The sequence below is a fragment of the Gobio gobio genome (genome assembly GCF_949357685.1).
Source record: "Gobio gobio genome assembly, chromosome: 3".
Lineage (NCBI taxonomy): Eukaryota > Metazoa > Chordata > Actinopteri > Cypriniformes > Gobionidae > Gobio > Gobio gobio.
In genome coordinates, this window is record NC_137099.1 from 24897241 (window position 1) to 24969329 (window position 72089).

At 39.7% G+C, this 72089-nt stretch overlaps 1 protein-coding gene across 1 annotated transcript; it reads right to left on the minus strand.

The window, feature by feature from the left end:
* Positions 1-5069: 5069 nt before the first annotated feature.
* chrnb5a (cholinergic receptor, nicotinic, beta 5a) lies at positions 5070-33936 on the minus strand. Its single transcript, XM_079812115.1, has 7 exons — positions 33185-33936; positions 16014-16159; positions 14817-14861; positions 14473-14582; positions 9640-10600; positions 6373-6515; positions 5070-6158 (listed from the first exon to the last, which is right to left on the minus strand). Exons 1-7 carry the CDS (start codon positions 33246-33248, stop codon positions 6143-6145), a joined length of 1485 nt encoding a protein of 494 aa, XP_079668241.1. The 5' UTR covers positions 33249-33936; the 3' UTR covers positions 5070-6142.
* Positions 33937-72089: the final 38153 nt, after the last annotated feature.

The window sequence follows — 72089 nt, forward strand, 5'->3', positions numbered from 1 at the left end:
GAGGTAGACCCCGCACCCGATGGCTTGACGTCCTTGCAGGCGACCTCCAACAACATGGAGTTGCTGTGGAGGATGCAGAGCAGCTGGCACAGGACCGTCAGCACTGGAAACAACTGGTTCATCTGGTCGGCTCAACGCACATATAAATATATAATTTCTATATCTAGAATGGTATTTCGTCTATAGACATATAAATACAAATGCACAAAATTTTAAGTTTATGACAAACAATAGTCTGCACTTTGGCCTTTATTACTCATTTAATACATGTCTACATTACAAATTAAATAAAATTAGATATTAACCTACATTTCTGACAAATTACCGGTTACAGGTAGTGTTACCACAGTAAATCCATGATAAATTCAAAATGCGAATTGTTGTTTGAAAAGTATTTTGAATCGGCTCAGCTGATTTGCACGTTAAGCCGCGTTTCCACCGCAGGAACTTTACCCCGGAACCAGGAACTTTGGGGGGGAACTCGGTGTGTTTTGACCGCAGGAACCAGGGTCTAAATGAAGTTCCGGGTAAATATTTCCCCCTCCAAACGGCCCTGCTTGCGAGGTGGGACTTTTCAAAAGTTCGCGAACTTTCGGGGGTGGGACTTGGGCGCTGAACATGCTGATTGGTTGAGCTCTCGCAGCTATTTTTTTTTTCCACCGCCATATTTACAAGTCTTTTGCGAGGTGGGTTCCGTGGGTTTTGCGTTCAGTAAATATTTGTTTTGCAACAATGGAGTTCAACAAAAAATTCGACCGATGGACCGACGACGAGGTTCAGGCTTTATTGAGCATATATGCGGAGGAGGACATCCAGCGGGAACTGAAACGGCGACCCGTAATGAAAAGGTATACCTGAAGATATCGGCTCGGTTCCAGTCACACTGGAAAACAGTGCAGAGAGAAGTTGAAGAAATTAAGACAAGATTACAAGAAATTAAAGGATCATAACAACCGGAGCGGTTCCGACCGGCGTATCAACAAGTGGTAAGACCGCCTGGACGCGTTGCTGGGACACAGACCGTCCTTTTCTAGGGCAGCGGTAACGAAAGACTCGGCTAGTGCGTTGTTGGAAACCATCCAGGAATCCGAAGGTAAAGGTAAGGTAAATATATCATCTTGGTATCATCTATTAAACTCGTTGCAGTGTTTAAACACGTTGCAGTAACTTTTTTCAACGTGCTTTTCCAGACGTAACGAGTGGCCCTGATGAATCGCAGGCAACGGAGACCAGCGTGTTTTCCCCCACGGTCACCAGTACGTTATAAAGCTGACACAAATGTGTATATATTTTAAAAACTGATGTGTAATCCTTAATGGTTTTGTTGTTTTTAATTGTAAACTTAAATTGCCCATGATAAAAATTGCACACTGGGCATTGTTCAAGCTGGGCAAACAATTGTTCATTATTTGTAGTGAAAACACTTTAAATAATTAATTGATGGTTTCTATTGTTTCATGGTTGCCTTGTGTATTAATTTCCATGTGTTTCTGTGCAATTTTAAAGGAAAAGGGACTGTGACTTTTTTGATGCACTGAGGGACATGGAGGACGCTAACCGGGCCGTCCTGCAGCATGGACAAGAACAGCCTGACCAATATATGCAGCTGTTACTGGATGGCCAGGCCGAGGAGAGATGAGGAGGCAAGAGCTGGCATTCCACCAGTCAGAAGCGGAAGAAAGCAGACGGCAGCAGAGGGACTTTCAGACCGGGTTTCTGTCTGTTCTTGGACAATTTGTCCAGTCGTTCAAGAAGTAGCCACAATGACCAGCCGCTTGAATGAAGCATTTGCTCTACCACACTTGTACTTTATATATTGTACGTGTTGGCACAGCTCTTGGAAAGGTTACTGAAAAATACACTTTTTTTTATATTGTTGTTTTCACATTTTATATTTTCATTTTATTGTTCTAGTAATTTATTTGTCTTTGCACACTTTTATTTTAATTTTGTAAGAACTAATCTGTCTAAAATAAAGTAAAATGTGTAAAATGTCACTGTGTCTTTAATTTCCACATTCTATAACCACATTCTAATTGTATTCATATAGTGTAGGAAGCAAATAAAAGGGCTGCTGCTCGCAAGTCTTTCTGAATATGCACATAAACATATCTAGAAAACCCAAATATTATATTTTTAAATGTATAACTATGTGAATGTAGTATAATAACTTATAACCACAACTTAAGTTAAGCCATACGTGTGGTCCTGCTTCATTTCAAATTTGAGGAAGAAGTCTCTAAAATTATGCATTTAATGAAGCATATTGTAATACTAGTCATGTGAATTTTTTTTTTTGTGAATGTTAAGAGATGTTATTGTGATAAAAAATAAAATACTTGCAGTCTAGTACCTAATCTTTCAACTGCTTAATTCAGTCTATTGTTTTCATTCAATTAACTTTTCACACATCTGTCATGACTGAAACCTCATTATCCTTTTATAGAAAATGTTTTGTTTTGGAATTGAGCTATTACAACACATTCAGATTTTGGATTGCCCATCATCCCATTTTGCATTAAAATGGTCAAACCAGGTGAAAGTGCACGTTTAAATAAACAGTGTTGGTAATGTGTGTACATAATCAGCAAAAGCAGCGTTGCTTGCATCACCTACACTTGTTATTGTTGCAGACAGTATCGCGCAAAAGTGATTACTGTCCGTCGGTGACTGGGAGGAGCAGTCGCGCGCATTTCCACGTCACCGGACTAATTTGCCTAATCTCCCCGGTACTTTAGACCGCGGTGGAAACGCAGATTGTAGCAGGTCTGGGGGAGAAAAAGTTCCTGGGAAAAAAGTTCCTGGTACAAATAGTTCCGGGTAATTTCGGTGGAAACGCGGCTTTAGTGTTGCTTATTAAGTCAGCGCTGTTTAACTGGATTTAAATTAAATCAAATCACAGAGAGATTCGCAGCTCGTACCGGAGATCTCTGCGCCAAACTCGAACACTTCTCATGGGCTGTTTAATGGGCGCATGATCGAGACACTCAGCAGGTAAACACATTTGTTCAGAGTCAGAGCTCACGATTTGCGCAGAGCACAAGCAGCTCTGTTTCGTTCCGCTTTGGGCGTTGTTTCCCTGGCCTAAAGTCTAGTACTGCCACCTTCCGGTGACATCGTAAAACTGCATGATTTGTAAATGATCCGTGGCGGGCCACATATAATACATTTTAATAGACGCGCTGCGGGCCTTTTGAAATTCATCCCCGGGCCGCATTTGGCCCGCGGGCCGGACTTTGGACACCCCTGCCCTAGCATGACGAGACAACACTGCTGCTATGCGGTCCCTACAGGAAGGGACTTTCATAGATCGCCTACAGCATGGTTACCTACCAGGCAGGCTTAGGAGCTCCTCTCAAGAGAGAGTCTTCTGTGAGCTTGCAGCCGCTTGGCACTGATCCGTCGGTTGTAGGCCTCTCGAGGCCTCCCAGCTAGGATCAGCCTGTAGGCCTGTTCGGCCTCCTGAGCACGTTTTAAAACAAGTGCTTGGTAGATCCTTGGATCGAGCGGCTAAACTCCCCTCGCTAGCAAGGGTTAGAAAGCACTTAATAACCCATCTCTGAGATCCGGCTGGTGGAGGACACTGCCATTTTTTGCAGTACCACAGCAGGATGTCTCTTCAGAGGCGAGTACCAGAGGCTCTGTACTTGACAGACAGGGTTGACTGAACCTATGTGTAAAAGCCCACATTGAGGTCGCTAGGTCTGGCTTTCCTGGTGGCATTCGGTGGAATTCTTCCCGAATAGTGACTGGCGTGGGTTCCCTCGGGTCCCCTAGCCACGTTTCCTTAAAGGAACCCCTTCTGTTGAATGGGACCAGCCCATTCAGGCCTTTGAGCGGCCAGGGTAGGACTTCATATGGTATGCGAAGGTTCCTTCTCAGGTTTATAGCTTGGGCTTTGACCATAGGGAGCGCTGTCACTGACAGCCTAATGTGACCAGAGGGGGAGTGGTTCAGGCATTTCAGTTGAATTTGCTTGTCCTGACAGTTGTCACTGCCCAGTGGGCATGCACTCCCTTCGGCATGGCGGCATGGGTATATCGTTCCCCGTAGCGTCAGCTGACCTTGTCAACATGACAGCATCTAATCGTCTGAAGGGACTGTTTGGCAGGCAAGCCCTGAGGCATGGCAAAGCGACGCAGCGTCTCGTTCCCTGTTCTCAGGGAACCTAGGTTACATACGTAACCGGAGATGTTCCCTTTCGAAAGGGAACTCGAGCTGCGTCGCTTTGCCATGCCTCAGGGCTTGCCTGCCAAACAGTCCCTTCAGACGATTAGATGCTGTCATGTTGACAAGGCACCCTTATATACTTCCTGGTCGCACCTTGATGACATCATAGGCTGTCGCCGGTCAATAGGATTGACGTTTTGTGATTTCAGGCACCTGTCAAGCTGGAGGCATTCCCCATAGCGTCAGCTGACGCAGCGTCTCGTTCCCTGTTCTCAGGGAACCTAGGTTACATACGTAACCGGAGATGTTCCCTTTCGAAAGGGAACTCGAGCTGCGTCGCTTTGCCATGCCTCAGGGCTTGCCTGCCAAACAGTCCCTTCAGACGATTAGATGCTGTCATGTTGACAAGGCACCCTTATATACTTCCTGGTCGCACCTTGATGACATCATAGGCTGTCGCCGGTCAATAGGATTGACGTTTTGTGATTTCAGGCACCTGTCAAGCTGGAGGCATTCCCCATAGCGTCAGCTGACGCAGCGTCTCGTTCCCTGTTCTCAGGGAACCTAGGTTACATACGGAACTGGAGACGAATTCTAATAATGTAATCACACATTCATGGTAATATTTGAAAGGATTAAGCTGTTGCTTTGAGGGTTTACCCTTTTCAGGGAATATGAATGAGATGGGGAAGTATCAGAGTATGTGTATGTATCATATGATATATAAACCATATATCAATAATGGAGGATTGTCTACTAGGGATTGCAAATGTATGTACTCTGTAAATGGACTCTCTCGATTCAAAGATGGGACATACAAGTTTAATGTGCATTAAGAGAAAGAAAGGAACAGAAACGAGATAAAGAAACTGCTTTCACATAAAGAGCAACACTGAAAGAAATGAAGGAAAAACATTTTATTGTATTATTTTTATAACTACAATGCTTAGTTTGAAAAGTCTATTGATCATAATGTTGTGGTGGTGAAGTGCTTTTAAATCACAGCATGAAACTTTCTTTTAAGGCAATTCAAATCCAGAATACCACTCACAGCCATTAATCAAATGTTCATATCAAACAACATTGAGTGAACTACAGTTTTTGTGTCAATGCATTTGTGTGAGGTCAAGCAAGAAGGAAAAAAACATCTTAGAAAATTATTCCTTGTATCAAGGTCTCTGATAATCATCCTGCTCTTGAAACCCTGTAAACCTTCTTTGATAGAAGTGAATGTGTGCCTTGAAAAAATATAAAAGTGAACACTACATAAAACATATAAATACTATAGTTATACAACAATTTGGCTGCAAAGATGTCGACTGAGTGGCACTGACAGCTGTCATATGATGCTATTATTGTTCAAATTAGAAATTATTAACTAAAGAAACAGGATCATTGGTTTATAGCTTTGAGAGTGTAGTGGGCAGTGTAGTTTGTCATGTGACACACTAACAATAAATTAAACCAGCTGATGTGTTCATTTGAATCTAAAGGAATTATTCAAATCATGTCTGATGTTATGGCTTATTATAACACTCTACTCCAATTAATCATCATTTGATAATTTACTGCTATCACGTTCAATAGAAAATGCAAACAAATCTGTTTTACATAAAGTTGTGTTTACAGCTTTGATAATAGGTTGATAATAGCGCAACAGTAATTGTACCAGGCACACAGCGCTCATTTTTTGATACACATTCTATAAGAAGCCTAATAATTTGCATAGAAACGTGGTTTGCACTGAAAATAATAAATTTAAATGCAAAATGCTATTTTGAACCAGCTTAAACTGGATTGCGGGTGGTTGGTGAATAAGATTCATGTTTGCGCTGAAGTAGTGTAACAGTTTAGTGAATTTGCCCCACAATGGTTTTGATCTGCTGAACAATAATGTGGATTTGTGTTTGTGATATGTCAAAACTCAGTCAACAGGTAAGTCCAAAAATCACAGGATCATTCAGCAGATATTTTAGAAATCCCCATATCTGCAAAAGGAAGACAAAAGAGAAGAACACCATGGGAAAAGGCATTGAGGAAAAGAAAGAAGCATCAGTAAACGTCAGAAAGCTTTTCCACATTAAAGGTGACGCTATTGTTAAATGCATATGAAGTTTACAAAACTCAGGAGGGCACTGGCCTCCAAACACTCCTCTATCATGAATTAAAGAGAAGGAGTAGAGAAAGAAAGAAGTGACTCACACTTCCTCTGCCACGGGGGTGTTGTAGCTCTGAAAGAGAGGCTGAACAAAGAGTCCGAGTGTGCCGACGACACACACCAGGATAAAAATCCAGAGGAAGAGCCGGTCGATCACCATGGCTACATACTTCCAGTCCTCAATGATCTGCATTACACATACAAGCAAAATCACATTAATTACAGCTACATATATGTAGTCATGAGGGGGGATTAGAGAATTAAGGATGGGCTAAACCCTGAGTGGTTTAGTAAGCTTTGAACATGTTTTCATGCCTGGTATTTTGTTCCACATTTCAGACACAGTAGTATGTCTAGGGATGGGAATTGTAAAGAATTAACTTTTTTAATGGTTCCATTAATGATTCTTTCTGTATTTGTAAGGGATTCATTTGGGAAAATTACATGCAACCTTTTTGACAATTTATCAGATAATTTCAGTAATAAATATTTAAAAATACATTTTTGTACAATGTGTTTACACAAACTAAAAACTTTCAGGTCTTTCTAGAGGAAGCATAAATGCAGTCTAACAATTGGCATATTAAACAACAATACTAAAGAAACAAAATGTGATAACAGTATTCATTAATTAATTATTATTATAAAAATCCACTGACAAAATTCATTATGTGCATCTTGTACTACTTTGTCATATGAACAGCTAGACAGTAACTATACTGAATTAATGAATTAAATCTTATTGTTAGTTGTAAACTGTTTGTGTTTGATTCACAAAAATTAGAGACTCATTAGAGTAATTTGTTCGGGAATCAGACTGCACTGGTTCCGCTGCATGTTTTTGATTTACTAAAAATAACTGACCCATAAGAGTCATTCGTTCAAGAATCAAACTGCAATGGTTGTGTTGTATGTTTTTGTTTCACTAAAAAGGCCTGTTTCATTTTCTATTTGGACTACACTATAGGCTGCATTTACCAAAAGCATCAAGTAATTTGCACATTTCAAATATTCTGTGTATCCCCAATCCATAATTCCAACAAACAATTGTAAACAGCAAGTTGTGTAGTCAGAATTATATCTCTTGACCTGTGGTTTGAAGAGTAGTTTATAGTTAGTATGACGTGGACTTATGTGGAAAATAATAAGCAAGCTACCATTCTGTGCAATCTATATCTTTCATTCTATATATTTACAAATTTAATTCAATGTCTTTTAGTTTGCCATTTTTGAAGAGTGCACATGTGCATATGTGTTTTAAAACCCCAGGGGAACCCTGGAATGATTTAAGAGAGAACCCACGTTGGAATCAAACATCTGGAAATGTAAAACAACAGAGAACAAAAATAGCAAAGTACTTTCAGATGTGATGTTCATTATTTACAGCAATAATCTGACATTAATTTGATTGATTAATTAGAGGAAGTTATCGAAGTTATATAAGCAGAAGTTTTTATTAGCTGAGTGACATCATTAATGACAGTAATAATTAACATGGTTTGAACAACCAATTTGATTATTTGAGTAAATATAGATTAGTGTAACGAAGTTTGTAGTTATGGTAAGAAGGAGGCGGGAACCGGCAAACGTTTAACAAAAAATAAACACAAACTGAAAGTAAAACCGGCAGCCTCCTCATGGACGACTGCCGCGCACACAACAAAATAAAACGTAAACAAAACAACATCCAGGCCTGGTCCTCTCTCATCCTTCACTGTCGACGATACCTCCTTTTATGCTTTTATGAGACTGGTGTGCTCATCTTCAATCATGCAGCGACCTCGCGCTGCTCTCTCGCGGCTCTCGTTCGCCCTGCTAGTCACAATTAGTTACTGTACTTGGGTATCTTTTCGGCTACTTTGACTGATTAAAGATATACATTTTTACTCACTACTTGACTACATATTTGAATAAGTAGGCCCTACTCTTTACTCTGCCGAGACTTGCCCTGGGGGGGAGTAGAGCACAGTCTCGTGGGTACCCCCCCGGCCTGCAAGGGGTGATGGGGTATGTGACGAGCAGGGAGAGTGAGAGCCTTGAGAGAGCGACACGAGGCCAGTCTCGGATCTCTCACGGAGGAGTGAGGGGAGCATAAAAGGAGGAGCAACGACAGTGAAGGATGAGAGAGGACCAGGCCTGGAGTTTACGTCGTGTTTTGTTTACATTTTGTTATGTGTGTGCGCGGCAGTCGTCCATGAGGGGCTGTCACTTTTACTTTCAGTTTATTTGTTTATCTGATTAATGTCTTTTAAACGTTCGCCGGTTCCCGCCTTCTTCTCCATATAAGTTACATAGACATTTAAGAGGCTGTTGTGTTGATTGCAATATTGAGGTGTTCAGTTTTATTTCAACTTTAGATAATAAACATGTGATTGCTCTCCTCACAAATCAACTGTTTCTTGTTTTTCAGAGGCATGTCTCTTAGGTGTTGACTGGTTCATCTTTGAGCCTACATCCAGTACAAGTAAAAATCCTTAAGCACTGTTAAAAACAGAAACTCTAAGACCTTTACTCAAGTCGTATTAGAATTGGTAACTTTTAACTCATAATGGAGTCATTTAGTTGTAAGGTATCTGTATCAAGTATGTTTTTCAGGTACTATTTACACCTCTGGGGGAATTAGTACACCTGGTTGTTTTGTCTATTTAAAATGTGCAAACTACTAGCAATCAATTCATTTAGGGAGCTTTCACACTGGGCACGTTTGCTGTGGTCTGAATCTCAGTCTCAGTGTGATTGGAGCATTGGTCTAATCTTGCGTCATCACAAACTTGGATGGAACATAACAGAAGACAAAAAGCAGGTTAATATATTGTGTTTTTTATTAATTTGGTGCTATTATGACAGAGTGAGTGAAACTTGTGTCTTCTGTATGTGTGTCGCATGAGGGCGGCTTACTGCTGCTTGCAAACTGACTCTTTTGCGGATAAAACCATTAATTTGCCACTCTGATTGCACTCACTCTGTACGATTACAGTGCATGCTCAAGGTAAATCACTGTCATCCCCTATACGTAATTTGTTAAACTGATAACGTAGTTAGCGGTTACTGCACTTCCTGAACAATTGCAGACCTAGTCAAAGTTTCTTTCACATTCACGTGAACCACACCACACTCCAGTACCAGTGCAACCGAGCTCAGACCACTTCCTACAGTAAGTCTTGGTTTCGGTACTCTGGTCCGCTCCCGGGTCCCCAAGACAGCTTTCACATTACCAATTGTCATGGGAACTGTGCCGTTTCGACCTACTGCCAGTGTGAAAGCACCCTCAATAAGTCAATCAATCAATAAAACTCAAAAACACTTCTCACCCCTTCATCATCATCCTCAATCCTCATATGTTCAGCAATGAACCTCACACCTTCGATGGCCTCATCCACATCTGGGTCATGTCTGACTTTAACTCTCTGCCTGAAGTCTGACCCCTCTGGAAGGTCCCCGACCCTCCAGGCCCCGCACACACGTCCAGGGTCATCACTTAAGAAGAATGAGTCTCCATCCAACCTTATGCTCTTTGCATCAGAAGAAAACGATTTCTGCTGGTGTTTCCTTCTAAACCTCTCCCGTACATTAGACCTTCCCGGTCGTCGCATTAGAAGGAAAGTAGGAAGCTTATGCAGGAATACACGTTTGACCCACTCTGGCATATGGTGTGTTGATGGAGAACGGTGGTGCACGTTGAGCACACACACACTCGTCACGATAGAAAATGTGACCAGCACCATCGTAAACATCAGATACTTCCCTATTAATGGAACAGCCAGTGATGTTGGCGGAACGATCTTCGAAATCAGGAGCAAAAACACAGTAAGAGCCAGAAGAACTGAAATGCAAAGTGTCATCTTCTCCCCACAGTCTGAAGGAAGGTAGAAAACCAGAATTGCAAGAGAAGTGATGAGGATGCATGGAATGATGAGGTTAATCGTGTAGAAGAGAGGCTTGCGCCTGATCACAAAGTCATATGTGATATCCAGGTATGTGAGGTCATTGGGGTCTTCGTTTTTTCTGCCAGGGAGCGACACAATATCCCATTCACCACTGGGTGTGTAGTCATCACGACTGGCAAAATCGGACGTCAAGACAAGATCGAGTTCTGTGCGGTCATAGGTCCAGGAACGAAATTTAAGTGTGCAGTTCTGTTGATCGAAGGGGAAGTTACGGACTTCAATAGCACAGGCGCTCTTGTAGATCGCAGGAGGTAGCCAGAAAATGTCACCGGTGTTGGAGACAACTGCATTGCAGTAAAATGATACTTCATACACGCCATCTGCACTGTAAAAGAACAGAATATAAATTCTAAATATAGATCAAGTGTATACTGTGTAAAAACATAAAGTGTGTTACAGTGGCAAAATGCATTCACTAGCAGAGGGGTTTTCAAACTTTTTGATGTCAACCATTTCCAAATATGAATATCCCTTTGAGGGGGACCTATTATGCCCATTTTTACAAGTCTCTGGTGTCCTCAGAATGTGTCTGTGAAGTTTCAGCTCAAAATACCCCACATAGAATTTATTATACCATGTTGTAAATGGCCATTTTTGAGTGGAAGGAAAAAGATGCTGTTTTCGTGCATATCTTTAAATGCAAATGAGCTGCTGCTCTCCACCCCGCTCTCCAGAAAAGGGAGGAGACTTTACAGCTCGTGCCTCGGATACTCCACCAAAAACTAAAACAGCTGTTTGGTTTTGATTATCATCTCTATAAAGGTCACGCAAACATGACTCATGATTCAGTTTATTATCTGCACACAATTTCTGAAACTTCGGTTATGTTAGTGAACATAAACAGCAAGTAAAGAAATCACATGTGTATATTAGATCTTTGTATTAAAGTGAAAGCAGCGTAATATACAGTAGCTACTGCTAAATACTGCTAAATATGTCTGATTCATATTACTACTGGTAATTAGGGCTGTCACTTTTTATTCGATATTCGAATATGCATTCGAACATGACGTGAAATATCCGTAATCGAACTATAAATAAACTATCCGGTTTTTAAAGTGCCATACAGAGTCCTGCGGTACCCGCAAATATTGTTGAAACAGGTGAAAAACATCCTGTGTCGGATACGGGTGCGGGTCGGGTCGGACAAGGGAGAACACGGGTCTAAACACGGGTCTAAACACGGGTTTTAAACAGTCAAGATGAAAAAATTATTTAAAATCCATATTAGTTTATTTGTGCCCGCGCCGCGCGCGCACCCTCCCAGGAGAAGCGCCCTCCCAGGAGAATCACAACCGCGCACGCGATCTGCCTGCACTGCACTCGTCGAGATGGATCCTGAGGAGTTGAAGAAAAGATAGCCGCAAATGTGGAAGTTCATCGCTGAGGAAGCACGCAGATAACTGTGATAACAAACCAAGCACACGCAGTTCTATCGAACAGTATTTTTGTTATGTTTCCTGAGTTTGGTATCTTAATAACACTGTCTTAGTACATTAAGCCATGTTAAGCATTTTCTGCGCTTGGTTTGGTGCGCACGTAGATATTCGAATTTATTCGAATACATTGTTTGATATTTGATATCCGTTCGAATGAGATTTTTCAAAAAAATGACAGCCCTACTGGTAATATGAAACAAACATAAGAAAAACAGAAAATCACTCACTGCTCTTGACAGAATAACTTTAGTAGCTTTAATAAGAATACAATTCTTACTTGAATGCTGCCGTGAATGCCGTAAATGCACGCGCACTGTGCGACCATGAATGGATGACAGTGCGGCCGTGCGCATTTTACTTTCGGTTTAGAATTAGCACAAAATCGGGGGAGGGTTGCTTGAATGGTTATTCTTAATGGAAAACACAACAAAAAAAACAGTACAATGACAAACTCACTTAAATAGGCGCTTTTACATTTCGCTTTGAAATCATATCTTCCGCGATCATCTTGTCATTCAGCTTCGCAGTCATGCAACTCTTGTTCGTCTCACGCTGTATTAAGCAGACACGTTCAGTTTTTATTTGTAGTGTCTGTTCTCTAACTGAACTAAATTATTTTATTACTTTAAAAAAATCTAAACGACCGTGGGGGCAGTGCTACGGTGGGAAAGTGATGCACAGTCAGAACAATGTAATTGATGAAACTGTAATAATATAAAATTTGGTGCATGTGTTAAAAATTATTATGCTAAACATTTTAAATTAATATGTGTATAATAACAAGTTAACCTTGTTTGCCCTAAGCATTTCGTAAGCATCTTTATATTTTTTATCTCTATATATCCATTTTCCCATGCACTTCCTTGTAGCCCCCAGTTTGAAAAAAAAAAAAAAAACATGTATATGAGACATTGAGAACGCCTCCTCACACACAGTTCCCGATTAATATGCATTAATTAACAGATATTTAATCCAGGATCTCTCTCTTTCTCTGTTCCCTTTGAAAATTATTAGTGTACAGCTTTTTAATTAAAATTAGCATAGAAATACAATGCTTATTTTAGCAAAGGATTACATGCACCAGTGTCTCTTTACATGAGGAAATGCCTCTTAAGCAAATTAAAGTCTCATCCCACCCAATTTATCCATTTAAGCAATGAACATGCGCAAGTGCATCCTCCATTTTTATCAGCAAAAATGGGGATTATATAACACACAATGCTTCCACTAGGAACAAACATCTGACCTAGATCAAACAGTTTAAACATTTTAGCTTGTCACTCATCTGATTTTTTTCTTAATTCTCCTGAACTCTGTCAAGAGCGAAGACGTAAACGACCTGAAAGAACAGAAACAAGGGAGGCGACTGCTTTTGCTTTTGGCAACTCTTTAGCATAATTAGCCAGTCTCTTGGAACAGTGACAGCTTGCTTGTTGTAGTGAGTTTGTCACTAAACAATGACTGCATCAAAGCCTCAAAACATCCCAAAAGTTTACACGGCTTATGGCTGAGAACAACTGCGAACACACATTAGTGAGGTACTAATAACTGTTTTCAAAGCTCCTGCTCCAAGCTATTCCTAATGAAACTTTAATTCATCAGATGTTGTTATACGCATCAGAGACTTGACTATTATATAACTATACTAAATGTAAGTATATACGGTATATCATTGCTTAGCAATAAGGATGGCCCGCATCGTATGTGATCATTTTCCAGCAAGAGTTTTACTTATGGAGTTATCAAATTTTCAGCTTGCATATTTTCATTGTAAAGAGAACAATATATAAATTATTATTTACATTTATATTTTATATATAATTATATAATTTATAATCATATAAATATTTCTAGAAAACTTGAAACAGTGAAGTACAGTTGAAATGTTGGCATGGCAAGTAAACAGCTTCTACTCATCTAATAGAAAGAATCGTCAATGCTCATACTATTGTTCAAAAGTTTGGGGTCAGTAAGATTTATGTATTTTTCTTTATACAGCTAGGATGCATTTAACTGATAAAAAGTGACAGTAAAGACATTGTTACAAAAAAAATTATTTCAAATAAATGCTGTTCTTTTGAACTTTCTATTCATCAAAGAAACTTGAAAAAATGCATTATGGTTTCCACAAAAATATTAAGAACCACAACTGTTTTTAACATTGATAATAATAAGAAATGTTTCTTGAGCACCAAATCAGCATATTATAATAATTTCTGAAGTATAATGTGACACTAAAGACTGAAGTAATGGAAATATACTTTATTTATTACTGCCATCACAGTAATAAATTACATTTTAAAATAATAAAAAAAAATTATACATTTTAAATTTAAATGTAAAATACTGTATTTATATTGCAGCCTTGATTAGCATAATAAACTTTCAAAAACATTAAACAAATCTTACCACTCCCAAAAGTTTATTTTAGATGAATATGCTTGCAGTCTGCCACTAGATATATTTAAAATAACGTAGGCCACTTTTTTCTGGTAACATAAGACATTTGGCATTATCAGGACCCACAAATATTACCCCACTGCATTATTATACATTATATTCAAAATTACATATAATAGCTTAATGTAGTACTAACACTAACACTATGTAAACTTGAATTTTTTCTCACACAGTAATTTTAATTTTGGGTGAACTATGCACAGTACAGATTGTCACTATCCACGATACATATTGTTGCATTTTTGTATTGCGATATATTGTGACACGATATATACATATAGTTATAGGTATGGCATACTTGTTATAGAGTACTATATCCGGGAGCCAGATGTGCTTCGATGGTATTCGTAGTTTTTTGATTCCCTCGTACTCATTCGGATCCCACACCAGTCTGTAGTCATTCCATTCCTACGGAAAAAGTAGAAGTGGTTGAAAATGCTGTTGAAAAAAACAGCTAAATGCATTCACTCGGTTAAACCTGATTTTCCATCACACAACAGAAATGACCTAAAAGTGAACTATGATTCAATTTCAACTCAAATCTGCTACGTGCTGTGTGTGCACTCACGTATGGGACAGCTCATTTGACTGTGTTTTATAACACTATCTAGATGAGTGCACAGGCATAGCAGGTGAGCTTACCTGAGTCAGCCACACATTCGTTGTCATGATTTGTTCCCTCTCATTCTGTGAAACAAACAGAACATTGCATGTGTTTGTATTAGGGCTGTCATCTTGATACAGTTGATTGGTGACGAACATGATGCAGGGCAACAACTCACTGCTTGATGTGGCCTATACTATAGAATGCAGAATGCCCCTAAAATTCAAGATATTGGGGTGAAAATGAACATAGAAGATATTTTCAAGAATGTTGGTTTTGATTACATTGACTTTCATTGAATGAATATATATATTAGTGATGCACCGAAATGAAAATTCTGGGCCGAAACCGAAAATTTAGGATGCTCTTGGCCGAAAACTTATACTAGTTTTAACCAATGTTGTTTTGCGGTACTCCTCATGTTGTTGTTAAATGCTTTTCTCATTTAACACAATAATGACATTATCTTTTGGGGGTAATTTCGAAGTTTGATATATTAATTAATCTGTACATCATGCCATTTATTACATTAAACATTGTAATCACTTGACAGCCCTAGTTTGTATGCAACAGTGAAAAGCAAACAGACAATTATTAGGTGGAGTGATAAGGATATGATGGGATCAGGATATGACACAATCCAGATTCAAATTTGCATTACCCGTGTGAGCACTAACACTGTCCTAACCAGACGTGATGCGGCAGGGTTCCAGCGTCCTCACAGAGAGTGAAAGTCAGAATATATTAGCTGTATAATATACAGCTGTCTGAAGCACAGAGTTCAACAAATGAGATTTTGCAGTGGGTGGGAATACACAGTGTAACAGGACAAATATAGAAACAAATTGTTTTGTTGCTTGTCACTTTGTGGCATTATGCCTGGTTAGAACACAGTGTCAAAGTGAATTTATCTGTCAGTCTGAATGTACCTTAAGTCTCTAATGTGACAAGGGCATGCTACTGCTGCACCACAACTCTAATACATGTGTTGTGACATGAACATTAAATGCACTTTTTAAAGCATGAACATTTTTTATATTTTAATTCATATCTATATAAACTTTTTTTAAGTTGCTCTGGATACCATTCAAAAATCTGGGGTCAGAAAGATTTTTCTTTTTTATTTGAGATGTCTTAAATATAAATATTACATACACTACCATTTAAAAGTTTGGAGTCAGTAGTTTTTTGCTCTAATGTTTTGTGGTTGCTGTGTGTGTATGAGAAACACTTACCACACTAATGAGCTGTGCAAGAGAGACTTTGATGCCAATAGTGACCTGCTGACTCTTATTGACCGCAGGCCGGATAAGTTTATTGTAGCGCTCAGGACCAAGCAGAAAATCTACCAGCCTCTCCTCAGCATCAGCAGCAAGACACACTAACAGACGCACACACACACACACAAACAGATCCACATTGGAGAGAAAAAAATTGTTTGAAGATCAATAAATGGCAAATGGATCATATCATGACAAATCAAACTTTCCTTGATCAAAGATTGTAAGACATTTTCTGAAAACAAACAGCAGAAAAAGCTCATTCTGAGATCATTGGATTTCTGACATCTGACTTTAACAGTCTGAGCAGCACATTATTGTGTTAAATTGACTATTTAGAAATTACTATAAATAAACTAAAACGATGACTGCTTTTCCAAAACAATAATAGGAAAAATAATTATATAAGTGGATCACAAGAAATAAAGTTGATATACACTCACCTAAAGGATTATTAGGAACACCATACTAATACTGTGTTTGACCCCCTTTCACCTTCAGAACTGCCTTAATTCTACGTGGCATTGATTCAACAAGGTGCTGAAAGCATTCTTTAGAAATGTTGGCCCATATTGATAGGATAGCATCTTGCAGTTGATGGAGATTTGTGGGATGCACATCCAGGGCACGAAGCTCCCGTTCCACCACATCCCAAAGATGCTCTATTGGGTTGAGATCTGGTGAGTGTGGAGGCCATTTTAGTACAGTGAACTCATTGTCATGTTCAAGAAACCAATTTGAAATGATTTGAGCTTTGTGACATGGTGCATTATCCTGCTGGAAGTAGCCATCAGAGGATGGGTACATGGTGGTCATAAAGGGATGGACATGGTCAGAAACAATGCTCAGGTAGGCCATGGCATTTAAACGATGCCCAATTGGCACTAAGGGGCCTAAAGTGTGCCAAGAAAACATCCCCCACACCATTACACCACCACCACCAGCCTGCACATTGGTAAAAAGGCATGATGGATCCATGTTCTCATTCTGTTTACGCCAAATTCTGACTCTACCATCTGACTCTCCTCCAGTCTTCAACTGTCCAATTTTGGTGAGCTTGTGCAAATTGTAGCCTCTTTTTGAGTGGTACCTGGCGGGGTCTTCTGCTGTTGTAGCCCATCCGCCTCAAGGTTGTGCGTGTTGTGGCTTCACAAATGCTTTGCTGCATACCTCGGTTGTAACGAGTGGTTATTTCAGTCAAAGTTGCTCTTCTATCAGCTTGAATCAGTCGGCCCATTCTCCTCTGACCTCTAGCATCAACAAGGCATTTTCGCCCACAGGACTGCCCCATACTGGATGTTTTTCCCTTTTCACACCATTCTTTGTAAACCCTAGAAATGGTTGTGCGTGAAAATCCCAGTAACTGAGCAGATTGTGAAATACTCAGACCGGCCCGTCTGGCACCAACAACCATGCTACGCTCAAAATTGCTTAAATCACCTTTCTTTCCCATTCTGACATTCAGTTTGGAGAACTGAACTGAACTGAACATTCAGGAGATTGTCTTGACCTGGGGCCCGTTTCAGTAAGGAGGTTCAACCAACTCTGAGTTTAAACCTGAACTCTGAGTTGACTTACTCTGAGATGGGAAACTCTGAGTTTTGGGTTTCTGAACAGCTGAATTGAGGTCGTTCAATCAACTCTGAGTAGACTGACTCTGAGTTAAGCTCATGCACTCCAACTATGAAAAGCCACGATCAATGGAGCTCCGAAATTACGATTCACCATGGCAACAGCACCCGACAAAAAGACGTTTGCATACTTCCGGGTCAATACACAAGTTTAATTCTTAATTATTTGAATTAAGTTTAATTTTCATGGTATCCAAAAGACAAACAAAGAATGTGGCAGCAGCTAAAAATTAAAGAAAAAAAAACCTAAAGCTTTAAGCATAAAATGTTCATGGGTGTAGGTTTAATGACTTTACAAACATTTGACATATTAAATAAATATAATTCAGTGTCCAATGTGCAGCAACTTTTCCCATATAGACCCTTTTCACAGTGATGACGTGTTTTAATGGTCATCAATATAGTTTTTTGTATTATTTTTTTTTATGTATGTACATTTATAACACTAATACTTTGTATTATATTACTTTTGCATCAAATTACAAAAATTAAGTTACCGCTGCTGTGAGAGTGTTTCTAATACAGTGTCTATGGGAGTGATGGTGAAAAATTATATCTTAATCATTATCAAAATTAGTTATCAAAATCACTCTATTTTTACCTCTTTTTGAAAGTTGTGAAATCACTATTGTGGAGTTTTTCTTGTGGAGACACAAAAATATATATTTAATGTATTCTCTCATTCACCGCTATAAGAGTTAACCCAACTATGACGACTTCAGCTTCGGAAACCCAGAAATGTGAAAAGGGTCTATGCTCTTTTCACATAATGAAATGTTCTCTGATCACACCTGTTACATTTATTAATCAGGGTAATGACATTAAACATTTGACTTCTACTCAGGCCAGCCAAACACCAGCACCACTGACAGATGAAGAGGAGATGGAGGAAGAATATTAACACCCAACAGGAAAAATAATAAAGTATTTGTAGGAAATAAAGATGACTATAAAAACATTTTAATAAATGTATTTAACAGCTGTGGTGGTGGTTATGCCATATATCTCGTACTACCATCTGGCAGCATCCTTCCATTCCATACAGTAATCAGTTTTCAGAAAGTGTGATGATGGGTATATGAGTGTCATAAATGCGTCCAACCACTGGAAATCCTAAAGGAAACTCTAATTATCAGGGATACTTCTAGAGGTTTATCAAGTGAACATCAGGATCCTTCCTGTATAAAAGGACATGCCATTTTTGTCACTTTGACAGTGTCCTCATGATCAAAATATGATTAATGAATGTTCCTGCAAAGAATGCTTTTCTTACTTTGTATTTTTGTCAAGTGGCAGAAAATTTTATTTGTTTTAAGTAAACTTCGCTTACTTTACATTTAGATTAAATTTATAATTTTTTGATATTTATACTTGAAATACGACCAAAATACAGTAAGAAAAGAATTTGTGCAGTTTGAATGAATGAATAAAGTATTTAAACACTGCTGGTGCTTTAAAAAGGGGGAGGAGAACAAAAGAAACTCTGGGTTTACCAAAGGAAACCTGCTCCTGACCAGGTTAGGTTCATAGAGTAAGTTACCCTGGTAACTGACTCTGAGTATAAGTTACCTCTCTTTCAGAAACGGGCTTGACTTACCCTGCTTTCTCGGGTTTGACATACCTCCCATTCTGAAACAGAAAACCCAGAGTTTCCCTTATTTCAGGGTTAACATACTCAGAGTTTTCACCTAACCTCCTTTCTGAAACGGGCCCCAGGACCACACCCCTAAATGCATTGAAGCAACTGCCATGTGATTGGTTGATTAGATAATTACATTAATGAGAAATTAAACAGGTGTTCCTAATAATCCTTTAGGTGAGTGTATATATATATAACTGTGAGTGTATATAACTATATATATATATATATATATAGTTCTTGAGTTTTTGAGAATATCATGAAAAATCATGAAAAGGCCACAAATGTCTGCTAAGCTGCATGTAATCTGCTTTCACTGCAGAGCAAAAACACAAACATGTCAGAATAATTTTTCTATGCATCTTATCCCATCATAACTCATAAGCCCACCAATGTTGTTGAGGGAGTGTGCAAATGACATGGCAAAACAATGACTTGCCAAGACTGTAGCAAAAACATACACACACACAAACACACGCCATTTCCTCCCTGCTGCATGTGGGATAAGATCTCCAGTGACTCTGCTCCTCCCAAAACAGAACACTGACACACAAGCACACACACACTCATGTTGGTGCAACTACATTATGAGGACATTCCATAGGCGTAATGGTTTTTATACTGTACAAACTGTACATTCTATCTCCCTACACTACCCCTACCCCTAAACGTACCCATCACAGAAAACATTCTGCATTTTTACATTTTTAATAAAACATTGTCTAGTATGTTTTTAAAGCTATTTTAATTATAAGGACATATTAAATGTTGTAAAACCAGTGTAATACCCAAGTCATTATACACATGTGTCCTCATTCATCACATAAACAAGCACACAGACACACACAGACACAGACACACACACCTAGTTTCAGTCATGAATCCAACATTGTGTCAGTCTCAATTGGTATGATCCATTCCACACAGGAAGACACACACACACACCTTTGAGCTTTTGTGGCTATGCTGAGGCTTAGTCATTTTGGATGGCTTGTCCCCTTAAGCAACACAAGGTCCAGATCCACTTCATATCAGTTTATGTGTGTGTTTGAGTGTAACTCAGTCTTCAAGGATGATATTCCCAAGCAAACTCTGGAAGAACAATCAATGAGTGAATATATGTGAATATATGTGTGTCTGACCTATTACCTCTACCCTCAGAGCCATCTGACCACCTTTTCTGGCGTAATGCTTCATACAAAACATCTGCAGCAGCATATGATTCAAAGCCTAACATCCATTGATTATTATTGATTATCTGTCTTTCAATGACTGCAGTAGATTCAAATGCAGTAATCAGTACCCAAAACCACATATAAAGTATGAACATGTTTATAAATAAACAAGAATTTTTTTTTGTTTTTTTTACAATTTATATCTTAGACACAATATTGACTGTTGCAAATATATATTAATTATATTAATACTTTTATTAAGCAAGGATACATTAAATTAAATAAAAGTGTCAGTTAAGACATTTACAATTGCACAAAAGATTTTTCCATTTTAAATAAATGCTGAACATTTTTAATCCTCAGAAAATCCTAAATGTTTCCACAAAAATATTAAGCTGCACAACCATTTTCAACATATAGGCCTACTCTTGTCATCTGGCTAAATCTTAATTGGCAGCATTGAAGTACAGCTGCACACAACCCGCTGTAGGGATTTCACACTCAGTGCTTTAAAGGACGGACCTGATTGGCTGCTCCTGCTGCTCATTCTAAAACTGCAGGGCTTGTCCAGTTTTTGAAGCAGAGACCTCTCGCACCCAAAGCGGGAATCATACCCCTAGATCAGGGGTGGGGAACGTTGATCCTGGAAGGCCACTCTCTTGCAGAGTTTAGCTCCAACCCTAATCAAACACACCTGAAGCTAATCAAGCTAATCAAATCAAGTTACTAAAGTTACAGGCAGGTGAGTGTTTTTTTCAGGGTTGGAGCTAAACTCTGCAAGAGAGTGGCCCTCCAGGATCAACGTTCCCCACCCCTGCCCTATATAAACGAGCCTGGACGCCCGTCCTTTGTGAGGATGTAAAACAATGTAAAAACATGAAGAGTATATACTAGTGCTGTCAATCAATAAAAAAATGCGTTGCTAAAATGCACAAAAATGTTATTGTCTTCATTATTGTTGACCCATGTAACATTGTAAACAGCACTTTAAGATTTTCAGGTAGGTCTAATAGGTAAATATACAGAAAATGAATAATCAAACACTGTTTTCTTTACTGCATAAATTATAAAAATGAATACAGATTAAGCCTTTAAAATACTGTTCCGTCATTAGTGAATAACTACACAGGAACAAATCTGAGTAACACAGGATAAACATTCTAGTAACTACAATTTTTGTAAGGTTTTGGATAGTAATTGCTTCTGACAGATTTGGTAACACTTGAGTTATTACTAGTGTGTTACCAGAACACTTAGTTTAGAATACTGATCCAAATGGCCAGTAATTCCTTTAGAAGAATGTAGTAATACTTGAGTTATTATTTTCCAAAACCCTACAAAAACCTCAAAAGCTTCAGTCATTACTAGAGTTATCATGCTTTTCACTTTAGAATAGACCCTTTCTGGGTTTCTCAGAGCGGAAGTCGTCATAGTTGGGTTAAATATTATAGCTGTGAATGAGAGAATACATTCAATATTTTTTTTGTGTGCCCATTTGCTTAATTAGCAAAAGACAAACGGCACAATAGTGATTTCACAACTTTCAAAAAGAGGGAAAAAATAGAGTGAGATTGATAACGGCAGTCAAAAGAGAGAAATATGTAAATTTTTACCATCACTCCCATAGACGCTGTATTAAAAACACCCTCACAGCAGCGGTAACTTGTTTTTGTAATTTGATGCAAAAGTAATAAAATACAAAGTATTAGTGTTATAAATGTACATATATATTTTAAAAACATGAAAAATACAAAAAACGTTGCAGGATTTACGATATTGAAGACGTTAAAACATGCCATCACAGTCTGTGAAAAGGGTCTATACTGATCCAAATAATTAGTAATTCCTTTAGAATAATGTAGTATATAGTAACACAAGTGGGTTACCATGATCTTCACTTTTGAATTAATTAAATTATGCATTATTCACATTAATTATGCACCTGAATATAGTAGTTCTTAGTAGTTCTGAGGTATGAAAACAGTGAACTACCGCATTCAACTGAGCGCTACTAATTCGTTAATTAGAGATTCTTGTCAGTTAATATAGTTACTAGAATGTTAATATTGCATAACTCATTTGTTCCTGTGTAGTTATTCATTAATGACGGAACAGTAATCTAAAGTGTTACCAGCCTTATTAAAGCTATAAAGCTAATGCATATAGATAAAGGTGTCATGAACTGGCTTTTTTTATTTTTTTATACTGTTGTATGAGGTCTACCTGTGACGTTCACGTAGTTTTTACATTCAAAAACATCATAATGAATTAGTAATAGGCTATTTTCTGCCATGGTTTTCAGGCTCTCTCAAGACATGGTCGGTTTTGATGGGAGTGCCGCACTGAAGACTTGGAAGTAAACGCCCACGGCTAGGATTGGATAAGCTTTGCATATTTAATGAGCTTCGGCTCCCACATGAGTATGCGTGAGGCTTTGTTTTGAAAGTGTGTGACAAACGGCAACTGGAACACCGGAACAAACACAATGATTTATCTCTCATCCACCCGCAATTAATATGAATGTTTTTTTATATTACTTGGCCTGGCCCATCGGTGGATATACGTGTGCGCCAACGTTGCAGACAGCATGATCAAAACTTCCGCGATTGTATTTTTCCTTCAAACATCAAGTCAAGAGAGTGAACGCACATCAAGAAAGGAATGTTTTTTCACTATTTAAGATGATATGTATTGGTAGCCCGTCTGGAAAACACATAGGACGTTGGGCTGCCCTGTGACAGTGGTAAGTTATGTTTAGTTATACATGTACACAATGTAACATTGTATTTGATCTGTAACAATGCAATACTATCACATATAAAAAAAAATTTACTCACATTAGTGATTAACTTCATGCATTCATGTAATATCATCCTGTCTGCAAATCCAGTCCTTTATTTACAAACGAATCCGGTGAAATGAACATACGTGCAATGTCTTCCCCACGTGAGCTGGAACCACTCATTCCTAATATTATAATCCGAAGGAAGCTTATGCAGGGACTGTGTTCTTCCACAACCAGGCACAGCGCAATGTATTACTCTCTTCGGCATGTTTATAGCTTGGCAGCGTGATCCATTTAGCTCCAGTCGGAGTCGGTGGGCGGGGCTACAGAAGCAGGCCCACATATTTATCTGTAGAGGCGGCGTTTCTGCATCCTATTAAATCAGTGATCGACACATATTCTGAGAGCTCTTGTTTTCTGGGCCTGGTGTTTATAAAAGCTTTTCTTTGATTAACAAGGAAGTTTTCAGTTCTGAAACTTTTATATATCAAAGGCTCAAGGGAAAGTTGATTTCTCAGTTCATCACCCCTTTAATCCTTATAAAAGCTACAAGTACACTAAAGCTACAACAGTCAAGAGCAGTGATTTTCTCTTTGTCTTTTGTTATTTGATTAACATTAATGACACAGACAGCAGCAGTTTTTTAGGTTGCTGTCACTTTAAGACCTGACGCATGTAATGCGGATCTGACACACATCATATTGTCTCACAACTCTTTGCGTTCATTTAACACTTTTTAACTCATTTAAGACTGTGCTTACAAGGATACTCGTCTCGACCGTTTTGTGTGTTTATGTCCATTCAAGCATGAAAGAGAACTCAAATCTGTACTGGCGCGCTGTCTGTGAACAAACACCCGAAACACGCACACAGAATGCGTGCCAGTACAGATTTGAATTCTTTTGTTGTGTCATATCGCGCTTGAATGATTTAATAGCAGTTGAATAAATGATAGCATGATCATGCAGCCATGGGGATGGCATAAAAAATGGATGTTATGTTATAAAATTATATTATGAAAAATATATTATGAATATTATGAAACAAATGTATCACAAAATTAACACATTATTTTTGACACCCCTAGTATATACACAATAAGTGAATTGTGTCAAATTATTGATTTAAATGTTAGTACATAGTAGTTATTGTGCTATGTATCTGTTACAAGCACGCCAGGCTCCACCCTCTCACAACCACAACGATCCCTATCACCTGAATACTGAGCACACACACCTGCACGTCATCATCACTGCAATCACCACCTGCACTTAAGCCCCACGCTCACACTCAGTCACTGTCCGGTATCGTTTGCACATGCTACTACTCATGCTTGCTTCCTCGGACTCACCTGACTACATACCTGATCTCCTTCGTCTCCTGAGTGTTTCCTCGTCTTGTCCTGTCTCCTGGTCCTCGTCTCCTTCGATCCATTGTCCCGCTGTTCAACAAGAAGAAACGTATCGTATCACCTCCATATCCAGCATTTACCTGAACTACCATATCTGACTCTCACCTCATCTGCTCACATCCTGGTTCTGCAAATAAACTCTGCTTTCACCTGCTTCTGTTATCCGTGTCACCTCTGTTTGTAACAGAATACCGGACCAACACAGTACTTCAACAGGATGAGCACCCTGGATCCCTTCCAAGAGCTCGTCGACGCTGTTCGGCGAGCTCTTCCCACCAGCGCACCTGCACCTTCATCGACTGAGCGGCAGAGACGGCTAACCCAGAATCTCTGCCTGTACTGCGGTTTATCTGAACATTACATCTCCGAATGCCCAGTCCGTCCTCCTCGACCCATGGTGAGTGCAATCATCCGTTCTCTAAATAAGATGAAGCCACTCACCACAACTGTAAACCTTACTGCTGCTGGAATTTCCATTTCAGTTACTGCCCTCCTCGATTCTGGGTCAGCCGGGAACTTCATCTCGGGAACCCTCTGCCGCCAGCTCAAGCTCGGCACGACTGCTACTACGACAACCTACCAAATCCAGTCGATAACTGGAAGACCACTCAGTCGGAGGCAGGTTAGTCGCTCCGTGGGTCCCATCGGAGTACAAGTCGGAATCCTCCACATGGAGCGACTACACCTGCTGGTTCTGGAGGAGTCCACCGCTGACATCATCCTAGGGCGCCCATGGTTAGAGCAGCACAACCCAGTCATCTCCTGGAAGACGGGAGAGGTCCTGAAGTGGGGCGACAACTGCTTCCCGGACTACTTCCCATCTCCACCGATTCGTCCCTCTCCGCGTTCCCAAGATCTCCCTGTCTGTGCCACGTCCATCGAGAGTCCGGTAAAGAGACGATTGGTGGATGTCCCCGCCTGTTACGACCCCTTCAGTGACGTCTTCTGTCCCCAACGGGCTTCCAAGTTGCCTCCCCATCGGCCATGGGACTGTGCCATCGATCTGCTGCCAGGTGAACCAGTGCCCAAGGGAAAGATCTATCCCCTCTCACTTCCGGAGGAGAAGGCCATGGAGGATTACATCAAGGAGGCGCTGGAGCAAGGCTAGATCCGTCCATCCACCTCCCCTGCTGCTTCGAGTTTCTTCTTCGTGGCGAAAAAGGACGGAGGCTTGCGGCCTTGTATTGACTACCGCTCTCTGAACAACATAACAGTGAAGTTCTGATATCCCCTTCCTCTCGTCCCAGGTGCCCTGGAACATCTCCGTGGTGCCACTGTGTTCACGAAGTTGGACCTCCGCAGCGCGTATAACCTCATCCGGATACGTGAGGGGGACGAGTGGAAGACCGCCTTTGTCACGCCCACAGGACACTACGAGTACCTCGTGATGCCATATGGGCTCGCCAACGCCCCCTCCGTATTCCAGGACTTCATACATGGGGTGCTCCGGGAGTGTCTCCACAGGTTCGTGCTGGTCTACATAGATGACATCTTGATCTACTCCCGGAGCCTGGCCGACCATCGCCGTCAGGTTGCGGAGGTCCTTCAACGCTTGAGGAAATACCAGCTCTACCTTAAGGCCGAGAAATGCTCTTTCCATCAGCCCTCAGTGCAGTTTCTCAGCTATATCATCGATCACAGTGGCATCCGGATGGATGAGAGGAAGGTGGAAGCCATCCGGTCCTGGCCAACCCCATCATCTGTCAAGGAACTTCAACGATTCCTAGGATTCTCCAATTTCTACCGACGCTTCATCCAGAATTAAAGCTCCATCGCCAGCCCCCTCACCAGCCTTCTCCGCAACAAGCCCAAGTCTCTGTCCTGGACCCCATCCACCACCCAAGCCTTCCAGACCCTGAAGGATGCCTTCACGACAGCTCCCCTCTTAGTCCATCCCGATCCTGACCTCCCGTTCGTCGTCAAAGTGGACGCCTCCACCACCGGGGTGGGTGGGGTCCTATCTCAGCAGCAGGGGAACCCCAGTCGTCTCCATCCATGTGCCTTCTTCTCCCGCAAGCTCAGCCCGGCAGAGATCAACTACGACATCGGCAACCATGAACTCCTCGCCATCAAGCTCGCACTGGAGGAGTGGAGGCACTGGTTAGAGGGCGCCAAGCATCCATTCTTGGTCCTTACCGACCACAAAAACCTGGGGTATCTCCGCGAGGCAAGACGACTCAACCCCCGACAAGCCAGATGGGCTCTCTTCTTCACGAGGTTCGACTTCCACATCTCGTACCGACCTGGGGCCAAGAATATCAAGGCGGATACCCTTTCCCGCATCCACGGCCCCGAGGAACGGTTCGAGGAAGAAGAGGAACGCATTCTCCCTACGAAGCTCTTCCTTAGCCCCATCACCTGGTCGGAGGAGACCTTGCCCTCTACCAATGCCTCCACCAACGTGCTGTCCGCCAGGCTTGCAGTACCTCACACGAGCACAATGCATCCCTCTCATTCACTCCTCGCACACATCACTGGGCACTGGTCACCCTGGGGTCAATGAAACCCTCTCGCTGCTACGCCAGCGCTTCTGGTGGCCACACGTCAGCTGATGTCAGAAGGTACGTGCGGGGATGCCGGGAATGTGCCATGGCTAAGAGCCCACGACACCTGCCTGCCGGGAAACTCCTTCCTCTGCCCGTCCCCAACCGTCCGTGGTCACACCTAGGGGTAGACTTCATTACAGATCTACCCGTATCAGACAATTGTACCTGTGTCTTCGTAGTGGTTGACCGCTTCTCGAAGTTCTTCCGACTGCTCCCACTACGAGGACTACCCACAGCCCTGGAAACCGCAAAAGCCATGTTTAACCACATCTTCCGTTATTATGGCATCCCCGAAGACATTGTATCAGACAGAGGTCCCCAATTCCTCTCCAAGGAATGGAAAGCCTTCTTCTCGCTCCTAGGTGTGACCGTAAGCCTCACGTCAGGATACCATCCCCAGACGAACGGGCAGACGGAGAAGAAGATCCAGGAGATTGGCCGTTTCCTCCGTACCTTCTGTCACGGCCACCAGGACTCCTGGAACCAGTTCCTCGGATGGGCTGAGTATGCAGAGAACTCCCTCCGACAACCAACCACCGGCCTGACCCCGTTCCAGTGCGTACTCGGCTATCAACCTCCCCTCTTCCCGTGGTCCGGGGAACCCTCCGACGTCCCTGCCGTGGATTACTGGTTCCGGGAGAGTGAGAGGGTCTGGGACTCAGCCCACCATCAACTTCAACGTGCCCTCTGCAGACGCAGGATGACAGCCGACCTTCACCGCTCAGAAGCACCGACGTTCCAGGTTGGGCAGAAGGTCTGGCTGTCCACCCGGGACATCAGACTGCGTCTGCAGTGCAAGAAGTTGAGTCCCAGATTCATTGGCCCCTTCAACATCCTGCAGCAGATCAATCTGGTGACGTATAAACTCCAGTTACCCCCTAAGTAACGGATTCACCCCACTTTCCACGTGTCTGTCCTGAAACCTCACTTCCCTTCTGTTTCTGTTTCCCCAGAGCCTGGCGTTACCCCGGAGTCCCCTCCTCCTCTCCTCGTTGACGACGGCGCAGCATACCAGGTCCAGGACATCTTGGACTCCCAGCGTCGTGGTGGTCAACTCCAATATCTAGTGGACTGGGAGGGGTACGGCCCAGAGGAACGATCTTGGGTACCCAGGCATGACATCCTTGACCCGAACCTACTGGAGACATTCCACGCTACCCGCCCTGACCGGCTGGCACCTCGGGGTAGAGGTCGACCACCACGGCGTCGGGGTCCTCGGCCCTCAGGAGATGGCCGTGGGGGGGGGGGGGGGGGGGGGGGGGGGTAATGTTACAAGCACGCCAGGCTCCACCCTCTCACAACCACAACGATCCCTATCACCTGAATACTGAGCACACACACCTGCACGTCATCATCACTGCAATCACCACCTGCACTTAAGCCCCACGCTCACACTCAGTCACTGTCCGGTATCGTTTGCACATGCTACTACTCATGCTTGCTTCCTCGGACTCACCTGACTACATACCTGATCTCCTGAGTCTCCTGAGTGTCTCCTCGTCTCGTCCTGTCTCCTGGTCCTCGTCTCCTTCGATCCATTGTCCCGCTGTTCAACAAGAAGAAAGGTATCGTATCACCTCCATATCCAGCATTCACCTGAACTACCATATCTGACTCTCACCTCATCTGCTCACATCCTGGTTCTGCAAATAAACTCTGCTTTCACCTGCTTCTGTTATCCGTGTCACCTCTGTTTGTAACAGTATCCTTGCCTTTTAATTTATTAACACATAAGACGTGGGTCAATTTAAGCACTGACCCTGTTACTGTATTTACATCATACTACAGACAGTAGAGTGATGAGTCTTGATGTCATCGGTGATCTCATATTCTATCATTACTTATGAGCACTGTAGATCCTTTTATTTTCCCAAACTGTGCTAATCTTATATTTGTAAAATTACCCTTTCCTTGTCTCGTTTTTGCTACCTCGCTTCAAGTAAATATTTTGAATGCACACTCTGGGTGCAGCTAATCCAGTTAATTTCCTGTAAAACATGGTTCTAGTTTAGAACCCAAGTGTAATGTCTTTCACTCCAGCTAGAAAGGTAGATTTATACTTTAAACTGTAGAATTACACAAAGGCTGTGTATACATCAACATAAGCAACAACTCGTGAAAGAGCTGATAATTAAAGATGAAATAAATCATAGATGTAACTTACACTTTATGTGTGTGTTTGTGGCTATTTGGATTAGCTGTAATTTATGTGAACTGCCTGTGAAGAGGTGGTGTGTTTTTGTCATGCTTGCTCTGCTGTTAATGGATGTTAGTAGGGGTTAAGTGCTCTCATTCCTCACATTATGGGTCTTCTCCCACAGTATAGTAATAATATTACACAAGCATAACCATAACACACACACAGTATGTATATATGATATATATGCGTACTGTATGTGTGTGTTGTGGTTCTGCCTGTGTAATATTATTACTATACTGTGGGAGATGTATACTGACATATAAACCGAACAGGCATAACATTATGCCAAAACAGCTCAGGCATGGACTCCACTGAAGGTGTGCTGTAGTATCTGGCACCAAGATGTTAGCAGCAGATCCTTTAAGTCCTGTAAGTTGTGAGGTGGGGCCTCCATGGATCGGACTTGTTTGTTCAGCACATCGCACAGACGCTCAATTGGATTGAGATTTGGAGGTCAAGTCAACACCTCAAACTCGTGCTCCTCAAACCATTCCTGAATCATTTTTGCTTTGTGGCAGGGCGCATTATCCCGCTGAAAGAGGCCACAGCCACCAGGGAATACCATTTCCATGAAAGGGTATACATGGTCTGCATGCTTAGGTAGGTGGTACGTTTCAAAGTAACATCCACATGGATGGCAGCACCCAAAGTTTCCCAGAAGAACATTAACCAAAGCATCACTGCCTCCGCCGGCTTGCCTTCTTCCCATAGTGCATCCTGGTGCCACGTGTTCCCCAGGTAAGTGACGCGCACACACCCAGCCATCCACGTGATGTAAAAGAAAATGTGATTCATTAGACCAGGCCACCTTCTTCCATTGCTCGGTGGTCCAGTTCTGATGCTCACGTGCCCACTTGTGGCGCTTTCGGTTTCCCATACACATCAATGAGCCTTGGCCACCCATGACCCTGTCTCCGGTTCACCACTGTTCCTTCCTTAGACCAAACTTTTGCTGACCACTGCAGACCGGGAACACCCCACAAGAGCTGCAGTTTTGGAGATGCTCTGACCCAGTCGTCTAGCCATCACAATTTGGCCCTTGTCAAACTCACTCAAATCCTTACGCTTGCCCATTTTTCCTGCTTCTAACACATCAACTTTGGTGATAAAATGTTCACGTGCTGCCTAATATACCCCACTAACAGGTGTCGTGATGAAGAGATAATCAGTGTTATTCACTTCACATAATCATAATGTTATGCCTTATCTTACCAGTTACTGCCATGGAATTACTGCTAAATCTTACCAGTAATTCCATGACAAATTCCTTGACATCATGGTTACTGTTCTGTACCTTTGCTTTTTGGTTCATATTGCATATTCATTTTATCTTGTGTTTTTTTTTCAATGTGCAGATGTAATTGAATGAAGATAGCAAATAAATCCAAATTACATGCTACCTTTATTAAATTACATATGCACATCGATCTTAATCTTGTAACTTCTGAACTGTTACATATAACAGTAACATATCCGGTTGATCATTTGAAAATACAGATGTTGCACAGAAATGTTGTGGGCACTAACAGTCACATCGACTTGGACCATAATTTTTATGCAAAATAAACAAAATGCTTGTTGGTAAATTAATCTCTACAGTGGAAAAGTCTAAATATATGGACTCTTTTAAAAAATGTAGTAATGTTTGATTTAATTTAGCCAGGTAAATAGAAAAGTATTTATTTCTTGATGTATATTATTTATTGTACATGCAGGCTACACTACTTTGTGATAACCCATGGAATTAATAAAAAATAGCAAATGTTGTTTCAAATACAACTGCTTATAGAGTAATCCATTCATTGTGCATTGCATATTTTGCAGTTTGAGAAAAGGGAATGCTGTGATAACATTTGCTCTTCCATTTACCTCTATTTCTTACTTAATTTACTTCCAAAATTGAATTTTCCTTGTATATAATGACAAATTTGTCTATGTGTGTCTGTATGTGTGTTTGACAAAATCAAACTCATTGCATATATGAGATTCAAAAGTTAAATTAGAATTCAATAAAAAAAAATCAAAACTATATTATTTTCTTTCTTGCATGGAACACAAAAGGAGAAGTAAAATAATGTCCATGCTGCTCTCTTCCAGGCAATGAAAGAGAATAAGGTACCAATGGCCTTCAAGCTCCAAAAACGATAAAAAGCCACATTACAGTTTTTCTCAATTGCTAAAACACTAAACCCTATTGTCTGAACCAAATGCTCAGTTGCCTGAACCCACTGATTGAATCAATCACTCTTTTGGCAAAACCATAAGCACTTTTCACCTGTTTAGACACAACTTGCCAACACATTTTCGTTGTGATGCACCCGTGCTGCAAAATGGTGAGCACAGGTGACAAAAGTCAAACACAATTAAAGCACAGATGTCACCACTTGAACACAACAACTCAAAATTGATCACACTTGTGGCTAATGATGTGAGGGAACATATACAGTAAGCCAGTTCAGAGAGCACTGGTTTGTGAGGCCCTACAATGGATAGAAATCTGAGAGGAAGAGTTCGTGTGAGAGGAGGTCAAGGTGGTCGAGGTGATCAGCGAAGACAAAGAACAGTAATTCCTGATGAAATCAGAGCTACTGTAATTGACCATGTTCTTGTCCATGGTATGAGCATGAGGGAGGCTGGACAAAGGGTACAACCAAACATCAGTAGATTCACTGTGTCCACTATAATCCGAAGATTTAGAGAAGAGAACAGGTAAGTACCTTTTTTTGACATTATAGTACAGTATGTAAATGTTGACAGCAATTACTGTATGACATACTATATACTGTACCACAGTATACTGTAAGTAAATATATGTTTCAGTACATCACTGTACCAATATACTGTAGTATTGTATTGGAGGGTTGGTCTAACTGTTCGTAGGCCAAGTATTCCATGTATATTTTTGTACTTTATTTTCACATGGGCTTACTGTATGTGGCAAATGCATAAGATTTCTGTTTTGTCTTTTTGTACAAGTGCTAAATGAACAGTTTTTTTTTGTTTTGCAACATGCATTTAGCCTACAGTGAACAATAAACATTTATTTCTCCAGCTTCATGTCCTGAGCATTGTGTTTTCTATTTTTCTACGTAGTGTTTAGTGACTGTTCAGTAGTGTTTTTAATTTTGATTGACGCGGGGCACGATTTGACAACATAGTTCAGTTTTGAGCACAGATTGAATTGTTTTGAGGTGAAAGTTTGGTTTTGAAAGAAGAGTCTGAGGTTTTGTGAATGTAGCTTGAAAATTGGGTTTTGTGTTCACAGTTTAGAGAAAAGGAGAGCAGCTTTCAAGAAATTTGTCTTAGCAATCGAGAAAAACTGTAAAGCACAACTCAAGCGATATTCAAGGTCTTCTGAAGCAGTGTAAAAACTAAATATCAGCTCTGTAAAGTTTCTGTAACATGGAAATTAAAATAATAGTATTTGACCTACTTATTGAACAGTGACCACTAATAAACTTAATCAACAAGTCTTCCACTAGCACATGTGTACCACATGAACTCATGCATCCATTAGGAGAGAGAGAGAGAGAGAGAGAGAGAGAGAGAGAGAGAGAGAGAGAGAGAGAGAGAGAGAGAGAGAGAGAGAGAGAGAAACGCCATATTACCAATGTCTGTAATAAAAAGTACTGCATGCTTAGTTCCTGTCTTTCAATACTAATATGCTGACTATATAAGATAAACCATAGGCTAGACTAAAAAGGTGTTATTTAAAATCAAATATGCCAGAGCTTCTTACTTGTCAAGCACAGCCAAAACAGACATGGACATAAAAACCACTTTGATGCCATCACGGAGCCCATTGCGCTCTCTTTCTCTCTCTCGCTCTCTTTTTCTTTTCTGTCCCGGGTGAAGGTTCACAGTGATGTCCAGTCCACGCCACGGCCACTATCACCCTCCAGAGTCCTCCGTCCTCTCCAGGACGGGTGCTGTCGTGTGTTTAACGCTATACGAGGCGTGTTCTCTGTGCTCCAGACTTTGCTCTTCCTCTCTCAGTATTCAGCAGCCGTCTCCCAATCATCGACAGATGTTTTGCTCGCGTTAATAAAATGTATTCCAGTCCGCCGAGAGAAGCGCGAGTCCGTCCCCAGACTCGAGTCAGATTACGCGCGCTTACATTTGAAGCACGCTTAAGCCGTTCATCAAGTCAGTACGCATGTCTTAACAAGAAAGAAACACCGTTGTTGCATTTGCAAACACGTTTCCCGAAAGCACGAAAATAACTGTAGACACCGGCTCCAACTTTTATAAGCGATGAAGCGCGAGAACTGATATGATGAGACTGCAACCTCCCAGACACGTCTGTTTTTTCTTCTTCTGCTTTTTAGCTCACAAACTTCGGTAGCGTCAATATTTTTACACTATTGTACCAAGCTAATATTTGATGTATTCCTGGCTGAGTGATCTTCGGGTGCAGTGCAAGGATCTGTGAGAATAGCGATACATTCTCATATGGGGCATCATCACTCCGGGAGAACCACGTGACGGACCGCGGACCCCGTGCGAGGTGCAGCAGGAAACGGTTGCTTAATGGTAATTTGTAGAACAGTTAATATGTTAATTTAAAGATATTTCACTTGACACTCTATCTATCTATATATCTTCAAAAATCACTTTGTCACATTTCTTACATTCCTAAAAAAAAATTGGGATAACTCTATCTACCCAGTGTCTTTTTTTCCTTCTTTTTTTGACGGGATAACGCAACATAAATGTTATGACAGTATTTATAAGTCATCTTTCATCTCAGTCCAACAGAAATCAACAAAAACTATCAGCAGACTCAAAAGTAGGCCTAAATGATAATTAGCAGCTGCAATAATCTATGGGCCTATTAGATTATTTTACTCTGTCTGTCATTAGTTCACCCAAAAGTTTACATTTTCATTTATGTTGTTCCAAACCCATGGAACTTTTGTTCATCTTTGAAACACAAATGAAGATATTTCAATGAAGTTTCAATTCAATGAAGCCTGAGAGATGTATGTCCCTCGAAAGCCCATTCTACTAAAACTTTGATGCTTATAAACATTCACAAAGGCATTTTAAACTTAGTCCATAGTACAGTTTTTCTCAGTCACTTTGGTACATTTCTTGAATCATCCTTAAGATTTGCAAACCAGTAAGGGCATTTCGCAAAACAATTTGTGCAAACAGCAACACACAATAGATTACATGCAAAAGCCTGTAACTTGCTCAAAATCTTTAGTTCATCTCTCAAAAGTAAGGCTATTTAATTTATATCAACGAACATATCAATGCCATCCAAATGGCAAGTCCTTCCTTGTGTCATTATTCTCAAACAAGATGCTTAGTCGTGTTGCCAATAGGGCCTATAACATTGTACTCTGTCATTATTTTCAGATGTAAACTACGGTTTTGATGACAATGATTGAAAATGCACAAGACTGCACTTTATCTTTATGGAATATATACATTTCAAGAAATGTGTAGGCTACATTTCTTGAAATGTATATATTCCATAAAGATAAACACATTCAACAAATTTACACATTACTCTGTGGGATATTGAGTCCAAGAGACTTACTGTTGGTCTGTCAACAAATTACAGTACAATGTCATTGCGATATACAGGGAAAAAAAGACAATATTTTATATATATATATATATATATATATATATATATATATATATATATATATATATATATATATATATATATATATATATATATATATATATATATATATCAGGAACAGAACAACCAACTTAACACAACGTAGAACTGACGATGAACTGAAAGACACAGGGTTTAAATACACATGCAGCAAACAGAGGCACTATTCAATTAAAATTTGCTTTATTGGCATGCATGTGTGAAATAGCACAATATTGCCAAAGCAATAGACATATACAAACATCTAATGAGACTAATTAACGAGACACACCTGAGCTGAAAATCAAAACAGTTACCATGGAAACAAACAGGCAAATGATAGAGCTATTTAGCAAACTACGAAACACAGACATTCACAGATCAGAAACACTCAAAACGTGACATACACAAATATAGCATTACAGTAAGTATACAGAATTGTAGTATAGTGAACATTGTCTGATTACAAGTCAAGTCAAGTCACCTTTATTTATATAGCGCTTTTCACGATGCTGATTGTTTCAAAGCAGCTTCACAGTGTTAAACAGGAAAATAATGCAACAGAATTTAATTCGGCTGTACATATAGTGTCAATGCCGGCAAATCAGTAATTTAGTTGATAATTTATTTGAATATTTAAACCGTGTCCTCAAATGAGCAAGCCAAGCCAAAGGCAACAGTGGCAAGTAACCAAATCTCCATCAAGTGGCATAATGGAGAAAAATAAACCTTGGGAGAAACCAGGCCATTACATACCTGTTCTGTCTACAAAAGTTTGAATGATTGAGGACAAGGTTGTTTTCCCAACATTTGGCTGTACCTTTTGACCTGCCTCAGCCATGAGGTCATGACTGAGAACATGCTCCACAATAGTGGCCCTTATTTCATCAGAAGCATGTCTACAATGTTGGCCATACCGTTCCTCTGTTTTGCTTCCGTAACCTTCCATGCATCCTTACTCCTCTTCTTCTTGCTGGCTCTTGAGCCTGTTTATTTCCTTGTTGTTCTTCCATTGTCAGAATTTAACATTGTTGTGCTCAGTGTTGGGGATAACGAGTTACAAAATAACGGATTACAGTAACGATATTACTTTTTTGGGTAACCAAGTAAAGTAACGCATTACACTAAAAATATTGGTAACTACACTACTTTACTAGACTATAGGAACGCGCTTTCCTGCGTTACTCAAGCCGTGTTTGCCTGTGTGTAAAGATCTGATATGTTTAAGTGCTGCGTGCACCGTTGCCATAGAGCAGTGTTTCCCAACCGAGGTGCCGTATGACAAGAGCAGGGGTGCCGTGTAAAAGTCCTTCAAATTCTCTCTTTGTAAACTTTGTTCAATGCATGCGAGTGCTGCAGTATGTTGAGTAGCTGACAGACCAGTCATTTTCGCCGCCAGCACAAATGAGAAGTCGCGCGCGCTGTGAGAAGATTTTGTGTCTGTGCACTCATCCGAAAGCGCGCACACGTCTCACAGTGCGCAAATATTGAGTTCCCTTTCAAGTTTTGCTCTTGAACGGACAAACTCACACAAAAACTGTCAACATGCCCATCTTGATGAGTATCCTAGCAGACATAGTCTGTATATGCCTTAAAACGACGCATATCCGAGCATTAGGTCTTAAAGGGGCAGTAGCATTAGGTCTTAAAGAGGCAGTAGCCTTTACTGCTGTCTGTTTAATGTCAAACAACAAAAGACAAGGGCATCACTCACTGCTCTTGATTGAATAGATTTTGTAAATTAAATTAATCTTTAATTTATACAGTCAAATATGCAATGTTATTTTACATTTGATTTCTGTACCTGAAAACTAATGTTAGACGTACCTGAAAAACTTGAAAAGCATTGTTTATTTTATTAGTGTCTTTGCTCAATAGTATTTATTTGTGCTGCTGCTTGTATTTAAATTATTTGTTCTTATTATTTTCTTTATCTTTATTTGACAGTAGTCCTTTTTGTTTGTTTGGGGAAACACTGCCATAGAGCCTATGATGTTTGTCCATATATCTACACGGTCAATTAAGAAATGGGAAAGTAAAGTAATAAGTAGTGAAGTTACTTTTCAAATACAGTAACTAGTAAAGTAATCTCATTACAATTTACAGATGTAACTAGTAACTAGTAACTAATTACTTTTTTTGAGTAACTACCCCAACACTGGTTGTGCTCTATATGTGTGTCACAATCAGAAGAGAGCAGACAAGGTAAATCAAAATAAGTCGTTATTGCAGAATGAGAGAAGCAGAACGGGGATTCAAACAGGTAAGAGTTTAAGCAGATGATAATACACAAATGAAGATATTTTTTATGAAACCTGAGAGCTGTCATACTTATGGACTTTTATATTCTGTTTTGTTTCCTTTTTTTCCTGTTTCTCTGCTAGTTTTGGTTTCCTCGGTTAGTTATTATCTCCTCGTTTGTTTCTAAGGTTAATTTGTATCTGTCAGTCATTATGTTGGTCTTGTATTTAAACTCCCTGTTATGTTCAGTCCCTGGTCGATTCTCGTATATGTCTAGTCGTTTCCCTGTGTGTTCCTGAGTGTTATAAAGTTTAAATAAATAATATTCTGAGTTCTTATTCTGGCTCGTTGTGCATGCTGCAGACCAGACTGTTACAAGAGGGTTGTGTCCCTCCTTTCACTAAAACTTTGATGCTTCAAAACATTCACAACATCATTATAAATATAATCAATATGAATCAAGAGGTCTAATTCAAATCTTTCATTTTTGGGTGAACTAATTTTGAAGAATTAGATTTTTTTTTTATCCTTCCATTAGCTGCTGACTTACACATACCTCTCACAAAAATGTGCTCCCTTTCTCTTTCGGACATTCTCTGTTCCAGAGAAATCACAAAAAGAAATTAAACCAAATCTTCCATTATCTACTGAAAGATTCTACTCAGAAAAATAGAAAAAAGTTGTCAGGGGATCCAAACACCGAAATCCTTTCTGTGAGACCAATTATGGTTCTGGCACACTTCTCTGGGTGAGAGATAGAATGGCCATGTGATCTAGTGGTACAGTTTTCAATGATCATACAAGGACATAAGGGTGCCAATCCCTAATATATAGTTACAAAGTGCTCACAATAAAAGTAAAAATGCTGTAAAAGAGCAACATTTTGATTACTTGTTTTGCATACCAGGAAAAAAGTTGTTGATAAATGGTTACAGAATATTCAGTTCAAAGCGAATTATCTGAGGAATGTGTAACTCGATTTGACTCTCAGAATGTATACATGTGAATGGTGATTTCTGCCATTTTAGATACAAAGATGGCTTTCTTTTAGGTAGTTGAATTCAAAATCTATTTGACAAAAAAATCTGAGGGGCATGTCTCAGATATCATCCGTTTGAATGAGCATGACTGCATATTTCTGCAGATGCCTGCTCTTTCTCTCTCACACGCACACAAATACTAAGAGACAGTAGGGTTGGGGCTTTAAAAGGCCAGCTTCTTCTTTCCATAACTGCAGTAGGTTACCTGCCAACTGTTAAAAGCAGAATCATGTTCACAGAATAGAAAAGCTCCACACTGCACACACACTTTCACATATACAGTACTCTACAATAAATACAGATTCATTATGTTCCATTGGGTCACTGAACACTCAAATTTGAGACACTTTAGTGGGACATCTACTGTTAGTGTTGAGGAAGCAAATATACTGTATGTAATGCAGTAAAACTGCACAGGAACTGACATTTTTGGCATTCAGAGGATCTAATCCATAAACATGCATGGGATCATAACCCGATTTAGATAATTTTTGTTGACATTTTAGTGGTAAGATAACACTTTACGATAAAGTTAATTTTGTAAACATTAGTTAATAGTGTATGAACTGGCAATTCGTTTTTACAACATTTATTAATAAATGTTCTTTTTTTCATTGTTAATTCATGTGTTTATGATACATATGTCATTGTGTTAAAGCAGCACTATAGGTAACTTTTCAACCTTTATAATATATTTTCAAACCTCTTGTGATGATATATCGACTTACAATAGGTTGAATGACACGTCTGCCATAGCCTGACGGGGTCTGTATCGTTTTTAATCGTACTTTTAAACTTCGGGTTTCGGGTAGTAACCCGAGAAAAAAATAACTACAAAATTCAACTGCTTTACAGCATATACGTCACTTCCACCACCAACCCCACTTCCTTAAATTCGGATGTGCGAGAAAAACTATCATTTGTTTGCCGAATGTTATAGTCATGGCCGAAGCAGCACAGAAAAATAAGAAAGCAAAGGTTTTGTTGGAGGAAAGCAAAAAGAGGAAACGAGAAAGTGATCGGATTAAAGGCAGGACGAGGATCAACATTGGGCCAGCGTTTGCTCGCGGGCGTGAGCTGAAGGAGGAGGGGCTACATTCTTGCAAGTAAATACATAAGAGGTACAAAATCATATTTTAGGATACCTAACATGTCTGGGATATTGGTTTATTTGTCTTTCCTCAAGCTATAATGCAAATCTATTTTTCAAATTTGCAGATTCATCTAGGGTAGCTTGATATTATAATATTACTGACATAATACCGCTCAAACATTGAATTGAAGTATCATATAGATTCTGTAAAACGGGAACCAATAGACTAGGCTACTATAATGACGCTGGCTTGTAAACGTGAGCATCGCGATCATTTGGCGTTTGACAAAAATAAAACCCATGAAATTATATTCATATGACATGCTGAAACATTTGCCACTGTACCTGGGATGAAGACATTTCACACGCGACGCAAACAGAACACCTGCATGTGAACTCCATAGACATGTGAACTCCTCCTGCAGTGTTCAGGGCTATCATAGTTGTCATGTCAACAAATGCACGTGCGATGCATCCCCTGATGTAGAATGACAGTTTACGACAGTAGTAGAGGACAATACTGTTTCCCAACTGTAGGGGGACCCCGAGAGCAACTACCTAGTGCTGCTTTAATATATTAAAGGTCCTGTTCTTCGTGATCCCATTTTTCAAACTTTAGTTAGTGTGTAATGTTGCTGTTAGAGCATTTATAATACCTGTAAAATTATAAAGTTCAATGCCAAGCGAGATATTTTATTTAACAGAAGTTCCCTTTCAAAGCCTACAGCGAACGGCTGGTTAGGACTACACCCTGGTATTTCCTGCTTTAATTACGTCAGTAGAGCAGTGTGTCGACTAACCTCCGCCCACAAGAACGCGCAAAAAAGGGGGCGTGGTCTTGTTGCTCCCGCGTGGAGAATAGGAAGTGTTGCGTTCGGTTGCATTCGTATAGTTTGTTTGTTGCCATGTCGTCGAGACGCTGTTATTTTCATCCCGGAGTCAAGTCACCTTTGTTTGGCTTTCCCAGGGACGCTATACTTAGAGATCATTGAGCGCATGCATCCCCGTTATGGTGAGAGGCGTGACCTTTCCGGTAACGTGCGCTCTGCGTGCCCTAAGCTGCTGTCGAATCACAACACGGGAACCGCTGGCACAATCAGAACTCGTTACGTATTTCTGAAGGAGGGACTTCATAGAACAGGGAAATCTTTCAAGCCGTTTTGAGGACAGTGAAAACAGCAGTATACAGATAAGTGAATTGTGTGAAAAATACTGTGTTTTTTTACACGCGAAACATTAACACATGTTATATTGCACACTGTAAACACAATCAAAGCTTCAAAAAAACACGAAAAACGGGACCTTTAATATGTTAGTTTATACTTGACATGTAAAATGCATATGTAGAATTTTTCATTAATAACAATAAAGACAGGGTTTTTTTCCAGCATGTGCACTTATACAAGAATTGGATTGGTTAAAGGGTTACTTCAGCGATTTAGCATTAAGCTTTGTATCAGTAGAAACCCGGTAGTATATTCAAATTATGGTACTTTTCCCCCCTCATATCCCCCTGAGACGAGAGAATTATGCATTTTATTTCTGAAAAAAAAAAACCCTCTGATGATGCAAATATCGTCATATTGCGTCATCGGAGGATTTTTTGGCCAGAGGCTAAAAACTACAGCCAGTAGAAGGAGCTAGTTCCGCATGTTTTCAACCTGCCCACAGCAGAGGGATCTCACTCACAGAATGTAAATGCGCTCGCGGCTTGACCTCGGGCATTCATAACGGAGTGGTGCGGAGCAAAGTGAGTGTTTCAACTTTACAATTAATTCCTATGAAAGTTTAGCTTCCATATGCGATCTGAAAATCTGCCAGACTGGGAATGTCGCACTTACCTCAGCTCTGCTCAGCTCTTCGTGATGAATGAAATCTGACTCCTGCTGCGTCTGTGCCATGATTTTCGTTCGGCTCACTCACACGTTATTGAAAAGACACGTTCAGTTTTTAATTGTAGTGTTTATTCTCTTACTGAACGAAATTATTGTATTATAATGAAGATCAAAACGGTGGGGCAGTGTTGGGAATGGCCTCGTTGGGCAGCGAAACAAGTGCATTCTGGGAGTTGTTGTCTTTCATCCACATGACACAAAAATAAATTTTCTGTCTTTTCTCAGTCTAGAAGGCACCAAATTCAAAAATAATTTCACATTTCTACTACATAAATGATCCAGTTTAAATACACATTCATCTTCCCAGCGCTGAAGTACCCCTTTAAGGTTATTGGCTAGGGTTAAGTTCAGTTTTATTCTCACTGTTCCAGAAAACTTCTTGAAGAAATATTCCTTTAAAAAATTAACATTAACAGTTAACATTATTAGTTTACCAAACATCCTCATTCCACTGCACCTTGTGTACTGTAATTATCCATTGATCGGTTGTTACTTTAAAAACACATCCATATGTTCCGAAAGGCTTGAATGCCATATTAGGTGTAGGGGTGGTGAGAAGTGTTGCGTAAATTGTGCTCAGACACACACCTCTCATTTACAGGATGATGGAGATTCCAATCTGTTGTAATGGACTTGGATCACCTCTCGCCTTGTGTGGCCCACAGTAAAAGAGATTGACGGGCATTATAAAGGTGTGTGAGAGACAGATTTCTGTAATATCTTGGGATGGGTACAGATTTTGAATCAGGGCCAGGGGCGATTCATTAGATGTGCAATTTTTATCCTTTTTTGGAAGACAAACACCTGTTATCTAAGAGAGGTGAGATTACAGTTCTGATCCATGATCATCCGCATCCAACCCCTCTGGCAACAAGAACACATTTTCCACAACATTTCTACAACTGTCATTGATAAAAGTGTGTATTGTGTTGTGTTGAAGGTCAGTTCCGTTCAATAACTGTGTAAAGATCATCAATTATGGAATGAGTTTGATTCACCTATAAAGCAGCTCTGTAGAAAACGGTGATGTCATTGTCCAGCTCAGTTCAGTACTCATCCAATAGTGTCAGTACAGTCAAAGCAATAATATTGCTGAATATTACGTGTCCCCAACTAAGCAAGCCAGAGGCGACAAAGGCAAGAAACCCAAACTCCATAGATGACAGAATAGAGAAAAAAAACCTTAGGAGAAACCAGGCTCAGTCCGGGGACCAGTTCTTCTCTGGCCAAATTAACCAACATGGTGTGGATATGATTCCAGGGTGCATCACAAGTCAGATTTTGGATATTATACTATTTTGGAAGATTAGGATACATAATGCCAGCATATGTTGGGGATGAGTTTAGGACCTGGCCATATGGTCTGTGCAAAAGACTTGACGACACGATCCTGAAGGCCAAGCAGCAATGAATGTCAGAAGTGGAGCCAGGGTGCCTGAGGACTGAGGTGCAGCCGGAGGGAAGGCAGAGCTAGACGGACCCGAAGAGGTGGAGAGGCGGAGCGTGGCGGATGGTTTGGAAGTCCGTGGCACAGACAAGGCGACGCCGGAGGGATGAGGGAGCCCGGTGGAGCTGCAAGGATGATGGTATCTGGTGGAACCGAGGTAGGGAGGAGCCAAGGTGGAGCAGACAGGTTGACGGACCGAGATGGAGTGACAGGAACAGCAGCTAGAGATCAGAACACCCAAGGCAGATCCACACAGAGTGGCGATAGAGAAGTCAAGGGGCTGAAAGGGAACCAGCTGAGGCAGAGCTAGGAACTGGCTGTCATTGGAAGAGGAGGCGGGAGAGGGTGGCTGGGCGGAAACTCTGAAGACACAGGAGACTTTGAACTGGGCGTAACCAGCAGAAGTACAGGAGACTTTGAGCAGGGTGGTTCAAGTGGGGGCACAGGAGACCTTGAGCTGGATGGGACCAGCAATTGCATCGTGAGGCTTGGAATGAGGAGTGAGGAAGCTTCTTGAGGAGTCATCCTAAGGGGGTGGAGCTAGGACGACCAGCTACACCAGCTCAGTTTTGCTTGAGAACATCATGACTATGCTGGTCCACCAGGCCAGCACTATGCCAACACCATACATGCTCTAACCAGCATAAATCAGCCTGGACCAACATGGAATTCATGCTGGTGTATGCTGGATTTTTCAGCAGGGCAGACTGATTACTTCTACACCCTGATTGGTCAGCTGACACCTGCTGTCCTATAAAACATCCTGTCATCACTTCTCTCAATCTCAATAATTAGTATTTGGAGTGTATTAGTGATTTTGAGTGATTTAAAAGTGTTTCGCATGATTGCTTGAGTGTTAGTTTGAAAGATAGTTTGTGATCGAAGGGGCATAACACCTTAAAGATGAACTGTGATAATTTTGTTCCATTAGTGGCAGCAAACAGAATTTAAAACTTGATCAAAAACAGTTGTTTTTGCGATTTTGTTTGGTGCAATAGTGCCGCAGAAATCACACACGTAGGTTTTTTTAAGACAGTCATCAAGTCATTTCATGTTAGTGTGTTTTTCCCTTGTTGAATGTGATTCTGCTTGTTCAGCTGTATTATTTTAAGAAAGTGGCAGCAAAATCATAAGGTCATGCACAGTGGTAAGCTTTAGCCCTGACCACTGCTCTACCAAAGGTCAAAGTCCATTTCAGGGGCAGTGCAGAGCAATTTAGAAGTGAGGAGAGGTTAACTGGGACCGTCTCTGACAACAGCTGTCATACACACACATGTTCTGTCATAGAAATGCCAGTTTAGGCACTGCTTTGCTTTAAATTTGACTATACTAGCAATACATTTCACTCAAACCCTTACAAAAATGAACCATGGTTTTACTACAAATAAAACCAAAAAACCATGGTTATTGTAGTTAAACCATGGTAACCACAAATGAACCATGGTTTTGCTACTCTAACCATAGTTTAATCATGTTATTTGTGGTAAAACTGTGGTTATATAAATGGTAATCAATTAGCCAAAAAAACATGGTTACTACACTTTTACTATAATAAAACCATGGTTATTTTTCGTAAGGGAAAGGAACAACTGTAGACACTGGGCCAGGGTGTGTTTGATTTTTGACAGGATTGCCTCGATCTCTTTCTTCATCTCCTGATTTTATCCTATGACACTTCTCACAGATTGTGTTCTGCCTTAACAGAAAGTGCCTGAATACTGTATCATGCCTACAGGTAACCTTCTCTCCTACCAACAGGGGAATTTACTTTTTGATAATTTGGGATGCCATCCAGATAAAAAAATAACAAATATTATTTATAATAAGACTTAAGTTTAGTAACTTGAAAACTAGAAAGAGGTGAGTAAATCAAATATTTTTCATTTCAGGGGTAAAAAATGCATTAAGTGGAATATTTGTCAATATCTGTTGTCTTCTGTGTTACAGCTCAGGGGTGCATTTCCCAAAAGCATCATTGGCCAATTATGGTCGCATAAATTGTTACGTTGAATTGTGTTGGTAACGACTTCGGGAAACGGACCCCAGGCTAGTTGTGTCACGGGCTGGTTGTAGCAGAGATGAAACTGGATCCAAGTGCTGTAGTCTTTATTGATAACAAACTTAAACTAACAGGACTACAAGAACAGAACAACCAGTACACAGTAATGACAACAACTGGACAAGATTAAACACAGGGCTTAAATACACAGCAAACAAGAGAGGGTAAATTAACTAGACACACCTGAACAGAACTAACTCAATCAGTAACCATGGATACAAACAGGCAGGGGAAGGAGGAAGACTGAACGAATTAACACACTGACAGCAAAGCACTAGAACAGAAATACAAACATGAATTTTTGTATTTCTGTTCTAGTGCTTTGCTGTCAGTGTGTTAATTCGTTCAGTCTTCGTGACAGGTTGTTTGTGAAGGGCTGGAGACCGTAATGGACACTTTCTTGTGGTACTATCATCAGAGTTGCCATGACATAATTTCACTGTGGATCCAGTGTAATTAATCGCGTCTAAATTATGACTCAGGTGATTGGCTTAAAAAAATGGTTTCTGGAACTGAGGGCCCCTGAGCAAAGGTGGCAGCAAGCAGGTTGCGTATTGCTGCAGTTGAGCAACTGCCACTGAGATGAATGGGAATGCTAACACATCGCTTTCTCCAGGTATTACAAACCTCCTGCAGGGTTAAAAAAAAAAAAGTAGTATGTGTGCAGAGAACAGGACACAAAAACAACATCCTGCCTTCCAACATACTATGTGGTCTGCATGGTGCATTACAGGATATAAACCTAAGCTGTCTGTTCCTTTAGAACAGGTAATAAAAGTATTTAAATTTCTACCTGCCAACAAAATGGCCATTGGCGAAACCGACAAAAGCCTGTGTATAAGCTTTAGCCACTACAGTCTTCCTGTGTGATTGTGCATGTATGGGTTTAAGTCCTGCAGTGGAGTCACTCAAACAAACACATTTTAATTCTAATTCAATGAATTTATTTATTTGGTGAGTGGGTGCCTAAAGAACCTGCAAAATGTAGTTCAAACCATATAACATATTCTTAAAAGCTTTCATTACATTTTCAAGAAAGGTTTAATGACCGATGTGGTGTAAATGTCAAATGAAACATTTAAAAATATTTCTTTGAAACAATTAATCGATAAACTCGATAAAACTAAAATAAAAGTTTGTGTTTACATAATATGTGTGCGTGTAATGTGAATAATTATTATGTATAAATAAATACACACACATGCATGTATTTAAGAAAAAAAAAAAAAAAAAAAAATATATATATATATATATATATATATATATATATATATATATATATATATATATATATATATATATAAATATTAAAATGTGATATTTATGTATAAAATATTTATATATGTAATATATAAATTATATTAATATGTACAGTATGTACATGCAAACATTTCCTATATATATATATATAAAACTTTATCAGTTTTCTAGGGCTGTCAAATGATTAATCGCATCCAAAATAAATGTTTGTGTGTACATACTACATGCTTATTGTGTATAATTGTATATATATAGAAAACTGATGAAGCAGATTTTTCTTTTATTATTTTATAATGTTTCATGGGGTGTACTTTTATTGTTAGTATGATTTTTACATCATAAAATGTCATCATTTAGAAATAAAAGGCATTTTTCTATCCTGATTTTAGCCCTCTGGCTTGAATGCTCTGTTTGAAGGGGCGTGTCTGCTGTGAGACTTCATTGTAAACGGCCACTGTTGTGATTGGCATTTGAACATCTTTGCATTTGAAATACATATTACATGTGGAACCCCTCTCGAATACTTTTACTATGTTTTTTTACTATTACAGCTGTCGAGATTAACGAATCGTGAAAGTGTTGATTATAGCATTATTTTTTTATCTTTTCCCGTCACATGAAAGGCTGCAGTGATGAGCATTGAGTAGACAGACAGTCTGTTTATTGCATGAATGCAGTGATCTTGTCATTGCAACACTATTTTTCTCACAAAATTATTTCACCACAACTAACAGCAAACACAATATTGATATGAATACAGTAAGAGCCTCGTTGTGCAGCATAACAGCGTCATTCATTTTAACGGCTGGGCAAGTGTACTTGCGACGTGTGATTGACAGCTTCAGCCATTATAAATAGTATGTTCTTTGGTCGCTTTCTGTAGTTTAATCACACTTTAAATAACAGATTTGTTTCATGCTACTAAGAGAAACAATGTGAAGTTGATCGTTTAGTCACTGGCTTGATTCACTGTTGCATAACAGTATTAAACGATTTAGAAAGAAAGTCAGTGTGAACTTGAATAATTAGCTACACATCAGAAATCACTAATCACAGATCAGGCATTAATGAACACTATTACTCACTGTTTGTGGTGGTGCTGTCGGATCCAGATCGTAAAAGTCTGTTTGTAAAGCCTGTGCTGACATTGCGACTGAATTAAATGTAAAAAATAAACTGAATCCATTTTCTCCAAATGCTCTGGGCGGTGGTCAAAGCAGAGAAAGGGGAGGTAACCTTTGCCCGTATGACAACATATAGGGAAGATTCCAGGTTGGCCCATCTGAGCTTTCATTTTCTCAAAAGCAGAGCAGGGGCCTGTACCATGATGGTAGTTTAACAAACTCAGGGTTACAGGATTAGTTTTGAGTTGACAAAACCAAACCAATCTATTCAGGCTTTGTTGGTCCCATGATGCTGATCATCAACTTTCTCTGTCAACTCAGGCTTTGATCCTGAGTTTAGGAGTTTAGCTGTGACATCAGCAGTGAACAGCCAATCACACGCTGTGGATCAGTAAAACTGAGATTCACTTCTCACGAGAGAAGCAGTGTGATTAACTTCACTCTTCTGCAGAATATACATGATTGAAAAATATTAAGAATTGAAACAAATTTACACAGAAGAAAAGAGCTGTCGAGGACAACTTTAAGAAAAATCTTATACATCAATGCAAGTAAAAGTTATGAAGTTAGTTTAGTTGATATATAGAGAGAATTGAACATTTATGCTCACATGCAATTTTTTATAGATTTAGTTATTGAATTTAAAGCTTATTTGTATGACCTTTATATAGGCTATTTATTTTAATATTAACAAAATGCATATTAATGATTGATTTACTAAAATTATACATGTGTAATTGATTAAGGGTATAATAATTACATAAATTATTTTTAAATAATTCAAAATTATTATTATTATAAATAAGCATTGTTAAAAGCCAGAGGCTTAAGTCTTTAATAGCCATTTGCTATGTAGTGACCTTTAATTTGGAGAAGAAAAAGGGGAGTGACTTTATTTTACCTTAATTTTACCTTTATTTTACCTGGGTTTTACCTTAAACCCAGGATTGGCACAAACTAAGCTTAAACATATCTGGCTAGCCAGCTAAACCGGCTTCATGGTATAGGCCCCAGGGCACTCAGGGCTTGGTTTACACCTATATCGCCATTTCTAGCCCCTGAGGGACCATAGACAGGCTAGGGGAACTCATATTAATGTTAAAAAACCTCATAAAGTGAAATGTACATGTCATGGGACCTTTAATAGTGTAACTTGTTTGTTCCTGTTAAGTTATTAAATTGTTTAAAATTAAGAAATTAAAAACATGATCGTAAAATAGTTTCATTCAAGACATTGTATGTAAACAGTACGATTGCATTTTTTTATAAATTAGTAGACAGGACAAAAAAAAAAAGAATCATCATTGAGATGCACAAACTGCATAATACATTAGACACACTTTTACTTTTACCAAGTTCATGTCACTAAGCTGTACTGTGCCTTTCAGTGCTACTTCTAGTGGTTAAGCACAGCTGAGCTGTAGATTATGGAGCTCCTTCACAGAAACCAGTGGCCAGGGGATTATGTGTGAGCTGATCAAAGTAAGGCTTTCGCATCGAATCCAAAGCACATGATTAAAGGTTATTACACATTTCCCTTCCCTCGTCCACCAAATACCCAGCTCTGTTGAGGATGTCTTTTCTATTTTTTGTCCCTTGCGCAGTCGCTCCCAATTTATTAGTTTACTTCAGCATTTAGCTAAGCCATGTGTTCCGTCTTTATCTCCTCATTATAATCAGAACAACAACAGAAAGGCAGATACATATACCCTAGTTGCCCCAGTGTCATCTCACAATAACGTCGATCTCTTCGCGCCTCATCGGCTCACCACTGGGAATCTGTGTTAATTTGTTGTCTCCTCTTGCCCAGTGGGGACGGATGGAATGTGGCAAATGTAAATGCACTGTTGTGGAGTTGAGTTGAGTCAAATGTCAAGCTCAGCTGCACAGCCACATGCTCTGTGAGTATGCAGCATCTGTGCACATGGCACTCTGTGGTTAATGTGATTATTCTAGCGACAGTGAGCACTGTGGGAGACAGAGAAACAGAAGTCACACAAAACCATGCACAATTTTAGACTGAACAGGATAAAACATTGTGGGTAAGATGGTTTTAGAGGCTGAGGCAAGAGAGTGACAACTAAAAAACGGATTCAGACAGTATTCACAAAAACATTGTTTGAGTACTAGCTTTAGTTTCATTTACTTTGCAGTGCCTACTTTAAATTATGACAGATTCACAAAAATCTGTTAAGATGTGCCACACGAACTGTGAAGGTTAGACTGAAATGATTGTGAAAACTCTCTAATATGGATCGTTCACATTTCCGGGGTTCTAAGCAGTTGTCGTAATTGGGTAAACTTCTATAGTGGTGAACAGTTTGCATTTGACATCAAAAACCATTGATTATATTGGTCAGAAGAGAGAAAGATGTCAAATTTGCTATCACATCCTCAGCCATTGTATTTCTGTAATTTAATGCCATGGCAATATAACAAAGTATAGTGTTATTAATTGTACATGTACATTTTTTTTAATTAACATAAAATCATTGATATACATGTTAATAACTGTGGAAACACGTGTGAGAAGGGTCCATTGGGATTCTTCAAAGGAACATGCAGAGCAGTATGTGCTACACACAGCCAGACAGAAAAAAAAAATATTTCTCTATTGAACGATCAATATATTAAATGATAAAACGGTGTATATGAGAATATATAACGAATAATATAGTGTGTTAATATATTAAAATATATTGAATAATACATAAGGAATTCAAGCTAACAATAGCACAAGCACACCTGCATGTACTAAAGTATTTAGTAAAGAGACACTGTGCTGAAGCAACTTTTTAATATAGTAATATAGTCTTAATGGTGTTTGGCCAATCGTCAACATGACAGGCTCTACTCTTCAGCACAAAGGTAACCCCAAAAACACATGCCATAAACCCTTTTAAATTCCAAAATTATATCACTTAATGTTACATGGTCCCCTGTCACTTCTGCACTTCACTTCCCAGCTCCTTGACTCTCACCTGCATGCACTTCATTATCACACACCTACCTGCACCTCGTCTGCACCTTCACCAGCACTCCCATTTAAGCATACACCTCACCTCAGTCATTTGTCCAGTCTCATTCATGCTACACGGACTACTCCCCTGTATTGCCAGTGATTTTGCCTGAGTCCTATTTTCCTTTGTTTACCTCCAAAAATTACCTTCATTCTCCATGATCCTCTGTATGAAGATGAGGTGTTTGCATCCAACCTGGTTGCTCTACTCCGTATCTGCACATGTGTAAGATAAAGACATTTCATTACACTCTCATCCGCTGGATTCAAAGTCTCCATTGAGTGTTTACTCACCTGTTGAACTGCATATTGCTTAGTGCTGTCAAAATAAACCCTGTCATTCCTCTTTTCCGTAACAGAAGGCTGGACCTATACAGACTGCAGCATTATGGGCCTTCTCTTTATCCCACAAGACCCAGCTGATCTACTACTCTCCAACTCCCAGGACCACCGGACGATAAGTTATATGTTGAGGAGTTCCTTCAGCTCACCCACCAGGTACCATTGAACGTTAAAAACTGTTCTGGAGTGGTTTGGACGACCCACTATTTCTCCAAGTACCAGCATGTGCTACACCATGCAGGTACTCTAGCACAATACTTGGATTATGTGACACCACCACCACTCAGCCACAGTCCTGTCCAGCCTAGAACTGGACCTGTGTCCCCAGTTGGACACAACTTAAAACAAACAGATATGTACACAAAGGATACAGCTTCATGAATATTACATGTAATGCTGTTTTTGTCTCAATTTCTAAATATTTTATATGTCTCAATATATAGCCACACATTGTCAGGGTTCTGCCCTGGCTGCCTTGTCTGTGTTGTCCTTGTTTAATGTTTCTATGTTTATGTCTAAGCACATGGCTCTGAAAAGAAAATAAGAGAAACTAAATAACTGAAGCTAGAAATGGGGAAACATAAAAGAGTAGTTAACAAATAATAATAAATAAAATAAAGATAGGCCTAAAGAAAAGACTTGACAAAAAATTCAGGAATATAATGAAAATAATGAAATGCACATCTAGAACTGACAGAGACACTAACCCTTCAAAAGACTTGACAAGATAAGCGAGCAAACACTGAATACGTAGCCTATATACAACGAACCAGCAAAGACAAGAGGGAAAGGAGCTCGATATAAAGGGATTAGCACATGAGGATCAGGTGAGCACAATTAGTGAAATGAGGACTAAACAAGGGCTGTGTTCGAAATCGCCCCCTATACCCTTAAATAGGGCACTATTTGAGTGAACATCCATTTGTAGTGGTGTCCGAAACAATAGTGGACGTTTTTGAGTGCACTCATTCAATCCCACCAAGCACCGCAATAACGAGTGTACAGTAGATGTACGCGCTGGAGAATATGCTTGTTCGATGCCCGATCGGCGTATGACAGCAAAGTCCCGCGAGAGCATTTCGAGAGCAAACGAGAAACAACTCCTTTGAATCGTTCTCTCACTTAACCAGACGGTGTACTCTCAACGCACTGTGAGAGCCGCGCCCTGAATGAATGAACTTACCGCTGTCCGATTCGCCCTATGTACCCTCATTCTCCATTACTCCACTACTCAAAAACGAGCCAACAAGCTTAAAGTTAACCCTACAACTCTTTACTTGTGTGGCACTGAACTTACTTGGAAAGGGGAATAATAAAGTAACTAATATGCATTTAATTAAAAAAAATATTTGTATATAGTATTATATATATATATATATATATATATATATATATATATATATATATATATATATATATATATATATATATATATATATATATATATATATATATATATATATATATATAAATAGGATAGTAGGCCTATATATTTCATACTTTATAGTAGGCTACTATTTATATTATGGGCGTCAGAAGCAAAAAATGTCGGTGGGTCCTTTAACAGAAACATTTTACTGGAGTAGATGCAATTTACATAAAAATATAGTTAAATATATTGGCTTGTTTAAACGTCTGGTTAAGGAAGAAACATCTACGGAATACACAATCTTCATCGGCTGCGATAGTGTGGGGGTAAGACGCATGGCGTTAAGATTTGACGCAAATTGATCAGATGTTCTAATCTGCCTTTTGCCAAACTCGCACTGATCCTTTTTTCAATCATATATCAGATCGGAAAGGAATTTATTTTCTATGAATATGAAGAAAATATTAGAAAAGTGAAAATAAAGCTTCTAACACGTTTAATCAGTGTTTATCAGGGTATATAAACAGACGTGCTCAATTAGAGACGATACAAGTGAGTGGGCCCAATATCATTGGTCTTAAAAAGTGTGAGTCAATGCCATCTCCTGGCGAAACGCGGGAATTCATTCAATGCACGGCGCGACTCTCACAGTGCATTATGGGTATTCTCTAGCCGTCGAGCATACATCGGTTGGAAACTCGTTATTGTGGTGCATTGTGGGATTGAATGAGTGCACTTATAACGTCCACTATGGTTTCGGACACCACTAAATGGCTGTTCCCTCAAATAGTGCCCACAGCTGAATCAATCATCCATCCATCTTCCGAACCGCACTGGTCCAGCCCAATATCATGCATACAGGTATAAATGATCCTTTTTAAGATGATTATTACATTGTTTGATAAAGGTTACATGCTATTTTCGGTAGCAGAGTTCAGGATAAATATTTTCATTATTACTGGAGCTGCCAAACAGCAAGCACAAACTGCAAAAACGGCAGCCTTTCCGGCGCACTTAGTGTCCGAAATCACTCACTCGTTTTCGAAGTGGACTATATCAGTGGACTAATGTAGGGAATAGTGAATGAGGGTATAGGGGGCGATTTCGGAAACAGCCAAGGACTAAACAAGGGGGCGTGGTAACAGGAAATAAGGAGGTGGGACAAGAGGAAAACATGGCAAACACAAACAAAGACAGAGCCATGTGCTTAGACACAATACAAACATAGAAACATTAAACAAGGACAACATAGACAAGGCAGCCAGGGCAGAACCCTGACACACATGGTCAATGTATATATTGACAAATATAAGCACTAGTTTCCCATATATGGAAATATATTATGTAATATATCGCATTATATTTTGTAGTATATTTCCATATATTTTTGTTCCATAAGGGACAGCACAAGATCTAACAGACATTCACATATTTTATTCTTATTAGTGTTTTCAATTTTGCAATAAGTAAGCTCTGCGCCCATTTACGCTCATATCCAGATAATATCTGGTTATTATTTATCCACATTCTATTTACATCCAACCTCCATTACTCAGATGGAAATATGACAGAATCCATCCTTTTCTTGCATTACATATACAAACATGGGGGAAACAAATATTCAGCATCTCTTTGCATTTACAGGTGTTTTTTGTGTGCTATTGTTTTTTTTTTTTGTCATTATAGTTATTCTTCTTGAGAATACCAGTTAAAAATATATTAAATCTTGAACTGCTATACAGAATTTATTCATAAAAATGCTGGCTAAACATCACTCCAGAATGCAACATAGGTTTCTCCTGTGTTCCAACTGTTTTTCATTGCAAGCACAGGCCCACAAGCCACCTCAAATCATTTGAAGTTGTTTGAGCTGTCCATCTCTACTGCTGCTTGACACATTTAAGCTTCTTCGCCACCAGACACTTATCAGATCAGTACAAAGTGTCTAAGCGTACTTTTGAAATGGGTCATGACTCCATCCTAAAGGGTTTATCTCTTGACTGATTGACCAATTCAGGCTAACACATCTGACACCCCACATATGGCTTTCTGGCTGCTTTTAAGCTCTCAACATAGGTTTAAAACTGATCTAACAACACAGTTATCTATCTATATATCCATCCATCTATCCATCTATCTATCTATCTATCTATCTATCTATCTATCTATCTATCTATCTATCTATCTATCTATCTATCTATCTATCTATCTATCTATCTATCTATCTATCTATCTATCTATCTATCTATCTATCTATCTATCTATCTATCTATCTATCTATCTATCTATCTATCTCTATCCTAATCTACTCCATATACTTATCAAATGCATTATTAAATGTTTAACATTTCATTTTAAAACCTGGCTAAAATGCTTGTTTATACACACATATAAATCCTGGCGGAGTATAGTAGACATGAGAAAAGAAAAAAAAAGAAAAAAACAATTATGCACAAACACACTTCAGAAAACTATGGACTATTTAACCAGTGAAATGAATCTGAGCACTCACTATTAGACAGAGCCAATTAAGAAGATATTTAGTCCCCTTTAACAAACCTTGTTAGTCTCATAAGCTGATTTGTATTCATGAGAGGCACTCTTAACACATAAATTCATCTGATCAAGAATTAATTTGATTCAAAAGCTGTTACAGGATACTGCATTATGGTAAGCCATTAAAACCCACTTGATCTTCATTTCAAACACTTTAAAAAGGTTTCAACTCGAGCAAAAATCTTTGATTCAATTAAACACTTTTTAATGGTCAGAATTATTGTCACCCTTTGTTAATCCTTTAGATTATTAAAGCAATTCACCAAAATCTAACCTTTCGTTGAAGTAAAATCTCTTTATGAAATAAATATTTTTCTCCAATCCATGTTGGCCACAATTATTGGCACCCTTTTATTAAATACAACCTCGTTTTCCCAAGATAACAGCTGAGTCATCTATAATGCCTGAAGAGTTTGAACAAGAGATCAGAGAGCATTCCTTCATCAGAATCTCCCCAGATCCTTCTGATTCCCAGCTCCATGTTGGTGCTTCTTCTCTTCAGTTCACCCCACTCATTTTCTATAGGGTTCAGGTCAGGGACCTGGGATGGTCATGGCAGAAGCTTCATTTTGTGGTCAATGACTCATTTTTGTGTTGATTTTTATGTTTGTTTTGGATCATTGTCCTGATAGAAGATCCAACCATGGCCCATTATAAGATTTCTAGCAGAGGCAGTCAAGGTTCGATTTTTAATCTGTAGGTATTTGATAGAATCCATGATGCCATGTATCTGAACAAGAAGTCCAGGACCTCCAGCAAAAAAAAAAAAAAAAAAGGCCCACAACAATAAAGATCCATCAGCATATTTAACCGTGGGTATGGGGTACTTTTTAATCCCTGTTTGCATCAAATCCATCTGGTGAGTTTGCTGCCAAACATATCTTTTTTTAGTTTCATCTGACCAGGACTGACAAATGAATATTCTGGAGTTTTTTTTTTTTTTCTTGAAACCCTCCCAAACAAATTATGGTGATGTTGGGGCTGTTTGAATTTTTTTTTAGGCTTTTTGACCCCAAGACTGAACTAATCGCTGTGATTCTTGGAGAGTCTTTGGCCACTCCAGCTATCCTCCTCACTGTGCATTAAGACAATATAGACGCACGTCCTCTTCCAGGCAGATTTGTTACATTTTTAGTTGATTGGAACTTCTTAATTATTGCCCAGAGGAATGGAATTTTCAATCCCTTAGCTATTTTCTTACAGCCACTTTCTATTTTGTGAAGCTAATCTTTTGTTGCACTTATCCATTGTGATTAAGTCATGGCTAGACAATTTCATAGTCACCCTGGTGTGTAAAAATAAAAATGTAAATATAAATGGGAATATACTTTAGACATATTTTACTATTTTACTTTTTTAACATTTAAAACTATAGACTATAGATGTACAGTATAATAATCCCTTTAGCTCTTATATTAGTGCTGAATATGATAGCACCCTTCTGCACTTATCATTCTCCATTCACTGACGTGCATGCATGTTTCATATCCATTTCACTGTACTGCACTGATAATAACCATTTTTTTAATCAAATTTCTGCTGTAATAATGACAAAGCTGTTTGTTTTCAAACTTTTTATTACCAGATTAAATTAGGCAGAATTTATTTTGTTTCTAGAAATAAAAAACACAGCTTTGCAGTAAAATGTCATAAAAAGTCAAGTCAAGTCAAGCTAGAAAATGTTCAGAAAGTCACTGAACATGATATTCAGATTATGGCTCTATTAATAATGTAAAAGTTAAGCCTTAGGGCCCAGAAGTTACTCAGGAAGTTGCTCAAGGCTCAAAGGATAATCAAACAAACCTCCACTGAGTGACTTATGGCATTTAATGTGAGGTCATGACTTCAAGTTACTTTCTTTAGTTTTGGCAGGCCATCAGATGACCTTTGCCCTATTGCAAGTTACATTAGAAAAGTATCTAAGATGCCAACTAGGCTTTTCTTTATACTACTCCAAGAATTGCTTGTGAGTCATAGCAATTCAAAAAGTGACTATTTCAAAAAAATGTTAAAGCTTACAGGCAGCTTATGCTGGCAAATAGCAAAACATTTACTGTTATTAATTTACTAGATATAAACTATTTACTAACAAATCTATAGCATTAATGTCGAAACAAAAAACACATTTACCTGGAAGAAAATTGATGAAAAATTAATTGCTGAGTTAGCTTGTTTTGCTAACATTTGTTTCCATATTATTTGAATGCAGTTTACTTGGTGACAAAATAAATTGTACTGAATAATTATTGATCTTTTGGGTATTCTTTGATTTATATTTTTACAAATTTATATGATTTATACAAATGTGCAGAATATTTTGGGTTGTGTGTTATTAAAGAATACACCACTGAAAAAAAAAATTTCTGACCCTCATGCCATGCCAGATATCCTTCTTTCTTAAGATGAACACAGATGGAGATATATATTTTTTTTTTTTAAGTCTATATACTGTATTACAAGTGGATGGACCCCTCAATGTCCATGCTTCAAAAACCACACAAAATGCTTCACAATGTGCTGAATAGCAGCCACTTTATTGAGGATAATCAGATATTTATTTTAATTTCATTATTAACTTGTGTTTACATCACTCAAATAGTGCACTTGGCCAGCTACAGCCCATGCACTTGACTAAAAAGTTCTATGGACCACCAGAAATAGATTATTTTTCAAAAATCTCTGTTTGTGTTCATCTGAAGAAAGAAAGTCATATCTGGTACAGAATAAGGGCGAGAACTGTAATTTCTGAGTGGAGTATCCCTTTAACATCACATGGCTCAAACTCATGCTTTCAAACGAAACACCATTACTTGAGGTAACACCAAAAAAAGTAGCACTACAAAATCAAATGGGATTTGTCTGGTATGGGGCATTCTGGTACAGGCTAGTCATCACAGACCAGTGCAGCATTATATAATTGAAAATGTTGAATCAGCCTCCCAATGTCTCCTTCTTGACAGACACATGAGGTCAGTATGAAGCCCTTAGGTGGGGTTAGATTTAATTAGCATCCTTCTCTGCTCTCTGTCTCTTATCCTCTGGAGTCAGAGCACTCATACTCACTCATTCAAAACACTGACCAGCCCTTTTGTTTCTGCACTGTGAACCATCTCGCAGTCTTCCTCTGCCTGAAGAGAGAGGTCTGTGTTCTTTTTGCCCAGTCACGTTAGCTCAAACCAGCAACGGTCACCAAAACTTTAAGTACATCTTACATCCTACTGGATATATAAATATAGAGCGTGTGTTGTATGTAGTGTCAAATATGAAATAGAACACATTATAGAACAAGTTAGCCAATGGGGACAAATGAGCAATTTTCTTTCTTTCTTATAAACCCATTTTTAAGCATTTAACCTTTACTTCTGCATCAAGTACTTTAGCGCATATAATGGACCTTCCCAGAAACTCTCCTCTGGATTTACAAATGCTTCGTAAACATCAGAATTGATAGTTAAATGTGTGTATGTTAATGAATTCCAATCAGTCATAAATAAGGTGCACATGCACGCTAATTGACAATTAGCATAATCCCCTCCTACTACATAAATTACGTGTCCAGGAACGCTGTGGAATCTTCTGGACTCCCTTATCAAGTTTGGCTCCAGTATATTGCATAATACAAAAGAGACTAATTGGCCATATGCCTAACAAAAAATATTCTATTAAAGTTTGTCCACCAAAGCATTTTAGCCAGCTAAAAAATGCCATGTGCTCTTCTCAAAATGCCCAGCTGGCAGCGAATGAGAACGCTTTGCAGGCACAGCGTTTTTCCAGCTTGCAACAATAACAGAATATAAAAATGCAATAATGCCAACGATATTAATTTCTCCATTGTTGTTCAGTCATTGTACAAGTAGGATGGTTGGTCAATGTAATATTTGTCCCGCCCCTCCTCAACTGTGATAGGATGGCTGGGTAAAAAGTACCAGAGACGAGCACTGCGTTTTACCCAAAGTTGAACAGCTTTCAACTCTTAGCGACACAAAAACAAACTAAAAATTGACAAGCACCCATCCAAACTTATCTTCAAAACATTTGTAGTCCCCTGGGGTATATTTGAAGCCTCTTCACTGCGGACAGCAAGCCAAATACATTTAACTTAAATAAGTTTAAGATTATCTATGTTGGTAAGCAAACTCATTAACCCTTAAATGCATACTTGGGTCTTTAGCGACCCGAGACGTCATTCACTATCCTCCTCCTCATTCATTTTTTTAAGTTAGACATCAACCTTCTTAGTATTCCTCAATCAATCCATTTTAAACAATATAACAAGAAAAAAATAATAAAATTATAATTGAATGCCTGTTTTTCTACTAGTTTTTTGTCAAAATTGTATAGGGTCGCTAACGACCCGAGGTGTGTAAGATTGTACGCATTTTTTTATCTGCACAATAATAAATGAATCTATAATGATGAAATGAGTGTAATTCACCTTTATTCCACAAGGTGGCAATGTCTGATACACAATGATGAAGTGACATTTCACTCATAGTTACCTCAGACAGAAAACGAAACAATAATATATATAATCTGCAAAACTTGAAATGGCTCAGCGATTTACTGCAGAGACAGTACTGAACGCAATCAAATATTACTGTCACTGTCACTTGATGATGGATCTGGTGAAGGAAGTCAGTGATCAAAATATTTATTTTGAAGACGTTGAAAATTAGTTTTGAGGATATGCGTGAGATTGCGTATATGATCCAGATGCTGAATACTATACTAGGAAATGAGCTCTGACAAGGACAGTGATGATGGTATAAAACATCTGCTCAAACAGAACCCTGCCAAGCTCCAAAAGGTAACGAAATATGTTTTATTTTATTCTTCTGTAATTGTTACTCTAATATCAGGAGTTTTATGTAAGAATATGTAAGAATGTTTGGCAAAACAGTCATGCATTTAAGGGTTAAATATTATTATGGTACACTATTATCAAAATGCGGTGCTATCTTGGCTAAAAGAACACACAACATTTGAATGTTGTGCCACCTCCCCCACATTACACAGAGCTTTCGCCAGAGCCCACTGCAGACACAGAGCCTGAGCCTGCTGCAATAATAGTGTTAGAGAGAGTGACGGAGCCAACCATCGCCTGGAGCCTGAGCCCGACAACAAGTCTGATCAGCTGTGCGAGCCAACTATATCGTCCTTCCCCGTGGGGCTGCTTGTAGATTTGAGGGATTGAAATGGAGTCCCGCCCACACTCCCACACTGAGGGTGAGCTGCATATGGCCTCTGGGAAATGATGAGGGATTTGATAGAGGATATTCCCTGTGATATCCCATCTCCGCTGGCCCCGCCCAGCCTCAAGTCCCTGTGTCTCCAGTGATCCCACACAGCCTCCCTCTCCCTCTACCAGTTCTTTGGCCCCCCCTCCGCTTAATATACAAACTCCAGCTGGTCCAAAACGTAGCAGTTAGAGTTCTTACTAGAACCAGGCTGGGACCGAGATGGGTCTTGTGCATGTTGCCCACTTGGGTCCCACCTAGTGGCAAGTGCCATCCTATATGAAATCCATGTGGGCAATTGGCATGGGGCCATTATGGAACCCATGTACAATCCCATATAGAGCCCATTTTTCAGCCCATTACAAACCCACATGGGCCCCACATATAAATGTTCCATCCATGTACCTCAATCCTCCCCACCACCACCAGGATGGTCCCTGTATCTCCGAGGGGGTCGGCTGCGCCCCTGCCTTCATCTCCAGGCAGGAAATGCAGAGTCTGTTACCCCCGAGACAGGAGCCTATGCATAAAGAAACTCTAAATATAATATTTACTGGTCTGTTAATAAATTTGTTTCTTCATTGTACTTCTGGCCTGCCGAGTCTTTCTGGTAGAAATGCACATTCAACCAGACTTCCCTCAAATTCCTGGGTCACGTGATCTCAAAAGAAGGAATCTTACCAGATACTCCTCACATCGAAGCTATAGTCGATGCTCCTACTCCACACGACGTCTCTTCTCTTCGTTCGTTCCTTGGATTGATCTCGTGGTAGAGTAAATTCTTCCCAAACTTTGCCACGGCGGTGGAACCATTACCTGCTCTTCTGAGAAATGAAGCAGACCGCTGCTTTAACAAACTGAAAGCTTTGCACTTTTTGACCCTTTCCTTCCTACGATCATGTCTACTGATGCTTCGGACTATGGTCTTGGGGGAGTACTGACACAACTCCATGCAGATTGTGTAGAACGCATGGTCGTTTTTGCTTCACGTACGCTTAGTGCAGTCGAGAGGAAATACTCTACAGTGGAAAAAGAAGCTTTAGCTTGCTTGTTTGCTGTAGAGAAATGGTGTCCGTACTTATGGGGTGATCAATTTACGTTACGTACTGACCACAAAGCATTAACTACCTTGCTGGCTACAAAAGGAATTGGACGTGCTGAAATGAGAGTAGGCATATGGTCAGCCCGGTTGCTGTGTTTTTCGTATGACATTGAATACCGCCCTGGTGCTAAAAACCAGGCTGCAGATTGCTTATCAAGAATACCCTTACCAGTGACGACTGAACACACTGAAGAACCAGAAATGGTTGCCGCAGTCCTTTCAGGGTTACATTCTGTGTCCATGGAGGATTTTACAAAAGCTTCCGAGTCTTGTCCTGAGCAGAGTTTACTTAGAATGCAAATACTGAATGACTGGCAACACAACAAGAAGGATGTAGACCCAGCTCTATCATCATTTCTTTTCAATTTGTGATGAACTGTCAGTATACAACAGATTGATCATGCGAGGTGAACATTGTGTCGTTGTTCCTGTTTCTCTTCTCTACTTATCAACTCAATGATAAGACTGCCTCTGCCCCATTACAACCTGTATATTTGCCGGATGGACCTTGGCAAAAATTGGGTCTTGATATCGTCTGACCTTTCGAACATGCCGCATCTGACAATTTCATTGGTGGACTATTACAGAAAATGGCCAGAAGTTTCTTTTTCTTCCCGTCACTACAGAGGTTGTTACTTCTTTCTCACATTCTGTGTTTGCACGAGAAGGAAACCCTTTATTTGTTGTTACGGACAATAGACCTCAGTTCGTATCTTCAGCTTTTTTGGATTTTCTTTCTGAACGTGATATCAAACACCTGCGTACAAGTGTGTATCACCCACAAGGAAATGGTGCAGTTGAACGCAGAAACAGAGTACTGAAAGAGTGTATCTTATCTGCGGAACAAATGAGAAAAGCTTGGAGACTGTCAGTAGTTGAGTTTCTTAGAGTTACCGTGCTACTCCTCATGCTACCACCGGTGTATCTCCATTTGAACTTTTGCATAACCGGAAAATGAGAACAAAGGTAAACATTTTTCCTGTGGGGGGGGAAGTGACAAATGTGCTGGTCAAGGAAAGACAGGAGAAAAGTAAGAAATACACAGACAGGAAGAGGAGAGCCTAACCTGTTTCTTTCAAGGTCGGGGAACAAGTAAGAATCAGAAAGCCAAAGCATGTTCCTAAAGGAAGTCCTAATTATACCTTACCTTTGTCGATTCGTGAAAAGATCAGACCAAGTTCATTCTTGCTTAGCGATGGAAAGAAATGGAATGGACTGAGACTGACTAAATTCCCAGATCAAACTGAAAAAAATGTTCAGGGATCAAATACGCCTGCTCAAAACTGCCCATCACTCCCAGGAGGAGTGAAAGATTTGTTAAACCACCGGTGTGGATGAAAGACTTCATAAAGTAGTGAAGTCAAAAGACAACATGATTGTGAAAAACAGGAGGTGAAAATCACATGTACTTGTTCTATTGAGTTAAAGTACTTGATTGGTATTTAGAATGGTATTTCTAATTAATGCTGTTTAGGTTAATAAAGATATTTAAATTATGACATTTACAGTAACGCATAATGCTAAGAAGTGTTACTATTGTTATGGCTGATGTCTTAAAGGTCCCATGGCATGAAAAATTAGTTCTCCTAGCCTGTATATGGTCCCCAAGTGGCTAGAATTTTGATAGGTGTAAACCGAGTTCTGGCTGTCTTTCTCTGCCTTTGAGAAAATGACAGCTCAGACGAGCTGATCTTGAATTTTCCTGTTATGACGTCATAACAGGAAAGGTTACCTCCCCTTCCTCTGCTTTGCCCGCCCAGAGCATTCGGAGAAAATGGATTCAGTTTATGTCAGCACAGGCTTTACAAACAGACTTTACGATATGGATTCGACAGCACTGCGACAAACAGTGAGTAAAAGTGTTCATTAATGCCTGATCTGTGATCAGTGATTTCTGATGTGTAGCTAATCATTCAAGTTCACTCAGACTTTCTTTCTAGATCGTTTAAGGATCGCCGTCTTGATGCCCTAAGCTTAATGCATCAGTGAATCAAGCCAGAGACTAAAATTATCGTTTATGTTAGTAGCATGAAACAAATCCGTTTTTTAAGTGATTAAACTACAGAGAGCGATCAAAGAACACTCTTTATAATGTCCGGAGCTGTCAATCACACGTCCCAAGTGTATCTGCACACTTGCCCAAACTGCCGTTATAATGAATGACGCTGTTATGCTGCACAAAGCTCTTACTGTATTAATGTCAATGTTGTGTTTGCTGTTAGTTGTGGTTAAAGCATTTTGTGAGAGAAAACGCGTTGCAATGACGAGATCACTGCATTCACGAGATCAACAGACTGTCTGTCTACTCAATGCTCATCACAGCAGCCTTTCATGTGATAGGAATAGATCATAAAATAATGCTATTATCCACACTTTGACGATTCTTTCATCTCGACGGCTGTAATGGTACATTACATGTGTTACAAAGTTCGTAGAATAAAGTGGAAGAAGACAGAGTCGACGTGACTGGGACTGTTTATTCAGAACTCTCAGCTACAAATAAGCTTGCGCTAACAGCACAGCGCTCTCAACAACTCAGTACAATAAAACTTCCTCCAGCTCTCCGTGTTTCACGAGTGCCAAGTCAGTCAGTGCAGTGCGTGCAGTGCCTCGCTAAACCACGCCCCCTCCGCAACATAATCTAACACTCATTTCAAATGCAAAGATGTCAGCCAATCACAATAGTGGCCGTTTTCACTGAAGTCTCACAGCAGACACGCCCCCTTGAAACAGGGCATTCAGCCAGAGGGGTAATAACAGTATAGAAAAAATGCCTTTTATTTCAAAATAAAAAACATACTAACAATATAAGTACACCTCAGGAAACATTATAAAATAATAGAAAAATGCCATGCCATGGGACCTTTAAAATACATACTGCCTTATGGGTTAAATACTGAATAAGTCACCTACTGACTTTATGTGTGTGGGGGGGGGGGGGTTGTGTTCTGTGTAATTGCACTAGAGGGCACTAGTGAGTACAAGTGTGAGCAGCAGAAAAAGAGAGAAGAAGAAGGAGAAGTGATATAGTGATGGTTAATATGAGTTTGTGAGGTAGTGTGAAATAAAGAAGTTAAATCATTCTACTTACCTCGTCTATTTACTGATGTCCTAGAGTTAACTGCTTACTTTATTACTAAATACAACACAAAGCACTAAATTGTTTAGCTCCCCAGTGCTTGAGCGAGCTCTTAACACATTATACTGTAGTCCTTTACGTCTATTGTGATCTCAAAATTCTGGCCAGTACCTTGTGACAATGGCCTTGTACAAGTGACAATAATTAGAATATCAAAATCAACTGCAGGTGGTAGATCCTTTTCCTATTTAGCACCTAAACTTTGGAACAGTCTTCCTAGCATTGTTCGGGAGGCAAACACACTCTGTCAGTTTAAATCTAGACAAAAAATCTCTTTAACCTGGCATACACGAGACACATTATCAATTTCCATTATTCAAATCAATTAAATGATTGTTAGGCTGCATAAATTAGGTCAGCCAGAACCGGGAACACTTCCTATAACACCAGATGTTCTTGTTACATCATAAGAAGAATTGCATCTACACTAATATTAGTCTCTCTGTTTATCCCGAGGTTTACCGTAGTCAGCCGGATCCGGGCCGTATCCAGATCAGATGGTGGACCTGCGCCTAGACACATACAAGCTTCGTCCCCTGGCTCTGCCTCCAGCCACACCACCTCGTCTTGTCCGTCACACCACCTCGGCTTGTCGACCTGTTGGTTCCACCTTGGCTCCTCCTTCCCTCTGCTCTACTTGGGACCATCGCCCTTATGGCTCCACCTGGCTGGCTCGTCCCTCCGGCTGCACTTTGGTCAGACATCTCTCCGCCTGTGCCACGAACTTCCGGGCCTTCAGCTGCATTTCATGCCACCAGCCTCGCCTCAGTCCTCTGGCACCCTGGCTCCATCTCGGACGCTCAGCGCTGCGGCTCCGCCTCAGTCTCCAGAACCATTGGTGTCACCCGGTCTCTATGGCTTCCCAGCTCCACTTAAGTCTCCTATTCGCCTGGCTCCACCGCTGGTGTTTGGACAGACCTTCATCCTGGCTGGACTGTGGATCATCCTCCTGCTCTCATCTCCTCCCTGGCTCCTCCCACCTTCATCGCTGCCCTGGTCTGCCTCATTCTCCTCAAAAACCCCAACACTCCTGCCTCATTTGGACTAGTTATAATATCCCTGTTGTTTATTTCGTTCCCTCGTTAAACATGTGTATTTAAGCCCTGCGTTTTCTTCTTGTCAGTTCTCATTTGCATTTATGTGATTAGCTTTATATATAGTTTTGCTATGGAGATTTCTTGTATGTTTGTTTGGATTATATGATTAAAGACAGTTTATTTTGATTCTTTTTCGTTTTGTTGTATGCTTAGCACAGCCAACGTTACATCAAGTTTTTTGAAAATGTTTTTCTTTTGTATTTCTTTTAGTTTCATATGGTTTAAAAAAAAATGAAACACAAATTTATTAAAGGTCCCATGGCATGGATTTTTTTATTTTTTTTATAATGTATTCTGAGGTGTACTTTTATTGTTAGCATGATTTTTACATCATAAAATGTCATAATTTAGAAATAAAAGGCATTTTTTCTATACTGATGTTTGCCCTCTGGCTGAATGCCCTGTTTCAAGAGGCGTGTCTGTGTGACTTCAGTAAAAACGGCCACTGTTGTGATTGGCTGAAGGGGCGTGGTTTAACGAGGTCTACTAGGCACAAGCCTGCCAGAAAGACGGAAGTCACTTCTCATCAGTTCTCTCAGCACGTCTCAGTTCAGTGAACTGTTGTAGTTACTAGCATATACTTCAGGTTATTAGTTTATTTCTAGTCGGAGGGACTGTCACTCATGACAGAAAGTTAGTAAATTTAGTAAATTATGAATTAGCGCTGACTCGAGATGCGAACCGTTTAGATCGATTCAGTCCGATTTGGTGAACTGGTTCGTCCAGTTCACTAAAACGAACCGGTTCAAAAGAACGATTCATTTGCGAACAGGACATCACTAATGGACCAGAGACGGAGCGATTGCTAACAAAGTTATATTGTAACTACTGAGTTGTGAGAGCGCTGTCAGCGCGAGTTTATTTTGTTTCTATCTGAGAGTTCTGAATAAACACGAGTCCCAGTCACACCGAGCCCGTCTTCCTCCTTATTCTACCAACTTTGTAGGCTACCATTACAGCTGTCGAGATGAACGAGTTACGAGTAAGTGTTGATTATAGCATTATTTTTTAGATATTTTCCTATCATATGAAAAGCGTCAGTTACGCGCATTGAGTACACAGCGCAAAAAAAGGCACAACAGCAGTAATCGAATGTAATGCAGTTTATTGTGGGTATAGCAGGCTAGCCTAGCCCGGAGACCCTCGCGCTTACCCCCCTTCTGCTTAATCTCGCACTGCGTATGGTGCCTCTACTGTGGGTCAGATGTAGTACTGGGGGTCGGTGATGTTGAAGGCCGACCGGCCAGTGCAGCCCGAGCCTCGGCGTGCGTGAGGTTTATCACTAAAGATGTGGCTCTGCCGATGTTGAGCAGAAACTCACGACTGTATGCACATTTTAGAACAGATAGACGCAACGAGGATGTACAAAAACACTGACTCAAAAGATAGAAAACACCGTTCTGTCGGGGGAGAGAGAGAAGCCGCAGCACGAATAATAAAGTTCTGTGTGAACATGAATAATTAGCTACACATCAGAAATCACTGATCACAGATCAGAAGAAACTGAAAAAAGACTTCTGTTTTCATTTGTACATCCAAACACTGAGAAACTGCCAGCATTCACTCGTTCACAAGCCACGATCTCTCGAAGACAAACAAATATGGCGCTCACATGGGCATGCCAAATTCTCTGGGCAGAGGAAAGGGAGGTAACCGTTCCTGTTATGACGTATGTCAAGATAAAAAATTCAAGATCAGCTCGTCTGGGCTGTCATTTTCTCAAAGGCAGAGAAAGACAGCCAGAACTCGGTTTACACCGATCACAATTTCTAGCCTTGGGCACTATATTCAGGCTAGGGGAACACCTATTAATGTTGAAAAACCTCATAAAATGAAAATTTCATGCCATGGGACCTTTAAGAAAAGTTTCAATTTATTGATTAAAAATGTCATGTGGTGTAACAATCAAGTAAAAAAATATATTTTCCTTACATCCTAATTATGATGTAAGTATACGTATCTTAAAACTTATTTTTACAAAACTTATCAATTAATAATTCATAAATATTATTGTTTTTAAGGGCTTGCACCACAAGTTTTTGTGGTTAATAGTTTTTCAAATATTAAGAAGCAGCGAAGTATTTTTCCCCCGGAAGAAATAATAATAGATTATTCCAAAAGAATAAGACTATTTTCTTCATTGTGATATCAGGGCAGTTTTTGAGTATGTACCTAAAAAAAATCAAAATTAATTAATACAGAAATTAAAAATATGCTGTATAAATAAGAGGTATATCAAATTCACTGTTTGTGTGTTATTATTAATAATATTGCATTTTTATAATGATTTTAAAAAATGTATAATAATAGATAGGACAACAAATGAGCATCACATCATGACACAAATGCTCCCAGGAGCCTATGTTCATTTTCCAATGTTTCACTGATGTCACTGCACAGTCTGTCCCAGTGTCTGTTTCATGGCTGTCTGATTTTGGGGGACAGATTACATAACAAGTACAGGCATGATGCACCATCCGGGTTTTCAATCGAGGAGCTTTTAATCGTCTCAAAAGCTCAGTCAATTAAACTAAGTCATTCTAGCTTCCAGACTATCCAAACTGGCCCTATATTTTACCCAACTAACACACACACACACACACACACACACACACAGCTTTTTCTCACCCAGCCAGTACCCGCTGCTGTCTCCTCATGGCTTCCGCCTCAAGGACAGAGAGGAACTAATGGCAAACAGAAAGATATTGAGCGAGGGGGAAGATTGGTTCAATCAAGCACGATTCTTCAAAATCATGCATCAGAAAGGTCATTCTTCATTAAGACGCAGCTAAGAGCTTGCAGTGTCCTATAAAAAACAGAATGATTAATACCATTGATTAGAACTCAAATTAGAAAAGTTCAAGAGATTAATTGTACTAACATAACAATAAGCATAATGTTAAACAACTGTATAACTCGCACTTACCAACAAGTCAGACAGATAAAACGACAAGGCAGAAGACAAAACAGGTGGTATAAGCTTAATATGTTTCAATAATGTCACCATAAATATAAATTTTTATCATCTATTCTCTAAATGACTTAATTGTAAACTTTCACCATGTTTTGAAATTATTTAAATCCATGTAAAGGCTTTCTGTGCCTTGCACGATAACCTTTCAGTAAATGACTGTTCCAGAGGAATAATTTACGCTACAATGTCTCCATCTAGTGGCTATTCAAATATTATCATTACAATATTGTGCAGCGCAATTCAACAGGCCTTTTGAGCTGCAGTGTTTATATGGGTCCAGGCCCAGTTCCAGAATCAAATCACTGAGGGAGTGTGCTTCTGAAATTGCTGAGGGTGCTCTAGTAAAGTGCAGATAGGCTAAGCAACGGCTCCACCAAAGCAGTGTAGAAATGTATGATTATTTATTTACAAGTCATTTACAAATAATTTGCTACAAATTACCTATTAATCTATTAGTTTGCCTTTCCATTGCTTTAATGCGTTACTAGTATTTTAAAGGGGTCATAGAATGGTACATGCACTTTTACAAGTTGATTATACGGAAATGTGTGTTGGCAGTGCCTGTACACAACCATCCTATAATGATAAAAATACATCCAGTGTTTTTTTTTAATCTCCTTAAATATTTTCCCCTGTCTCAAATCGAGCCGTCTGATCGTGTGACGTTACACGGTGTACGCCCCTCCTAAGATTGTTGATTGACAGCAGCGTTTCAACACAGACCCGCCCTGAGCGAGCTGTCATCAGTCCGCCATTGTTGATACGCTGGAGCAGAATGGCGTCTAAGCGATTGTGGTGTTGTGTTGTTGGGTGTAATAACGAACACAGCAGTCATTTTGATGTTCCTAAATCCGAACCGCTGAAGACCCAGTGGCTGCTGAGTTTTGTTTTAGAAGGGAGTATTCCCCCCGATCAACGTCAATGTTTGCGCAAATCATTTCTCAGCAGACTGCTTTATAAACGAGCGTCAGTATAAAGCAGGTTTTGCTAATAAGCTGCTCTTGAAAAAGGATCGTGTTCCTGCTGCACCTCAGGGAGATGTGAGTGTAACGTTTTATTAACCTTTATATTAATCTTTGCAAATCACTTGCACGCTTCACAATGAATGAGGCTAAAGTTTACAGGGTAAGTTACATTACGGCATGCTTTCTGTGTATGACGTTCTCAATATAATTCATAATCCCACGTTTATAATGAACAACGCGTTATGTTTGTTATTACAAACTGTACTCAGGTGATAAAGTTAACGTGGTAACACTACACTAAGCTTACTTTTGTACATGGTTTATAACGGTGTCTGTTACTGATTAAGAAGTAATGTAAAAAAAAAAAAATCTTATAACATAACATCAATCTGTCAATGAACTAACACATCAGTAAACACATAGCAACTACACTACTCTGCCAGTACAAAGATAGATCAAAGTGACATGACGTTAACCAACCATTCAGAAACGTCCTTTTCGAACTTCGTCATCTGTTCCTTTTTTATTTATTTATTTATTTATTTATTTTTATTGTAAACAAGAATGAAGTTACAAACAAACTACAACAATACAATAGACACGAGTACTAGACATAATATTAGAATATTATCTTGACATGAAATAACATTAACAACAGGTATAGAGGCTGAGTGTTATTTCATACAGGTTGACTATAGATATGAAATGACAGAAATTAAATGACGAGAATAAAATAAGTGACAGGAGTGAAGAAACAGAAGGGGGGGCGGGATTGTGGGGGGTTGGGAGTTGAGTACGGATGGTGGATCTGGGAATGTAGAAGTCGTGGCCTTGCGGGGTTGGGGGGGGGTTTAATGAGTATGTGGGAATGTCTGTGTGTTAGTGTGTGTGTGTGTGTGGGTGTATATAAGGAGTAATGCTGGCTTATTGTTGGGCCGGGGTGATGGAAGCTGGATCACATAGGATGGTTACAGAGGAGAAAAAAAAAGAAAAAAAAACCTAGTTATTTTCACCCCCTAGGGGGGTGCGTTGTGCAGGGGGGAATCTGGGTAGATATTCACCCTGCATATCCACTTCTTTTAATGCATTACATTAGAGAAAGCCCACAATTTAGCCATTCACACTCATACATAGGACGAGAGTGGTGGGTTGAGTATTGGCTCTGGGGTCGGGTGTGGTAGGTCGTGGGGGGGGGGTTGTGTGCTGGGGGCCTGGGGGCCGGATGGCGCGCAGGGCCTTCCCTCTGCCGCCTCACCATGGTATACCTTGTGCGGGGGCCGGGGGCACTGTGGCTATGTATGGGTGCCCAGGCAGTCTGCTTAATCAGTCAGTCAATCAATTATTTTTATTAATTTTTTTATTTTTTTATTCCACTTATTTTTATCCTATGTAATGAAAATAACTAGGGGTTTTTTTTTCGTCATCTGTTCCTGGTCCGACTCCGGTTCAAAATGATAAGGTTGCTCAGATGTGTCCTCAGAGACTCCCGTTGCCATTATTTCTCGAAAATATACCCTCAAATGTTGTCAAGGCAAAACTCCACGTGTGTTGTGGTGTTGTGTCGGGTCGAACCGAACGCCCCACAGAGCAGAGGGGGTGGGGTGAGCAAAGCTCATTATCATTTAAAGTCACATACACTGAAATGACTTGCTGAAAACTGAGCTGGTTTTGACCAGGTAAATTGAGTGTTTTCTTACAATACTAATGATAATTTTTAATTAAAGTGTATTACAAACTTTTCATTTAGACACTAAAGAATCATATTAACTTGTACAAAAATGTCATTCTATGACCCCTTTAACATGTCATCTTCCTGAGAACCAGAAAAAAACGTTTTTGTGAATTTTTATTTTTTTCATATTGTTTGGAGCATAAAAAAAACTTGTATTTTTATTCCTATGTTACAGGCTATGATATATCCTCCACTTTGTAGAGGACACCAGAACCCCTTTATTGAGAAAATTAAAAGACATGAATAGACAAAAAATTAGATTTTTTTTTTTTTCATTCACCAAACTATTTTTATGCTTCAAGTTTATTTTTTATTTTTTATCCAAACTTTGTATTAAGATGATTCTCAATGTTATGAAAGATGGAGCATAATTTGATATACCATTTTACTTTATGCAATATGTGTGTTGGCCATAAATGCCATTCCCATTCTATAGGCAATGTATCTCTATACACTGTATCTAATTTGCATATTAAAGTGTTGAAATGTAAAAAGACGTGTATAATATTTTCATAACAATGTTTTGTATTTCATAAGAAGATCCAGACTTAAAACTGTGTATGTTGTCAGTGAAATTCGTTAAATAATGTCCTTTACAGAGACAAAACCTCTAATCTGGGTCTGTCTCGTGCAGAGAGGCATTTATATTTAGGGTGCTTTCACACTTGGTTCGATTGGCTGGACCGAACCCGATTTCGATTGCTCAACCCCCTCCCCCAGCTGGACTGTGTTCATATATTATTTGGATCCGAACCGGGTGCGTTTACGTCATCAAAGCAGCAGCTGTTTACCCGGTTGTTTAGTAACGACAGCGAGCGTGAAGGCGGCGAAATGCATAGCGTTGCTCACCTCACTTTTATATTTTCGTTTTTTAACCGTTGGTTTTGTTTCTAAAGCTTCAGTACGTGATGGCACTTGTGTCTATCTGCCGCAAATGTAGGCTGCTGTAAATACTCTAAAGAACGCTGACGAGCAGAAATGAGATTTACAGCTCCCTGCTTGCAGTATGTCAGTCACGCTCGTCAGGAAAATGAGGGCGCTTTTCACACTAGCAGTTTTGGTGCGCACCCGGGTTTGATTGACGTCAGAGTTCGGTACGTTTGGATGATGTGAACACGGTCTTCCGAACTCGGGTGCGCACCCCCGAACCATACCAGAGTCCGCTTAAAAAGGGTACGGTTTGCTGCTGATGTGAATGCAATATCGTACTAAATCGCGGAAGTGAACCGCTATGATTTGATAAAAATGTGTGTTTGTGTGTTTCACTCGAAGTGGCCACGCCCTTAATTATGCAGAACTTTAATGCTTTAAATAATGTTAACGAATGAGTTATAAA

What these genes read in the sequence shown, in the direction of transcription:
- chrnb5a (XM_079812115.1), bottom strand. Translation starts at nt 33,248, where the DNA reads ATGGGCTCCGTGATGGCATCAAAGTGGTTTTTATGTCCATGTCTGTTT. An exon ending in GTTTTGGCTGTGCTTGACAA is followed by an intron (nt 16,160 to 33,184) that starts GTAAGAAGCTCT and finishes TGCGTCTGTTAG; the next exon opens with TGTGTCTTGCTGCTGATGCT. An exon ending in CGAATGTGTGGCTGACTCAG is followed by an intron (nt 14,583 to 14,816) that starts GTAAGCTCACCT and finishes CTTTTTCCGTAG; the next exon opens with GAATGGAATGACTACAGACT.